The sequence below is a fragment of the Rhinolophus sinicus genome, chromosome 15, assembly GCF_057876585.1.
Source record: "Rhinolophus sinicus isolate RSI-liver-muscle chromosome 15, RSI-T2T, whole genome shotgun sequence".
Taxonomy (NCBI): domain Eukaryota; kingdom Metazoa; phylum Chordata; class Mammalia; order Chiroptera; family Rhinolophidae; genus Rhinolophus; species Rhinolophus sinicus.
The window spans coordinates 117,855,823-117,927,911 of NC_142515.1; the positions used below are offsets into that span (position 1 = coordinate 117,855,823).

At 39.4% G+C, this 72,089-nt stretch overlaps 1 protein-coding gene and 1 pseudogene across 2 annotated transcripts; one reads left to right on the forward strand and one right to left on the reverse strand.

The window, feature by feature from the left end:
- Window positions 1-6,816: 6,816 nt before the first annotated feature.
- On the forward strand, window positions 6,817-32,702 carry LOC109446895 (serine/threonine-protein kinase Nek4 pseudogene; annotated as a pseudogene).
- Window positions 32,703-36,952: 4,250 nt separating this feature from the next.
- NOAZFP (nucleolar atypical zinc finger) lies at window positions 36,953-52,272 on the reverse strand. 2 transcript variants are annotated; one of them, XM_019730797.3, is made up of 10 exons: window positions 52,093-52,272; window positions 49,238-49,369; window positions 47,421-47,440; window positions 47,244-47,314; window positions 45,153-45,232; window positions 42,002-42,128; window positions 41,469-41,573; window positions 40,235-40,281; window positions 39,073-39,190; window positions 36,953-37,923 (listed from the first exon to the last, which is right to left on the reverse strand). In XM_019730797.3, exons 2-10 carry the CDS (start codon window positions 49,355-49,357, stop codon window positions 37,652-37,654), a joined length of 960 nt encoding a protein of 319 aa, XP_019586356.2. In that variant the 5' UTR covers window positions 49,358-49,369; window positions 52,093-52,272; the 3' UTR covers window positions 36,953-37,651. The 2 variants fall into 2 exon arrangements, with proteins under 2 accessions (XP_019586356.2, XP_088648725.1); XM_088792599.1 differs by having other exon boundaries at window positions 51,671-52,207.
- Window positions 52,273-72,089: the final 19,817 nt, after the last annotated feature.

A 72,089-nucleotide genomic window follows, 5' to 3' on the forward strand; every position in this document is an offset into this window, starting at 1 on the left:
AGGCCTCAAGGTCCCCTCAGACCTCGGAAGGCACCCTTTCTGTCACAGGTCTAGACCAACCCTGTCTCCATTTTGCTGCTTTGTCAATCAAACTCGGTAACAATTCAGTCAAAGCACAAAATGACGTGCCCTTTCCTGTAACTTTTATAGTAGAGAGACAGGAAAAGGTATCTGTCACCAATAGAAATCCACTTGATAGAATTCAGAATCAAAGAATGCAACTGAGCCACCAATTATTTCAATACCAACTGGAGCAAAATGAATGTAAACTCCCAGTGCCACCATATTGACTGCCATCTGGTCCCTAAGGCAATCCCCTCATCTATCAATGGCTTAAAAATAGCGAAGTTCTGTCAACAATCAGAACTTTGTGAACCTTAAATAAAAATTGGTTTATACAAAATTGGTTTAAACATTTCAAGGAACATTGCAAGTAAACTGAAAGTCATTCCTTAGGTTACATATCAGTCATGATCCCAACAGAAAATAGATAGCATGCTCCAATTGGGCCATTTAAGGAGAATTTAATTAAAGACTTACAAAGATGTGGGCAGGGGAGAGGGAAACCACAAGAGATGAGGCAGAACCCAGGGGTTAATAACTGCAGCGACTACATTTCCAGTCTGAGGAGCAAGGAGTGGGAGTGCTTCTCAGACTCCAGAGAAGGAGAATTGCGTGGAGAGGGCTCCCTGGCAGTCCCAAGACACAGCCAGTTCATAGCAACCCCAAAAGGAAGGAACCAAAGGTTAAATAGCCTGACTTCACTCTCCTCCCTGCTCTTTGATCTCCGGGCAGGATTTCCTTATAGGCTAATCTCAACTAGAGGCTAGAAGACTAGAAATCTTACTGATTTCATGTTTCTTAAGATGAGCACCCAAGGATATATACCGTGTTTCCCTGAAAATAAGGCCTCATCAGAAAATAAGCCCTAGCATGATTTTTCAGGATGACATCCCCTGCACATAAGCCCCAATGCATCTTTTGGAGCAAAAATTAATATAAGACCCGGTCTTATTTTCAGGGAAACATGGTAGCAGAGTGGAGAACGTGGAGAGTGAATCAAAAAAGAGGAATCTAACGTGACCTAGGATATGGCAGGGTCTTTTCGAGCATACATTTTTCCATGTTGGGGTCCCAGTGGGCAACCCAGTGCTGACAGTAAGTTCTTACTGAATGGAACTGAGTCTGTAAGATAATATGTTTACCATAGATGAGCTCCACAGGTCCTTCCAACTCTGACATTCTCTGCTTTCTCATTTGTTCATTGTCCTAACATCTTGTTCAATAATTGTAGTCTGACCATAACGAAGAGGTCACCATTGCCACAGATGAGTTTTACATCCCAAGCTTTACCTCCATATTTTGTTACCTCTTCTATATAAAAATACATAAATGAATTGCTCAAGGCTTACTCAGTGAGATGTCTAAAGAAAAGAAAGACCAAAATATTTATGTGGAGACACGAATGCATGATAGTAAAAGTGGAGAATCACTTTGATTGCAAAATCAGGCACACTGAGGCTGTCTTAAGCTCATAAAAGAATAGCTGTGATGAACCATACTAATAAGAGATAGGGCATATTTCTGAAAATATTGCTATAATTTTCAGTGCTTTGTTTCAGTAAATATTTTGAGTACTGTTCTTGGTACTCAAATTAGTACTCACAGTAGGTGTTCATAAGTACTTATTAAATTGAAAATCACTAACACTATTTAATCAGAAATATGTGGCTTTGCATTTAGGTATATAACTTGGAAAAGTTTCCTACTTATTTTATTTTTCACCAGCGTTTAACTTAGAAATTTGCATTATCTCCTTAAATAGGGATTATATTTTTCCAGCAATAATTTCATTTCTCAGTAATTGTTACACACATAGGGACACAGTGAATTGCTTAGGGTTGTTAGTAAAAATTAAGCCAAAGAGACTTGTATTTCCTTCCAGATACTTATTTCAAAACAACTTTCTATCCCTCAAGTTCCTTAATTGGTAGAAAAAGCACCTCGAAAATATTTTTTGAGTCATCCAATTCATTTTGCATTCAGCTCTACACCCTGTAAATCTCAAGTGGGTACTTGCTAATTTGTCCCTGAGGACTTACCCTGGGGGCGTTTGCACGGAATGAACCCTCTGTGATCTCACTCTCTTTTCCTCAGTGAGTCCAATCCACCTGCTCTCTTAAGTTGATTTATACTTGTTGAGTGTTTGTATTTGGGGGAAAAGAAAATCCTCCCTTAAAACCCCTCCAATTACAACTCCAACTATGTTTCTGCTTTCATGTTCCCCTTTCCAACTCTTCATTCCATTCATTTCTTTCTTCTTTGTATAAACTTTCTCTCTGCAGATCTTTAGTGCAATACTTGATAGCACAAAAGGTCAGACAATAATGGGTAAAACTGTCAAAATTTAACAAAGTTCTTCCACTGAGAGCTGTTCGTTCCCTCCGTGTTTAAACTCTCTATCCCAGTGGGAAAATAATGCTCCAAGAAACCTAAAGTGAGGTTATCTTGCTCTCGCTGCTATTTCAGTTTCACAGCTGGGATGAGATCCCTGGAGCTCTGATTTGCAATGAGGCAATTTCATCTCAATTCTATCCCTTGTAATAAACAGCAAACAAGATCCATATTTCACTTAAATTTTATAATTTGAAAAGACTAACATACCTGATGTTCTTTGCTTGAAACACTTGGTTTATAAAGACATGGAAAGGACGCTCTAATCTGAGTGAACGTGTTAGCAGCTCGGAGACGAGAGCTGACAAATTGTCCCCCGAAATCGTTAAAAGTGCTGTTAAAAAGTATGTTTGACATCTTAATAGGAAAATGACAAAATAAAATGTCAGTATTCCTGCTTCCCTACCTAAGGCTCCGTTAGACACACTCTAAATGATGGCGAGTAGCATCTGCTGTCAGGCATTGCCTTCTCATCCTATAAAAATAACTCCTCCAAATAATCTAAAGAAAGTTAGAAGTGTGTGTCGGCCATCTGTCTGCTTTAATTGGCTTTTCATTAGAATCCGACCATTTCTGAAAACATATTCCAGTTTTGTCTCGATTTCCTTAAAATGGCCTGGGAGGGTGGGGAGGGCCGGCCACCTGAACGCGTACAGGGCACTGGAAATATGTGCAGCAAGTCCCCTTCCAGCCCCACGTCAATGCCCCTCTCATGTGCACAGGCGGAGCCGCACATGCAGCCCCACACACACACTCTGTCTGTGTTTCCCCGAGTGCTGCGCAGAACTGGCGAGGGTGCGAGTCAACTAGCACTTGCTGGGCTCTAACCCAGAGTCAGGCCCTCTGCTTGGTGTTTCCCTGGCTGCCATCACCCCCACCAGAAACGGAAAGGCGAGGTTGAACAGCAGCGTTCGGGGCCATTGTGGCCAGGGGAACTGTCGTGGCACCTCATAAGAAGTGTCACATAGCTGTGCAAATGCGGGGTGTATTTTCCATGTCCACTCCTGGCTGTCAAACTTCTCCTACCCTTAGAATGCAAAAGATCAAAAGATAATCTAGTTCAAAAGATCCATGGGAAGTGAAAACAGAGGCAAGAGAAAGGATGAAGGGAACGACCTGAAACTTAAAACTATCCAGGTTCACTTATAAGGTCCCTAAAGTAAACCCCTATCATGTGGGATGAGAACACACGTAGTGTGAAACACTGCAAGGATTCACACCAGCAAAAAGTAGGTCCTTAGCCATACTGTTGAAGGAGGTGTTATCATCAGACTTGGTGAGGAGGAATCAGAAACTGAAATCTTAACCCACTGTGTTTCCTTTGCAGTGTGTCATCTGTAACCACACAAAAATATTCATGGTTCTCTTGAAAGAGTGTGCTTCTAATGTTCTCGATAAATCCTACAGTGGTCCTTGTAAGGTCCATTATGAAATACCCCTCTCGTACTGTTCTATACAGAGGTTTGGTATTGGTGGGTCTTACCTGAATGTTTTATTAGAGTAAAAGACAGAACATCAAGTGCTCAGGGCGGACTGAGGCAGGTGAGCAGCTTGCAAACTGTCCAGGTGTGGTCTGCGTTATGCTGCTGTGCCCCAGGAAACCAAGGGCAGAGCCAGGCCACTCTGTCTAGAAGTGTTGCTTCTCTAGTTCGTTGGCCGCTCTCTAGCCATCGCATGGCCACCTCAGTATACTGGGTCCTGCCTTCTCTTGGCCAAAACACTGTGGTAACATGGGACAATGAAGGAGAGAGAGAAGGAAAGAGAAGAAAACCAGCAGAGGCCTGAAGGTGACAGTCTTGTCTGGGAGCAACAGTGGGAGAGAGTGAGACCTCTTCATTTGTCAAAAAGGACATGAGAGGCGTGAGAGGCTTTCAAGTGTTTGAACTGAAAGCAAAGCTGTGTAAGTGACCCTGGGAGTGGGGTCCCCCCAAACCTGAGTCTTTGATGCTCTGAGAGAAATTTCAAGCTGGCTAGGAAGATAGAATTCACCCTCCTAAAGGAATATGCACTATATTTTAAAATATCTTATCAAAGCCTACAAACTAATGTAGTACAAAGTAATTATGTAATTCGTATGAGCAGAAAAATAGCCAGATATAAACAAGATGGATTTTGATTTGAGGGTTAATAACAGTAAGGGTCTGTGCCAGCACATCAAATACACTTTTCCTCCTGCTTTATGCAAAGAATGGCTGACATTCATCTACTGAAATGCAATGGAAACGTAAAGAGCCAGAGAGGACTGGTTTCAAAAATGGACTCCACCACTTTCAGCTGCAAGACACTGGACACATTACTTATCCCCCATAAATAAAGACAGGTACCTTCTGGGGAGGACGAAAGCAGATAATACACATGATGGCCCATAGCACCGTGCCTGAACATGGTAGTTCAATAGACATTAGTCCCTTTCCTTCTAATCTCAGAAACTCTTGAGAAAACATTAACCAAGGGAAGGGCAGTGGTTTATGTTTCTATAAACATCAATTCACCAGGTACTACTGAGCTCTCAGGAGGGGCCGTGCTATAGGGCTCTGGGGACTGAAGAGGAGTGAGTTAAGAATGACAGGTATAAGCTGTCATTCTCTTCATAAGCTCGGGTTACAAACAGGGCTGGCTTGACCCCACGTAACTACATTAGCAGGAAGCCCAGTCACTCTCTGGAGAATTAGCCTCAACCCTGTCCAAAACTGCACAAAGAGCCTAGGGGCCCACTGATTTCAGAAGGGGTTCTTAGTCCCTCTTCCAAAAGCCCAGCAGAAAGCGACACTGGGATACCCGATCAGACAGACCCGTCCCTTCTGATCATGGCCCTGCACAGCCCAGCGGGTGGGCACCTGACGCTGTCGTCATGCCAGGTCTGCCAAACCCTGCACAGCCCCTCAGGCCGCCCCACAGCTACCCCAGGTTCTGGTTCCCTCTCCTATGTGAGCATGGGCCGATGCTTCTCACAGCACGACGCTGCTTCCTGCGTGCTGGAACGAGTCACTCCCTCAACCCGTGGACTCCTGGACGGTCTTCTGTCTTGGGAATCAGGGATTAGAGCCATGATTCAAAACCCGCAGGTGCTGTTGTTTGCTTCCGTGTGACCCACAAGCTAAAAGTGAGTTTTACATTTTTAAATGGTTCATATATACATCAAAAGAAGGATATTTCCTGACATGGGGAAATTATATGAATTTCAACTTTCAGTGTCCGTAAATAAAGCCTTATTGGCGTACAGCCAAACCTATTCCCTGATGTATCATTTATAGCTGCTTTGGTGTTACAACAGCAAAGTTGTTGCTTGAGTTATTGTGACATTTGGCCAGCAAGTCGTAAATATTTACTACCTGACCCTTTACAAAACATGTTTGCTGACCTCTAGGTTAGAAATGCAGGCTTTCCGTTCCCAAAGGCCTCTGAGCTCCTTGCCCTAACCAGGCCATCACACCCTTCCGAGAGTTCTGCAAACCTAGAAGAGGCAGAGATTTTGCGAGGCATAAACATGGCCAAAGCAGTTTTCCACTCTTCATCCAAGGCAGCAGTATCAACCCACCTTACCCCACCTTCTACTTGCACGCCACAGAACGCAAGTACACGGCATGGCACTGCTTCAAGGGGACTTCCTGTCTCTGCTGACTTAGAGAAGCAGAGCAGAGTTTCTCCCAAATGAAGAAGTTTCTTTTCATATTTGTTCCCTGCAACGTCTCACATCAAAACGTGAATAACACAGACATGAATAATACTGTTCTAGAAAGGGCCCTGAGCCCATCCAAAGAACAAAGTTGGGCTAGCCAGCAGGGAAACCCTTGAAGATCCTTTAGTTTACTATAATTCTAAGTAGGAAAAAAAAAAAAAAAGGTTAACAGAAAAATATATCAGTTATGAAGTTTGTCATTAAGTCCCGCTATTGAGGCCTTGCTCACTAAATCTCAGTTGATGTCAATAGGACTCATTCACTCATTTCATTCATTGGTTCGTTCATTTCCTCAGCAAACACATCTGAGGAACTCCTATGTGTTCAATACTTTTCGGGATTGGATCATCGTTAGCAGTCATCCAAACAGATTAAGAAGAAAGACAGCACTGTCCTCAGAGCTTACATTCAAGTTAAGAAGCACAGACACTTTATTTCTTTTTAAAGAGAAAATAAGTAAAAGATAAAGTATGTCAAACGATGATCAGTGCTCAGAGGAACAAAAAGCAAGGAAGTGGGAGACGAATGACAGGAGAGGATACAGCTTGAGATGAGGCCAGCGCCTCACTGAGAAGGCAGCGTGTGAGGAAGGGCAGGAAGGAGGCGACAGAAATGAGCCAAGTGACATCCCCCAGGAAAGCCTTCCGGACACGGGAAAGAGCCAAGTGCAATGGCCAGGGCGAATGCCTGCCTGGCGGGCATCGGCTCGGGGAAGTGCGTGCTCGCGCATCCTGGAGAACCAGGAGGCAATGGAAGAGCAGAGAAGAGCCAAGGAGGATGGTCTGTGGGTTGATGACTTTACAGAGGTGGAATGGGCAGGTGGGGAGGGTGGGAGGAGGGGTCGTGTAGAGTCTTTTAGGTCATCGTGAGGGCTCTGGCGTTTACTCTGAGTGAAGGGTGAAACCACTGGAGGATTTTCAGGGGGGAAAAAGTGACATCCTCTGAGTTGTATTTCACAAGGTTTCTCTGGCTGCAATCAACTCTAAGAGGACAAAGCGTGAAAAGGAAAAACAAAGGGGCAGGGGGAAGAAAAAAGTCTCAATTAGGAGACTACTGAAATGATGTAGACAAAACGGGAACCTGCTTAGACCAAAGTAGCAGCCATGGAGATGACAGTCATTGAACTGTGGACATGTTTTGAAGGTAGAACAGATAGAATTTGATAATGTAGTGAATGTAGCATGAGTGAGACAGAAGGCAACGATGATGCGAAGATTTTTTGCTGTGCAACGGGAAGAATGGGATTCCAGGTAATGAGATGGAGAAGATTTCAGGAAGAACAGACTTAGAGCAAAATCAAGAGTTTGATTTTGGACATACTAAGTTTGAAAGGCCTGTTAGACACCGAAGAGGAAATGTCAAATATGTATCTGTATATACAAATCAAGAGTTTGGGAAAGAAGCCCGCACTGAGGGTATAAATATGAGAGTCATCCACATAAAAATGACGTGAAATTCATGTGACCAGGGAATTATCAAGGGCAGGGGCATAGGCAGGAAAGAGGAGAGGCCACTTGTTCGTGACGCTAGCCCTGGCGGAATATAATGCAACTTGACCACAGCCACACTTTAATGGTATAGCTACACACGCTTACCCAGCAGCCTCGAGGAGTTGGGAAACTCTTGAAATAAGAAAAGGAGTAGAGCAACTAAAAGATGTCTCAAAATAGATTCACCATGTCTCACAGAAAGTCCCCTGGGTAATAACTCGGGACTTACTTTTATTTTAAACTCAATGATCAAATTTGGCGATCTCATTTCCAGCACATGGCTGACCAGCACTTAGCAGGAGCCTATTAGACGCATGCACAATGACAACAGCCAGAAGAGACCGAGAAAAATGAGTCAGATACAGGTTAAATGGTGCTGGAGACTAAGTCTAGCCGTCCTGGTGCTTGGCCCATTTCTCTTCCTGATAAACGACTCTCCCACCTTATCACTCAGTAGTAAGTATATATAGTCCCATCTTGGCTAGCCTGAGTCATGGGCCTGCTACCGTTTCTTCACACTATTTTGTCCAATGTGTATTTAGGAGAAGGACTGAGTACTAAGTGGAGGAAGGTACGAGGGGCAGTGCTCAGCCTCTCCTGGAGGACCCAGCAGTTCCGCTCCAGCCCTCCGCTTGCACCCACTGCTCAGGCCCCCCCAAAGCTCCACAGTACACCCTCTCCCCCAAGAGGTAGGTCAGTGACCACGGAATGTTACGAGGGCACGATTCTTCAATAGGATGACCATATGATTTAGTTTCCAACCTGGGATACGTCTGCGAGTACAATAGGATGCTATTAAAACAGGCAGCAACTGAGACTGTCTCAGGCAGAGAAGAATGTGAGGGCTCACCCACGTCATCCACGCTTCTCCACTCCACTCCCATTCCAGCACCTTATGAAAGAATTTCTCTCAACCACATAAAATACTCCTTGAGATGGCTTCTAGTAACCACAATTTTCCCTGTTTCAGAACATTGCCAGAAATAGTTTAGTACGTTAGAGATTTGAGGTCCCATGAAAAGTACTTTCTGGGCCATTCTGTAATCTCTGGTTATCATTCAGTGAGCATCAGCTACACCCCAGGAGCCAGGGACCCTGATTTACAGAAGGTACTCAGTGTTGGTTGAATGCATGCTTAAATGTGGTAACTCATTCAGTCCTCACAAACCAGCAGGGAGCTGACCTCTCTTGACTGATGAATTCACTGATGCCCAGAAAGGTTATGGAATGTGGCTAAATTCACACAGCTAGGTGGGAGCACCAGGATTGTATTTTACAACTGCCTGGCTTCTAGCCTAGTCTTCTTGCCCTGTACTACACTGAAGAGAAAGATGGTGAAAGATTCATGAAAGACATGAAGGGACTTCATGCCCCATGAAAATGGCTGAGCCCATGAGAGACCAGGATGTTTCCTCTGTCCTAGTTCCCCAATTAATCATTTATTTCAACATACAACTACATGAAGAAAACGTCTATGAAAATTCTCCATGTGACCCCCCCACCCCACCCCACTGAAAATACAAGAAACCTTCTCAAAGGTTCCTAAAATGACTGAAAATACCCACTGAGGAATCTTTCAGATGGCGCCACAGGCAGGTAGCTCAGCAAAAACACAGCCCGAAGTCCTCAATACTTCTTTTGTAACAGCCAGTAGTTTGTTCCCTAATTGAGGACTTATCTCTCTCTCCCTGCTGCAGGTTTTACACGTCGTCTAACGTCTCGGTACCAGCTGGCATTTGCTAGTGCTGCCCAAACATGACTGGGCCTCACAACCACCTGGGGGAGCCCCTGTTAAAATATGGCTGCCCAGGCCTCACCCAGAAAGGCTGACTCTGGATGTCTGGGGTTGGGCCAGGCAATCAATATTTGCAATGGCTCCCAGAGTGATTCTGATGTAGTCAGTCCAAACCCTCAGCTTTTGGGAATCAATAAACACCATGAGGGAGAAGGTTTGCATGAGGAAAAAAAAAAATCACAAGTGAGGCTCTTGCCTTTTCTGCCAAGGTACCATTTTTCTCCAAGATTCTTCTTCTTGGTATTGAAGCAAGACAGCAAAATCCACCCAAAACTTTCTGCAGTGCTCCTGGAGCCCAGTGGAATTCACATCATTAATAAGCTGAATATACTGGTAAATTAGAGTATGTCCCATTATAAACTTCACTGAAAACTCTTCCCAGTACAGTCTACAGTAGTACCTCAGTTTTGGAACGTAATCCACGAGTTCTGAAACGTTAGAAAACAGCCGACAGCTAGGCCTCAGGATCTTGCACTCAGCGGGAGCCGTGTGACATGTTTGACTTCTGAGTCATGTTCTAAAATTGAAGCATTTACTTCTGGGTTTACGGTGTTCGTAAACCAAAATGTTCGTCAACGGAGACATTCAAAAAGCAAGGTACCACTGTATTTATAAAATCCTCAGGTATTTTTCAAATTTAACAACATGGATTATAGGTAGCCTTCTTAATATTCTGCTGAACTCAATTTAGATTCTACTATAATAAGCCCTTATCCCTATACATAAATATTTTTAAAAGAGTATCTTTTGTAGAGTTAGGTAACAGAAGACATAAATATTTGAAAAGTTTAACATTTACTTTGAAATCTGCAATTTGTCCATCAGCTCTTAAAGAAGCTCAAGAATTATAAAAGCCCTGGGATTAACACATAAACAAAAGTGTTTCCAGTAGAGAGAACAATCTCTTCATGATGATCAAAATGCACCTTTATTTTTGCCTATTTTGTACGCACATTGAAATCACATGGGGAACCTTAAGATTCTGATGCCTTGGCCTCACCCCCAAGTATTGTGACTGATATGGTCTGGGGCATCGCCTGGGCCTTGGGAGTTTCGCAAGTTTCCTCAGTGGCACTAAAGTGCAGCTAAGACTGAGAATCACACTTTATACACAATGCACTGGGAACGCTGCGTCTGAATGAAAGTTCAGGCAAGTCCCTGATTCCTTGGCAACTCTGAGACATAGGGCCTTTGGCTCACTTTTATGTAAAACACAGTCTCAGCTCAGTAGTTCGACTCTCCAATCTCATAAATATCAAGTGTCTGAATTTCTCTATTTAACTGAGCTTTGATCTTCTCCCTTCCCCAGCTCACATAAATGGGGGCAGTGGAGGGGTGGCAGTGGTCCAGCCCCCTGTCCTCTGCTCTTTCTGCTCACCTGCCCCACACTTGTTTCTGCCTTCATGAAGGTGAAGGTGGGGAATAAAGGAGGTATGGGGTGGGGAGAGATGAGCCAGCACAGGTCCCATGTAGCTGGGACACTCCTTTGGGCTTCTGGCCCATGGTTGCAAGTGAGGTCCCTGCTAGGTCGGCAGATACTGAGCAGTCTCTTCCCTAAACGAAGCTCTACTTTGGTCTCTCAGAGATTTCCACAGTGGGACACCTCTCCCCCGAAGTTTTCCTGGTTTTGAACTCCTTCCACGGTTACTTTGTGTCCTGCAGTCACACCAGCCTCTTGCAGTGGAGGTTTCCTCACCTCCATGTAGGTCTCAAGATGAACTCTCTCCCTGGCCCCAGTCTACAGCTGGACCAGAAATGCCCTGCAGTGTGTAGGCGGGGAGACAGACGTCCTCAATTAGAGAACAAAAAACCAGCTGTTAAAAAGAAGTATTAATGACGTGGGCTGTGATTTTGCAGAGCTAGCTGCCATCTGATTCATATTACTGGCCTTAAAAAGTTACATTCTCCCTTTTGGTGGGCAGTTTGACCATACCTATTAAAATTCTAAATGCACGTAAAATATGACCCTGCAATTTTACATCTAGCATTCATCCTACAGGTACACCTAAGTCTGTGCACAAAGTTATATATGCAAGGAAATTCACTTGAATTATTTGTAATAATGAAAATTGAAAACAACCTAAATGTCTCTCATTAGTACAATAGTTAATTAATTCATGATCATTCATATTACAGGTCATTATGCCGAATAAGGTAGACCAATCTGAACTCTTAGGGAAACAGTGATAAATCCTATATAAGTGAAAAAAATAACTAGTTTCCGGATAGTATGCATGGTAAGCACGCACTTTTGTAGAAGAAAAGATACATGTGCATATGTACTTATGAATCTAAATGCCCACAAAACTATTAAACTATTATCAGTGGTGGTCTTTGAGGAAGGGAGTATAGTGGAACAAAAAGGCAAAAGGGGTAATTTAAGGATTGCTCAGCTCTCTATGTTAAGATTTAACCTTTGCAATTATAGTGCACTTCTGTATTTCCTATGTGGCTTTTTAAAGGGGGAAACAAAGAAGAATGCAAACACATGATTGGCCTGAAAATCTTGGGTAGCACTTCCCACTTTTAACAAAACTGTCCTTACATTCCCAGTCTGGTTGCGATTCCAGCCTCTCTAAATTCCTGGCATTCTTTTCTCATCAGATGCTAATTAGCCTCCTGTTTCCCTAGAGTCTTGCAGGTACAGAGGTGGGCTGGCGTCTCCTGGGCACCAAGTCCTTGGTGTCAGAAATGTAAATGACCCCAGTGGTCTCCAACCAGGCAGCTGGAACTCTGTAAGCTCAGTGAATAATAGCAAATCAAATGCTTAACAGATGTCATCAGGTATGGATGGAGCTTCGGTTGCCACCACCACCGTGGGCATCGGACCCCAAAGTAAAAAGCTGTCTGGCAGTGATTGCTCTCCCTAAATGGGTCAGACGGGTTTATCCTGACTTGGTACAAACAAACAGTGCCCTCTTCTGCCCAGCAGCAGAACTTCTCCCCAGAGCAACAGCCTGGTGGAATATCTAGAACTGTCGTTTGGTCAGATTGTGGCTTGCAAAACGGGCCAGAGAGACTGAAAAATAACAGATTATGAGCCAGAGAGCCATTTGCAGGAAAGCTGTCATTCTGACTCTGCCCTAAATTCATGTCCCAATTTTACAAGTATCCTATTTTAACCACAGTAAAAATGATAAAAAGACTTAAATAATAGGGTAAGTCCTATCTATTAAGCTGGCAAAAAAAAAACTTTAAGTGCTTAAATTTTATATTGCTATGATGAAGAAGAAATATTATCCATGGCATGGCATGGAATAGCAGCTCAAGATTTCTGAGAAACACTCTGGCAGTAAGTTACTTTTTTTTTTTTTTAAATCTCTTATTATATGTTAGTCCAGTAACATATAATAATACATTTAGGGACCTTTCCTAACAAAATAGCCCCAAAGAAAATGAAGTAATTTATATGAAGATATTTAGAGCAGTGTCATATTTCATCATGTAAAACTGGAAAAAAACTTACATACATTTGGCAAGCAGTAAAGAAATGGTTATATGACATACAGCATAGTCTCACAAGGGCTTTACCATAAAGCCATTAAGAACTGTAATTTCAGGGACAAACATAATACATGCACTGCGTGTCTGACACAGTAGGAAACGTCAGAATACAAAATGATGGTCATAGTCTGAGAACAATGCAAGTGCATAGAACGGCATAGATTTTAGAGAAACAGATTTAGTATTCACTCATCTATAACAATGATGAAGTATGACACAATAAAGAAGGCAGTAAAGGGAGAGAAAGCAAGACAGAAAACAAACTGTTAACTATTATTTCATGCTTCAATCCTTACTGCCTCGTCTCAAACCATCACTTCCTGTTTTGGAAGCCAAGAAAATCTATTTTATTACATTAATAGTTTGTTAATAGAGAGTATTCACTAATTAATATGTAAGAAAGCAAAATCGTCTTAGAAAGTTATGCCAGATCTCCTTTCTCATCGCTTATTACACATATAGCTTCACACATTTTTGGCTCATATAGACACAAGACTAAGGAAACTCTAGGTCTGTTTGTCAGTATTTATAATCTCTACTTTAAGGCTAAAAATCAAGTTTACCCAGAGGGTTCTGTAAAATGAAAATCAATTTAAAATGACAGAAAGTTCCATGACGCCCCCGATAAGGCTGAAATGGGACAGGTTGCTAAGGCATCCCATATTAAGAGCTCAGGCAAACAGCGAGCTTTTACAAGCCTCATTATTAAACTCACAATATGTCCCCAGTTCTGGCCTGCAAGCATTTCAAGTGTGGGCTTGAAATGTCTAACAAGACACACACTTTGCAAGGGCTCACCCTCTCTCGTAAGGACAGGCAGTGGTTCAAAATTTATCTGGCGTGAGAATGACACGAGAAGTTGTTAAAGGAGGCTCGCATTCCTGGGCCTCCTTTGCTAGAGATTCCATGGAGGTCTGGACAAGACCGGGGAATCTTTGTTTAAACAAAAGCTCCAGCGGGTTCTGGTACCGCTGGCCCACATTGCACTTGGATAAATACTAGTGTAGCAGACAGCAGGGCTCCTTGCATTCACCTCCTTGACAATCTGTAAGTCTCCTTGGAGCTGAGATTCCAGACACTAAGTTAGAGAACACAAAATCCACCCAATTCTTAACATCCCCGAGTACTAACACTCTACTCGAAGCTTCCAGTGTTTCTCACCTGGACTCTTGCACTGGCCTTCTCACAGGTCGCTCTATTCCTACACACAGCAGTCAGAGGGGCCCTTTTGAAGCCCAAGTCAGATTGTGTGTCCCCTCTGCTCAGCCTCCTCCTAATTCTCACCTCGACCTACAAAGGTTCCTCATGACCTTGTCTCTAACTACCTCCCTATCCCATCACCTCTTCCCTCCTCCCTCTCCACTCCAGCAGCAGCAGCCTCCTAAAATACAGGCCCTTTGCCCTTTCTGACCCCTTTGACTGGAATGCTCTTCCACCAAATACTCTCCTGCTTATGCTTTCACTTCACCGTCACCTAAAGAGAGGCTCTCCTTGATTCCCTTAGTCTCTGTCATCCTTTGTCCTCTGTTCTTCCCCGTCACACTGACCACATGACACATGGTGCACGTATGTCTTTGTAAGAGCAGTGACTTTGTCTGTTGCCTGCATTACACAGTCCCAGCAGTTAGAGCAGCGTGTGGCATATAAAAGGCGCTCAATAAATACCAGATGAACGAATAAATGTAGGGATCTCACATTTGGGGTCCACGGGAAATAAGACGTAGGGAGAAGCCACTGGAGTCTATTTGGAGAGTCCAGCTTTATATGTGATGGGGAAGGTCTACTCTGCCTGGCCCACTACAGTCCTGCATGGCCAACGGGATCTTCGTTTTCAAGAAGGAGGAGGGATTTAGTCTTGGCTGCAGAAATCACCATTCACATGACCCTACTGCTACTGCTGCTCTGATTCACGTCACCGTGCTGGAGACCCACGTGGTGGACACTGAAATGAAGGAAAATTGTCCAACCTCTTCATTCTACACCCTCGCTCTCCAGGTTTAAAATAGGTGAATAGAGAAAATATTGCAAATCTGATGTTTTCTGGCTGTTGAACACATTCCTTGGACAGTTTTCCTAGTGGCTCTTTAAGCTAGGTGTGTGCAGAGGCAGAGGCACTGGGAAGCCAGTAAAGATGCTACCCCCAGAACTGCTCACTTGCACCTGGGACTCCTGGCAGCTGCAGAATGTTCCAGGTGGGGAAGGGACGTCCAGCTGCACGCAGGAAGCTTTCCTGTGTAAGCAACTCTGGTAAATTGCCTAGAAAGGTCTCAGAAGGAAGGCCCCTAAGTCCAAGGTTCCAGTAATTTATCAGAATTTTCTGTTCCAGTTGTAAATATTCACTTTTGTTTCCAATTTTGTGTTTATAGGTTTTTTTGTTTGTTTTTTCCTCCTCTGAAAGGGGGCCTGGGTTGTATACCATCTTTGTGTGTTCATCTTGACTTCTCATGAAAGTTGGAACTCCTTTGGAATGGAGATTGTATCGTATACTTGCTGTTTCCCATGCACCGGGGATAGAACTGAGCTCACGGGGGAACCTGGCTAGTGGCCTGTCCCTTGACTCCCTGCCAGGATCAAAATGGGCTTAGGGGGTTGTAAAGGCTTTGGGACAATTGCTTATCCCTTCACGGTACTTTGCTTGAGATGCTAGGGGGCCATTCCCAATTTACTACTTTAAAACCAAAAGAAGCTTCACAGTCCCCCATTAACATTATCATATTTATTTTAAAAAGTAATACATTTTTATTTCAATTAAAGTTTAAAAGTTATGGCTCTCTGATTCCATATGCCTTCATTTTGAGTGAGTACTATCTACAAAGTAATTAGAGAAAAACATGGAGAAGACAATTTTTTTTGTAAGAAGTGAGAAAAAGTCAGAAATGTTTTATGAAGATCCAATTCAGATTGAGCTATTTATAATGAGGACTCGTGGACTTGTAGCTCTTATTTCATGTAATTTTACTTATCAGTAATGGGACTCAGTGAAGCCAAGTTCCGCATGTGCATAGGAATTTTTATTTGTTTGCTTGTGTTAAGAATTAATTGCCTTTAGTTAATCAAAGAAAAAGGACCGCTCTCCAGTTTTTATATTAAGTAGAAAGAAAACATTAATCACTACTTAAATGGAAAACTTTGGCCAGGCCCAATATTAGTGAGGAAATATAAGCTCCTATATTTCTTTTCACAAATATATTCTCTAGAAAAATGAGTAAAACTTGAATATAAAACACCCCAAACTGATTTTTTCAAGTTAGGGAACTTTAAATAAAATTATTTATAGCTATTAAGGTAGTAAACTATGAATAAAATCAATAACAACACCAAGTCAGTAATTTAAACTAGTATCTAATAGTAAAATGAGTAGGCTAATTTCACCCTAATTTTTATATGTGTTTAATAGACTATTACTAAACCAGAATTGATTATCTTTTATCACTTAGGATAGAATTAGAGAGTAAATTACCATGATCATTTAAAATTATAATAATTCAATCCTTGAGGACAAAATTTAAAATTTCAATCAAATAACAATCCTGGTCAGTAAATTTTCTCCTAGCAGAAAGCAAAATGACGTATGGAGTTCATAGGTTGACCAGCAATACAAGCAATATACGTGTAGAGCTAACAGATGAAAACAAAGTATGTTCTTAAGTACATATACCAAAAATTATGATTCAAACTCTGAAAGAGTCATTTCAAATGCTTTTTTTCCCAGACACTATAGTGCAATGGAAAGACTGGTTGAATCTTAAGTCCTTCAAGGTTTGGGTTAAATTGAACCACACCATATACACAGAAGACAATAAAGTACTTATATTTTTAGTCTGATATAGTGAGGAACATGCATCCAACTGATCCCAAAGCACATCATTTAGAATCTACTTTAGAAGAAAAGGGTCTTAAATCTATCTCTGATCCTTCACAAGAGGTTCAGGCCTGATCCTAACTAGCTAGCGCTATGAAGATAAGCTTCTAGAGAAGCATTAGAAGCTCGGGTTCAATCAGAAGTTCATGAAGCTTGGACCATAATGTCTACTGTCCACAAAGTTGAAGGCTCTGTAAATATCCATAAATGCTGCAAACAATCTACTGCTAGTTTTTTCCACAAAGTCTTAAGACGCAGAGCAATGATCAATAGTGAAATTGTGACTAAAATTCTACATACTTCTCATGTAAACTACCAAGCTAAAAACCACATACTTGAAATTTCTCAAAGAGGAAACTGGCATAGATTGTAGGTTGAAAACATAGAAATTAATGAATCAATAATCTGGAACAGTGCTTTACAATTTTGACATAAATTGCACAGATTCCATCCAGATGGAACGACACATACCAAGGAGTTGATGAGAGTAAACACATTTGTAAGGATTAGAAAACTCCCATCAGAGATATAGTGACATAAAATCTCACTGGTTGTGTTAGTGAGTTTCAGTGTTTTAATCAGCTGTTCCATATGAGAGCACATTACCAGGAGATAATTTGAGAAAATCTGGATCAAAAAAGTTTGGGGTAGTTGCTGTTGTCTTGTCAGTTTGAAATAAGACCCTCTCTAGTGAACATCAAAACCTGGGTTCATATCATTATTATGTTCAAGTAATGGTGACTTTGACCCATAGTTTGCCCTTACTGTATCACCAGGACCTCCAATAAGGTTTTATTTTATGGTGGGTTTGAAGAAGCAATAACAAACTTACAATAACATTTGTATTTCATAAGCTACCTGAGATCCTCTATATTCCGTCTGGCATCTATCTACCTCTGTAACCCAGCCAAGGTATTTTCACCTAGTTGTCTTTTCAAACAAAGAATTATAAAAGTAATGCCTGTATTTGTTGAAAATACAAATTTAAAAAAGTAGCTTTCAGTTTTCAACAGTCCACTGATCCGAGATGAGAAGTGTGTGCCTGTGTGTGTGTTTTCCTTGCACATACACACACTTCTCAGGAACAAAGTAATGGAATTTGACTACCCCCATTCCGTCTCACTCTTTCCAACATTAGCCAAATTATAAAGACAAGATAACTCTAGGCCTGTTATGGCAAAGATTAAACTGAAAAGAAAGGTTCTTTTCTACCCAGCTCAAAATATTCACCCTGAAATTGCTAGTGGATAGGAGAGGCTAACTGACATATTATACTATCTTAGCAATTGGCTCTGAATCAAAACTATAATCTGAAGCCCCGTAACAAAATGAGAAAAGTAGTATTTTTGAGATGATGAGTTTCCTTAAATTATGCTCTGCAGTGATATGAGACTGGCTCTTTCTGGCAATCACGGGTGCCATTCTGTCACTCACTGCCATATATAATTGGTTATTTCCCTCTACCTTTTCACATCGTTCTCCTTCTCTCATCTCTCTTCTTTCCCTAACTCAGTTCCCTCTCTTTGTTTCCTTTCCCCTCTGCCTTAACACTGACACTGTCACCCAGGCCTCACACTGGCTTTCAGTATTCCAGCTGAACTAGCTGGATCAGTCATTTTCAATCCTTTTCTGTCCCAGCACTTGTGAGAGGTGCATGTAGCAGGCATGCAAATCGGTATTCAAGCCTCTCTCTTCAGCACTGATTTGAGGAGGTGGAGAAGGGCATATGAGTTCTTCTAGGAACAGGGAAACTGTAGGTTGAAAATTTCTTCTAAATATTTCCAAGGAAGGTCCAATGAGCATGTTTCCCAACGTCCCTTCCCCACCACATGGGGCATCTCTGCCCTAGAGCTTGCGACCCAAAGTGGTGATCCACAGGCCAGCAGCACTGGCATGACCTAGGAGCTTGTTGGAAATGCAGGCTCTCAGGACCCCACTCACTGAATCAAAATCTGTATTTTAACTAGGTTGTCATATTCAAGTCTGAGAAGCACTGCTTTATCACAACAGGAATACAGTAAAACACAGCACATCTAATGGTATAGATAGATGTCACTCAAATATCAGTAACAACGTATGTGATAGAATAGCATGATCTTTGGAGTAAAGTAGGCTACCGTTTATTTCTAACACCTAATAACTGAATCTTCAGCAAATTATTTAACCTTCTGGAAGGAACCTCAATTAACTCATGTAAAATGGAAATAATACCTATCTTGCAGAGATAATTCATATATAATTCTTAGCACAGTGCCACGCGTAGAGTAGGTGTGGGATAAATGGATTTTTAAATTTAATTGTTAAAATTATTTGTTATTATTATTGTCATTATTTAATCTAACATAGTTTCATATGTTATTAAAAACTACTCAGATCAAGTTATACAGACATGCTTCTCATCTTCCCAAAGCTCACAACATAAAATAGACAATAACTATATGGGCAATTGCACAAAAAAAGCAATGTACTGACAAGACAACACATTCATTCAAATCTGTTTGTGCTGAAATTTTAGTGAGCCTGAGCTGGGTTTATTAGTCTGACCCACTGATTAAATAGCAGTATCTGACACATAAACTACAAAATCAGGAAACTACTAAGAGATGATGAGATTAAAACTTCAGCAAATAAAAAATACATCAAGGAAGAGTCAAAAATTTGGGAACACAGAGGTTTTATCCTGTTAGATAAACTTTTTTTTCCATCATCGTGTCAATGATAATCTCTAGTGGAATTTTTAATGATCTAATGCAATCTGAACTGACTAGAAATTTCTTATAAACTCAAGCCAAACACTTAATTAAATGTACTAAACATAAATGGCATACTTTTTAATCCAGTCCCCGAAGCAAAAATATCAGAAAAGGCCTTTTACTCTTTGTTAATTCAAAGATAAACAGAGCCACCTCTTTTTAACAATCCACCCACCATGTCATTGTGCTGTTTATACCTTTTCTAGGTAAGAGCCCTTAACAATCTCGAGCCTGAAAATTAGGAGTAGAAATAAATAAAACACTTTTTGAGTTGTTTCAAGCGCTTCTCTTTAGTACTTCACATTAAACTCCCAGTTCTCAACATACCTTCATTATGTTAAAAAATGTAATTTTAATAAAAGATTGCTTACATTGCATTCACGTAATGAAATGTCCTTTTGTACTTGCTTTACCAGAAGTTAAGCGATAACTATGAGATTTTCCCTAAATCTATCCCCTTCGTACTATGTTTGTATTAGTTGACCTCAGATGGCTAAATAAGCAAAACCCATTTCCACTTGACTTTTATCAAGACCATTTCTCTGTTTTCTCAAGTTATATTAAAATGACTAACATCATTTACCTCTTTATTAATGTTTGACCATTAATAAATTGTATTAATTTAGCTAATCCAAATAACATTCTGATTTATAAAAATTAACTTGAAATGTGTATTAATAAAACAATCAATTATTTGGGGCTTAGAACAGATTTTGGTAGGAATTCAATTGGAAATTCCTGGTATATGTAACAGGAAAAGGTTACAATCTTGAGTTTTCAACACAGACATCTTTTTACCCATTTAGGACAGGACTTTCAGACCAGAAGCAGTCTCTAGATAACTTAAAAAAACAAGGATTAGCTGAAAACTCAATCATGGGTAGAACTCCAAGATTGAATTAATTTATAAAGTGGAATATAATCCATTTTGAGGTATCAAACACCTTTTAGTTTCCTCTTTGTCTGTGCTTTTGCTTTGTTTTGGTTTGTTTTTAAGTCAACTTCCCATCTAGAGAGCAAGGGTGTGTTCCCAGTCAGCTAAGTAGATTTCAAGGGACTAGAAATATAACAGACAAGTAAAAGAACTTCCATCCATCCATCCATTCATTCATTTATTCACTAGGGTTACATATGTGCATGTTTGTTTCTAATCTCTATAAATTAGGGGGGAAGTATTACCATTTTGCTGTTAAAATGGTGAAATAAAACATATTTCATCAACAAAGGGCAGGAGATACTAACTGATGATTATGAACAATCATGGCTTCTGGATTTTTATTAACAACGGCTTGTTTGGAAGGTGCGATATGTCAGTTGCTGGTACACGATAAGCAAGACAGCAGGATCCCTGTCCTCGTGAATCTTAAAGTCTAGTGAAGCAGAAAGAGAAGTAAACTAGAGAATAGAATGGGGCACTCAAAGTACACGTTTCTATGGGAAGATAAGGGAGGGGGGCCAATCCAGAACGGAGGGGTCAGGAAGTCCTACCAGGAGAAAGAAGGATGGCCAAGCTGAAATCCGCAGGGTGTTGACACGAATTTATTGCCATTAGTGATCAAAGCAATAAAAGGTAAAATAATGATAATTTACAATGTGTTTATATGTTATTATTTTAAATGATTTCAAAGAAAAATAACATCCTGTTTTGGTGAGAGGGTGAGTGTAGGGGAAACAGCCTGCGACAATACTGGTGAGAATGGAAGAATTGGTATTATCACTCTCGGTACAGTGTGGCAATATACAGTAAAAAATATAAAAATGTGTATACTTTTTGACCTAAAATACCAATTCTAGGCATTTACTCTGAGGAACAATTAAACATATGGAAAACACTATCTACAATACAATCTAAATATATAAGTATATGGTGATGATTAAATAAACAATAGTACATTCATATAATGGAATAGTTATTAGGTTGGTACAGAAGTAATTGTGATTTTTGCAATTATTTTTAACCTTTTAAACTGCAATTATTTTTGCACCAACCTAATATTAAGTCATTAAAACAGAGTAAAACGAAATATTTATTGACATAGATTCAGTCATGATATATTAAATAAAATACATCTAGGCAGAGGAGGAACCCATTTTTGTTTAAAAAACTACACACACACACACACACACACACACGACGAAAGTTCTGAAAAGATACCAAAAAAATGTGTTAAAGTTATCTCTGGGAAGTAGGATCATGAATACATTCTCTTTTCTTTCTTTCTTTTTTCACTTTTATTTTTTTTTACTTTTTGTGTGTCTCTATTTTCTGATGTTTTACATTGAAACTACGCTGCTTTTCTAATAAGAAAAACAAAAATTATGAGACCAGGAAAAACCTTTTAAATTCTAAATATTTATAATCCTACTTTCCTCCCACCTCCTAAGGAGGATAGATACCGAGAATGATGTTTCCTTTTGCTACACAGAGGCAAGGGTTGAGAACGAATGGGTCAGGTGCGAGAGTGTAGGATTTCTCTACATAAACCCTACATAGTGCCACCCAGACAAGAAAAAACTATGATCCTGAAAAGAGACACAGGGAGAAAGTGGGGAAGACAGGCAGAGACGAAGAAAGGGAAAAGAGGAAATGTAGAGATAAGTACCAAGCAGCTGCTACAATTACTAGAACTTTGGAGAAGGAGGAGCTTCCAAGAAGTTTTGCTATGTCATATATGGTGTATCTCCCTCCTGAGGGTTCACACAAAAAATCTTTAGAAAAGCCTCACATACTAGAATAGAACTTGTGTGTATATGAGAGGAGACACAAGTGAAAGCAGCCATTTTCCTATTAAAATGTATAGTCTCCCAGAAGTGAAAATAAATAAATAAATAAATAAACAAACAAATAAATAAGTCTTATAATGATGTGACTGAGAACAACAACAATAAAAAAGGTTGAAAAGGAGATGATGGCAGGAGATTGTTTTTCATTTTCTCAAAGCCGTAGGCACACATGTGGGAATCTCAGAGCTATAATAGCTATTCTTAGAGCTGGTAATGCTTTGGATGGCTAAAAACAATGTGCCACCTGAGAAAAGAAACTAGAGAGGCCCACCCATCACAAGCAAAGCCAGGAGTCACTCAGGTGCAGCGCACATGGCCGAGCAGATCACCTAAGGTTTTGCAGGCCTGGGAATAGGAGAAGCCTTGAATTGAGAAGAGTCGTAATATACTTCAAGTTTTTCACATCAAGGGAAAGTGTCAGTTGTAAAGGAACAAAATCATGAAAGAGCTCAAAAGAAAGAGATTTAGAGGGAGCCTATATATGAAGATAAAACTCCACATAAAGATGAGGTTCTCATCAATACAGCCAAAATGATCTTTATAAAGATCAGCTTATGCCACTCTCATAGCATCAGCTTAGGCCACTCCTCCATGCAAATCTCTCTAATGGCTCCTTATTTCACTCACAATGAACCACATTCTTTACAGGGCCCCCCATCTCTTTCAATCCCCATTTCTTGCGCACTCCACGTTGACTTCCTCGTTATTTCACTAATACACCAAGCACAGTCTCACCTTAGACGTTTGTACTAGCTGTTCCCTCTGACTGGAATGCTCTTCCACCAGGTTTCTTCCTGGCTTACTTCTTCCCTGTCTTAGACCTTTGCTCAAATGTCACCTTCTACAAGTCCCACGGTAACCACCATATTTAAAGACGCAACCAGCTTTCACACGAAGCTCTACCCCTACTTTCAATTTCCCTTCTTCTGCTCTATTTTTTCCCTTAGCACAACCACCTTCTAACTTCCAACTTACATATTATGTTTATTGTTTTACTGTCTGTCTCCCCTACAAAGGCAGAGCTTTATGTGTATATAAGCACTGGGGTGTCCCAAGCATCTAGAATAGTGCCTAGGACTCTATTTGTTCTCAAAAGATAATTTTCAATAAATAAATTAGGAAATAAAGCAGCATGCTTGTTTCAATCCTCAACGTTAATTCAGGGATCTGGTTACCTTTAAGGTAACCATGCAAACTAAGGATAAAAAAAACTAAAATAATTATAAGAACTTAAAATGATTCTGTTGGAGTATATGGAGTTTTACTATCAAATAAATGTTCAAATTGTTATATGGTGCCTATTTGTGTCATTTCTAAGCATTCTTCCTTCTCTAAGATCTTGATGGTAAAAAAAAAAAATGGCTTTTAATTTTATAACTACCGTGTTTCCCCGAAAATAAGACCTAGCCGGACCATCAGCTCTAATGCGTCTTTTGGAGCAAAAATTAATATAAGACCCGGTATTATGTTTTATATATTATACTATATTATATATTATATTATATTACATTATATTATATCATATCATATTCCCGGTCTTATTTTACTATAATTTTACTATAAAATAAGACCGGGTCTTATACTAATTTTCGCTCCGAAAACCACATTAGAGCTGATGGTCTGGCTAGGTCTTATTTTCGGGGAAACACAGGAGGCTTCAATTTCTTCACCTGTAAGATAAAGGGATTGATGGCACCAGGTCATCGTAATGATCTCTTCCAAAGGGTTGCAATTCCACACATATAACTTTCAAGTGTGTGTTCCAATATCAAAATCAGAAATATTGTCAGTCCTAACCCTTCACGTAATGTATTGACTGGCCTGTTTTTCTGTCAACTCCCTTTAATCCATCGTCTCACCTTCTCTGGGTTCGTCTACAAAATATGAATTCTAAATTCATATTTATAAAAACACAAAAGCAAGAAAATAAGAGTTGAGAGGCTTTTCTTAATGTAAGAAAACCTCTGAATTTTGGAATTATTAAAAATGCTAAAAAAATGGAGCAGAATCTATTGACAACCATTCATAAAACAAGACTGTTAAGAAAAGTTCCATGTGGCAACATTTGCATGCATTAAGTCTGAGAGAGGAGGGATTGCTCCTCCTTTTTTTCTCAACTGCAACCTCTTTTCTGATAATAAGTGCTTCTCTATTGCATAACACAGTAAGGATCACAAAAAGTCCAGTTCCCAGCATTATCTCCTATGTCTTACTATTACACTGAAGATTTCTATTCTCAAGCTTTGATGGCTTCACACAGCTTGGCAAAATGTGAAGAGACACTAAATTCCCAAGTTCAACAGCTTGTAGTACCATTTAGAATCATTTTAAATCCATTAAAATAAAATGAAGCAAAAACTAATCTGTAAATTCAGCATTGTTTCAATTAATGATAAGAAACTATGATTTTTATGAGCAAACCATGCATCCATAACATCATGTCAAAAAAAAAAAATACCTTGTGTCAAAAAAAGGAGTGTTTTACATATATTTCAATGTTCATCTTCTGTCTTTGTCACTCAATCTAAATAGATAACTAACATTTTCTCATGCCTTCAAAATCTGAGGAAATATTACATCTTAAAGTACATGCATTTCAGAGTTACTGCTTCATCACTGAACAATTAAATCTGTTTAATATGTTACAATGATCTTCTCATTAATTTGCCCGGAGTAAAAACAAGAGTTCCACACAAGATTGATCAAATGACTTTTAAGTCCCCAATGCTGCATTGTTTCAGAATACAAATGGGAGCATATTACATCCACATGAGCACGCAATGACTTCCTAATGAGCAGGTGCCATCCTGGCGATTGAAATACACAATGATACCACCTGCAGACTAAAGAAGTGCCCAGGACTCTGCATTTGAGACCTAGCACTGCAACTACATTCTTTGCTGGCTCAATCGAAGCCTCATTTAGACTGTAAATGAATGTGCTCTGGATGAGTGTATTTTATAAGTGTATTAAATATATTTTATAAATTGAATTTTTTTTTTTTTTTTCAGAATCTTTAAATGTCCCTGATTCTCCGTCAGAAATTCTTTCCTTGGCTGGGCTATGCCAGACTAAGATTTCCAAAGACTGGGTAAGAATTGAAGTTAAATGAACCACTGTATCCCTTCCTCCTCTATTAAGTATCTTGAATTCCTCCTTCCAGAGGCCACTTTAGTACAAGATTATAATGGCATAAAATAAGCCCCCAAAAGAAAGAAAATTTTAAGGAAGTCTCCACATCAAAACGAGTACTTCTTCCCTCATCTTATTTATTCAAGAACAAGGATTTCTGGAGAAGAGAGAATGTCAAATCCTCAGTCATTTTTATTAAAGTTAGACAAGCATGCAGTTTCCTAATAGCTTTCAATTTTTTCAGCAGTTACAAAGTCCTTTTCTGCTGTCTGGTTGGTCTTCCATTCACAGTTTCTATAGTGTACTGTGTTCGTCCATAAAATCAAACAAATGAGAAAATGCTTCAAAAAACTGCTTGTTGGAGCCAAAAACAGATGCTTCAAAAAACTCTCTTGTTGGAGCCAAAACAAAATGGATTAGGACGCATTATACCCGGATGCTACACCGAGTGCATTTCACTTGAGAAAGCACAAGAAAAAAGGCAGAAAGGCTCCGAAGCTTGGCACTCCTTAGAAAAATAAAAGGCAACTGGCTAACCAAACAGCAGTCAAAGACACCGAGGGGAGAAATACTGGAGGGACTGCCGGTTAAGTTACAAGCTAATTAAACATAAAAATGGTATCCATGTATATCGGTCAGGATTGGCTGTTTTATACTTGGGTAACATAAAAACACCAAAATATCAAAGGCTTAGCACAAAAAAAGCGTTTCTCACTCACCCAGAGCTGCTGTCTGTGCAGGAGGCACCATCTGGGTTTGCGGCGGCCTTGATCTCCTCGTTGGGAGAGGTTATCGCGAGGACATCGCTGCCCTGTGACCTGTGCGCTGGACCCAGGTAATCCCAGGCACCGTACCTGTTCCCTGTCCGTCAACCTACGCTCTGCCCACCACTCCCATACTGGGAACCGGTGTGAAGAACGTGGCCTTGAGAAAGCATTGTGCTGTTGAGACCATCTAGACCGTTTACGTGACTGAACCCCGTTAAGGCCGCCATATAAACTGGCCGGCCATGGGGAGAGCGACTTGTCTTGCGAATGTCCAGGACAAGCCTCGTAAGTAAGTCCCCTTCCTTGTTAAGCCACCAACTACCAGTCGGGAGTGTCTGCCTCTTTCTCTGTGCTCTTTTTGTCCTCCACGTACAGGGCCCAGTTTGCAAACCAACACTCGGGGCATCCAAGATCACAAAGCAGGAGGGAGTACACAGGGCAATCTCATTTGGGTATTAAGTACTTCGGCACCAAAGCAGCACCTGTACTCACATCTTATTGGCTAAAGAGAGTTACGTCATCACACCACACCTCGAGGGGGCGTGGAAATACAGTCTCTTTCCCAGCCCCTATGCCCCAGCCTCGTGTGCCGGGAAAGAGCAGAACCAGAAACAATGGAGAACAACCCAAATATGTTCTGCACCGTGGAGCTTAAATGAACCCAATTTCCCTTCTAGATGTCAAGCTCCACATTGCCCAGTTTGTTCACTGTCCTAATCTGTGCTTTACCAACACATTTATGTGGAATTATGGGATATAAATTGTCATGGAAATATGAAGGGAACAGATACATAAATGATGGTGGGATGAAGATTTACATAAAAGATAGGATTATTTTATACTTAAGGCAGATAAGAAAAACAAAATTGAGAGATAGGTTGAATGAATTTTGCTAAGCAAAATTATTCTCATTTATTAAAGTGAACTAAGGAATGATTGAGTTGAAAAGTATGAAAATAAAAATGTAAAACGATGTTATGCTTCTATTCCTAAATTCAAAATTGTTATGATTTTGATAAAATATATCTCAATTTTACACATTTGTAACGACAGATGCCTTATTCAACAAGATCATTTGTAGGAAAAACCTAAAATAACAATTTTAGAGCTAGCTGGATGCACGCAGATTTTTTAGAGCACAATTAACAACAAAAACCAAAATCTTTACATATTGCTACATATCATCCAGTACCCTGCAACTGATTGTTTTCTTTATTCAGTGAGTAGACTTAGGAGATTTAAAAATTGCATTATATCATCAGCAGGGTTTAGACATGAAAACATTGGCAATATGTGTGTGAAATAACAATGTGGTGTGAAAACAAAGGGTAACAAATCCAAAACCAAAATTTTTCACTATGTACAATGACAAAAAATACTTCTAAGAATTTGAAAAAGTTTTAATTATAGCTGATGTAAACAACATGATTAAATCTGTAACTTCCATAAAAGTGGGCAGAGCAGAACCTAAAAATAAGGTTGAATGAGAACAATTTGCAATAATTTGTTTAAATCTATCATCGATGAAAATTAGAGAACTAGAAAACGAGATGAAAAACTTAGTCTAAAAGAAATGAGCTATGCCTATAAATTGATTCTTATTGTAATAGATATAGTGATTCTATCCATCACAATGGGTCTTAGCCCTTCTTAGCAGTCACATCGTAAGACAGCATACTCATTCCAGAGGTCACAATTTCTCAGCCCCATTTTGGATTTCCTCTGTTGAAAATGTCAAGTGCAGTGAGGGCAAGGTTATTACTGGGCCTAGAAATCTTGCTTTTTCCTCAGTCCTGATTTCATCATAATAAGATGAGTGTTGATAAGCTGGAGCTCAAGGAGAGGACAGCGAAGGGTTTAGAGATATACTCTTCTTATGAAAAATGGATAATGTTCCTGGGATATTTCACTTAGAAAAGCCACAGAAATAATATGATGGCTCTCTTACAATGTGAAGAGCTATATTGTATAAAGAGGATTTGATTTATTCTTTGTAGTTGGAAAGGACCAATTATGATAGGAATAGGGATAAATACAAGAATTATTCATAACAATTATAACTCACCAAATAGATAGTATTTGATAGTAAACTTCCTTTATAGAGACCATTTTAAAGTTGAACGCTTTTGATGGGAGGGGAGGGCAGGTGTGTAGAGAACATTTATATTGAATGAGAGGTTAGAGGAAATAAATGCCAACATCCTTCCCAATGCTCAGATTATTACAATCTATATATTCAGGGCCTTGGCACATTTCTTAGATACAAATTTGATTGGTGGGGGAAAAGATCATTGATCCAAATCTGGTAACTTAAGTGAACAATTAAGCTTATACCAAAACAAAAATGTGTGTGTGTGTGTGCATGTGTAAATGAAATGAGACCTTAATGAACTAATTTTAATATATTGCTTTAATATTTATATATTGATTCTGAATAGAATGCTCAAAGTATTTTTTTGGTTGTGTTGGTTTTCTTGATTTGTGTGATATTTTCTAAATGTGCAACATGTTTTTCACCATAGTGCTATTATGTTATTTTGAAAATTAGGGAAAAGATTTAAATATTCACATTCCTATAACTCTAGCACAATCACTGTTATTTTGATTCATCTTTTTTCCCAAACTTTTTGTTCTGAATTTACTGTTTACATGTAGTTGATCCTAGTTATTGATGGTAATTGTGTTCTATAAAGTTGTAGCAAACACTGAAACAGCAAATATTAGTATTTGCTAAACCATTAGTATATAACAAACCATTGCACCTAGGGGAAGTACGGGATTAGGTTCCTGTCAGCCTGTGGTCACAAAATTTTTGATCCACCAATCATATAACCTTGTTTTATGTGTTTCTGTTTAAAGTGACCTTATTTAGTATAAGTTGTTGATTCATTAACATCGAATTCACAGCCACGAGTACTGCAACTCATGCCTGAACCAAGTGAATCTATCATATTTATTTCCTCCATGAGGCATATCAGTCTTCTTTTGCTTAGGAACAGTAGACAGCACTTCAGCGACACACTGGGGGCCCCTTGAAACAATGAAATCACTAACAAAAATGCAGAAACCATGTCCCTCAGTAGGCTGTGAAAAGAACACTTGTTTATAGTGTGAGAGCTGCTATAGGGCAAGAGGGCAGAGCATCATCTTGTTCAACCTCGCCTGGGAATGTGGGCATCAGGACACTCTATTCCCCACTCTGCGCATGTCCATGAAGGACCACAAAGGAGCATGAGTAGGCAAATCCATGAACAATGACGATCAACTGGATTTTGCATCCTCTTTCCATGTTGTTACACAGTATTCGTTAATGTAAGTTTTAGTGACTACCTACAAGCAATCAAACAGCTATAACACAACTTATCCATGCTTAACTCGTTGTACCCCACTAGCTCTGCATCAGTTAGGAGCCCGGGGTTGCACGTAATGGGCAACCCTCCACAAACAGGTTTACAAAAATGAGATCTCTTCATTTATATAACCTGAAAAGTCCAGATAGTACTTCTGTTTGGCTTCAGACATGGTGAGCCTAAGCAATGTCACTGGGACTCAGTTTCCATCACTTGGTTCACATGTCCCACGTGTGGCGTCTGTCTTCGTTTCACATGGTAGACAATAGTGGCAGCTCCAGGCCCTATATTTTTCTCAGCATTATATCCAGCATGGAAGAGAGGTGACCCTTCCCAGATATATTAATTTTCAAGAACCTACATTTTTTAAAAAAAGCAAGGACCCTTTCCTATATAGCATAACATGTAAACCTTTGTGGAAGTTTCAAGTATTTAGGTTTTGATATTTTCATCCTTCTATCTCTACGTATTTATGCTAACGTTTCAAGTGCATAAGGAGAAGAGACAAACTAGGTTTCTCATATGTGACATTGAAACCCACATAAGCATAAAGGGTTGCACTTGCTTTGTAGATGAGAAACTGCATCTATCAAAGAGGTAGCATAACTGGCCAAGTTCACACAACCAGGGTGAGCCTGAATCAAAGATTTAAACATGAACTAAGGTCGCTCTCTGATCACAAAGCCCAGGTCATGTCTCCTCTGCCACACACCTCTCATGGTGGCAGGACTCCAGACTTTGTCCTGGGACTTCGTACAAGTGGAGACACTAAAGCATACGGATGAAGGCAGCTTTGGCTCCTATGTGTTTTCAAAGCTTAAATAAAGAGGCATATGCTGAAATGTAGAAGGCTTATCAAAAATCTAAATACTGTCATCAGAAAATTCCCCACATTTTTTAAAAGGCTGCATAAACCACGAGAGCTCTGATTAATCTATCGTTTGCCCTTGATTATATAATTTTCAAGGCTTTGGTTCACGGGAGAGATCATACAAAAAATAAAAATCTCTCTTTTAGCAGTTTTAAAAGAATAGCAGGGTAATGGACTAGCTACATTCTGAGAAACCTCTTTCAACGTTATCTATATAAACATGCGAATATTTTAAAACAAATATCCCAAAGGGGGATTCAAATCAAACCTCACTCCCTCCTACTCTCTAACTTGTCATATGTCTTTTGTTTATCTTTTGCCACAACACAACCCACTCTCTTTGCAACGAGCCACATTGGATGCTCATTTTCCTCCCTGTCCTTCCAGATTTAACCAGGATGATAACAGGCTCACTACAGTGCCTGCTCCATGCTTTGCAATCATTCCCGGGATCTAGGAGGCTGCGTACACAGCCCTGTCGTTTACCTGGGACTCACAGTTCTGCTTAAGAGAGACACAGCACATCTAACACTTAAGAATGTTGATTGACATGGAAACTGTAGCATCTGACACGGTATATCTTTAACTGGATGGTTATCATTACCTTCACTGCCATGATGTTAGTCAGCGTTGAAAAGAATGGCTCGATAACTAGCTTAGTTGATAGGGCTGGAATCTGGCGTTCATTGCTCATTTGGCCCCGGTAACATCAATTGGTGACACGTTGTTTTCTTGTCACAATAAGAGCATAAACTTTTTTTAAATCCATGGATCACTTTTAAGTTGGAGGCCACCAAGGCAAAAACCTCCAAAAATAGTATTTAAAATGGTGACTCTTTTTAAAGCCAAGCCTGTTGCTTCACTGGTTTCTGGAAAGGCTGAATCACATCATGAAGTCATCTCCCGCCCCCAACCACACTCTTCAGAGAACTCTCAGACATATGTGATGGGTGAAGACAAAGGTTTATCCCAGGAGAAACAGTCCTCGGCCCCTTGAAGACACTTGAGAGTCTAAAAGGCCACACCTGCAAACCGGACGTGAGCAGTGTCACGGAATCTCTAACCACAATCAGTACAGTGAATATTGACATCTGACCTACAGAAAGGGACTTGAGTGATGGCTTAGTTCAAGAAAATGAGCCAAGACACTCAGGTGCCTCTAATGAGCTATATTTCTCAAGTAAAGGACAGGCTGCAGGATAACACAAAGTCCAGCACTCGACCTGGAAACCTAATTCCTACATGGTCTTCTGTCGATGTCACTGGAGAAAGGAATGACCCACTGAAGCCTCTGCAGCCCCTAAACACAGACCAAAAGCCAAAGGACCGGGATCAAGTTGTATTATAGAAAAAGAGGACAGAATCCACCCGTTTGCAGCCATACAGCCTGGGTTTGAACCTTGCTTCTGGACAGTGATGGTAGAAGAAAACAGACTGAACACAGGGGGGAGGAGACAAGTCCCAAGACGCTGCCGCTCGCCTTTTGCTTCCTCTTCCCACTGTTGGGAAAATGATGTCACATCAACACAAAGAACACTGAAAACCAAAGTAGAGTGGTTACTGGGTCTGGGAGCCATTCAAGGAGCAGTGAAGTGTCATCACCAAAGGGTAGACTATTGTCAGCAAGAGAGGAGATGGAGCAGACACAGGAGGAGATACTCACCTCAGGCCCGTCAGGGAGGAGAGCTTGTCTGAGTGCCGCGGGGCCAGGGAAACCGCAGACAAGGCCAGCCCACCCCTGCCCCACGGCTGTCTTCTGACCACGCTTTGCTCAGGGAAGGAAACTCACCCATTGTTTCTCTGAGGAGGAGTTAAATTCTTCTACAAGTTCAACTGGTGAATCAGATGGGGATTCCGGGGAAGGGAAAGTCATACGCAGGAAACGCATGACTTGGTACAACGGGTAACTCGGGCTCTAAGGAGAGCTGTGAACACCCCCCAGTGCCAGATCACGTCAGAATTTAAACTTCATCAGCAGTGTCGGGACACGCTGCTATTTCATGGGTCCATTGCAGAAGAGATGGAACTGTTTTAAAGAGCTACGTTTAGTTATCATGCCAGGTTCTGAAAAGGTCAGAATAGTTGAAGTCTCGAGACCTGGTGTGATCCAGGGTCTGGGGATTCAGCTTTTAGAGCAGGTGTATGATCTTTTGGAAGACATTACAGAGAGGTAGGTTTACAGGAGCACGATGCTGAAAAGTATGACTTACAGTGTGAAAGCTCGCCAGTTGAAATGTTTTGAAGAAAATGTGAATTTTTGAGAATTTATTCTAATCTGCTGCCAGAGCTTAAGACCTACATTCAAAGGTTCTTGGCTTACACAGAAACAAACCTATAGGGGTTAGGGATAGCTGGAAGTCATTCACCATCCTTCTATCTCTTTGGGGGGTTTTTTACTGGAAAAAAATGGGACAGAACAGAGTAATATGAAGCAAGTTCACAAAAGCAAGAAAAAAAAACCCTTTGTCTATCTTAGCCTCTTTATGGGGAAAGATCTAAGACTTTGTTTGGTTACTGTTTACTGAGCCTTAAAACACCAACTTTATATCTAGAACTTTATTTTTCTTAAGGTACTAATCAGCTTGAATACAGGACCATGTAATATTGAATTGGAAGTTTTACATTATACCACAATATGATAAAAGCAATCGGAGAAATAAATGACATAATGTGTCCAGTAATACTTTTACCTGCTGTTTTTTTTCAGATTCATTTTTCAATCAGTGAAAACATTACTTAAACACTAATTCCTTTTCCAGTTAAGCAAACTATAAGTAGAGTCCAGCTCCTTTAAGTTATGTTGGACATATTTGTCTCCTAAAGTTTGACTTCTTACATACCAAGATATTGGTTGTCTTACCATGTTTTAAATGTAAGCTCATATACAGAGGGTACCCCAAAAATATACACGCATTTTAAAACAGGAAAAAACTGTATTAAAATTACGCTGATGGTAACCACTCTGAGCACCTCTTGTAATTGCAGAAGTCAAAGGTGACTTGTATTCATCTTTTGTTATCGGTATGTATTGAGTAGTACAATTTTAATTCAGTTTTCCTTTCTTAAAATGTGTACACATTTTGTTGGCACCCTCTGTGTATCACATATGTTATTAGTTGTTTAATAAGGGGTAATGCCCACCTAAGTAGTTCTTATAAAAGTCTTGATTAGTACTAGTACTTGATTAGTACCAATCACTTAACAGACCTTTGTTTATTTTACTGTGTGCCAGGAGCTGGGGCTATAACGGTGAATAAAACAATACTCCTTGCCCTTTAAAAAAAAAATCTACTTAATTAAATCTGCAATAAATACAATTTTTAAAACTTGTATCACCTACATGTCAAGTTGGTAGTAAGAATTATTATCATAGTAATAGAAAACCACTGACGAGATTTTTTCAAGGCACGATTTTAGTATGTGTAACTAAGTTAACAGTCAGAAATAGATACATACAGTACTGCAAGTAGATTTTTGTTATCTATTATTTTCTCTACTGGATTAAAAATACTAACAGAATCTTTATAAATGTGGATGGAAAATAGTATGTCAAAGGAGAGTCAGCTCTAAAGAACTAGTTTCTATGCAGTAAAATAAATCAAGACTGACTGGATTTCAGCCAGAATGAAGTAGCAGGGGCCCGATCTACTTTCCCACCTGAAAAACAAGGGCGGGGGCAGGGAGACAAAATATATGCAATACTAGTTCTCAAGACACAGGACATCGGATATGAAGGGGACAGTGATCCCTAAGAGATGAGAACCAAGATGAGCCTTACAGTTGCCCCCTCTGCCTGCCTTAAAAGATCATGCAAATCCCAGCACAGGGAAGGGGGACCTAGGTGGAGCCCAGCAGGCACCCTGAGTGGAGGAGAAAGACCTCAGTCTGGGGAGACTTGCCGCTGGACTTCTCTCAATGCAGTATGGGAAAACCAGCAAATGGTAGGGAGGATCTTCTTTTGCTTTCCCACCAAGATTCTTTCTCAGAAGCAGTCTGGCCTTTGTACACATTGTGTTTTAACTCCGCTTCCTTATTTAGAATGCTTCGCTATGTCTAGCTTATCATGGCACTATGTGTGATTCCACAAAATATGACTAAGGATTTCCTATATTAAGTTTCATCCTTTGAGTCGGTCCAGTCAGGCAAATAAGTAACCAGGATCATTCTGCAAAGCACAGGTATGCAGGCTCTATGGTCTAGTCACTTTCTGAACTGGACTCATACATTCTGTCTGAGCAGAAGCTTGCAGGTGACATATAAAGGTCACCCTCACCCCCATCATTACAAAATTCCAGCCAAGAGTTTACCAAACCACGACCACAATGAAGACGAGGAAAATATATTCGCCCTGTTATTGTCAGCCACTAGATTCTGCATGTGGAAAACAGCTTAATAGCTATTAGTCATAGGTGAGCCATATTGAACCAGAATAGGTCAACGAGTTCCTGGGTCAGCAGATGCTTAGGCTTGAGAAAGGCTTGCTCCAGCCAGGGCAGACCCTGCAGCTGCATGACTGCTACTACCTGGTCTCTGGCTTACCTGGTCTCTGGCTTACCTGCTGGCATGACCCAAACCCTCATCCCCCAGGGATCTAGTCACCATGCCCCTCACCGGCTGGAGTGATTTTTCCATGCCCATTTATGATCACAAGCAAAGGAGCAGCTGGAAAACCCAGGTGAATCACTTGGACTCCACACATACTCCTTCCTGCCCCATCATGTAAGAGCAGCCCCCCCTCCTCCTGACGAAGAGTCACTTATCTCCCTCTGCCAGGACAGTGATTTCCCTTCTTCATGGCAGCAATCCCTAGACTTAAAAAAACAAAAATGCCAAGTTGGCAGGCACAGATTATAATTCAATGCAGTGCTTATTGGGTACCATGAGGTGCCCCCTTTGAGGATACAGAATTGTGACCATGCAGAGCCCAGACTCACGGAGATGGGAAGAAAAATGTCTGCTGGTGATTTTATTTCGCTCCGAAGGGTGCTGTACTCTATTAGCCTTCTTCATAACTCTCTGCAGGTCAGGCCCCCTTGGCTAACCACTCCCAGCTTGAGTCATTATAGTTGTAACCCCCTGACTTTGGGCAATTAGGCACTGCCACTTGGCCACTGTCTCAGGGTCTTACCACCCACTGCCATCGGCAAGCTAAGCTTTATAATAGTTTGTTTTTATTATCAGCAGTAGCCTAGAGTCACCACTCAAGTTTTTAGTGACCCTTATGCCCTCCCCATACTCATCAACAACTGTCATTATGACCTTGTTAAACGGTTTGCGCCTGGACCTTTCAGTGGAACACAATCATCTGATGGACCTTTCAGCCAAAGATAAACTCTCCATTTCCAGCGTACCTACTTCCTTCACCCTTTTAATCCTTTTCTCCACCATCTGCCGCAATCATGCTGGCATTTCAACTTTGCTCAGAATTGGCCGTAGCTTTTGCCATGTTTCTAGAAGCCATCCTGGTACTGAGTTCACACCATGTCTAGAGATCCTAGCCGGGGTGCTAAGTCTTATTAATTTAAGATACCTCTCATCCTGCAGCCCAAGGACCCAATGTGGGTGCTGCCATCAGACTATGTTCTGGCATCTTGACCAACACCCTCAGATTCTCGTCGCAAGTGTGCTCCTACCAGCACCTGCCAATTCCTGCTGCTCCTTGGGGGCATAGTGGTCTGTTTCTCCTCTCTTCAGGCCCAGCACCTCTCCAGCTGAGTTTTGCTTAACCCTAATTCTAGGCCTCATAGCCTGGAGACAGGGCAAGTCCTGAAGGGGGCACATGTTGCCTGGGAAAGAGACCTCTGCATTGTCATCCAGCTTGGCTGGGGTGGAGGATGCTCGTCCTTAACAGAGGGGTGGGCTATGACTGCAGGCTCAGAAAGTTCAGCAGTCTGGGAAGTAAAACTTTTCAGAGGCATCCATTCCAACGTGCCCATCTCACTTGTCAGGATCCCAGGTTTTCCCAAACAGTGCCTTGCCTTTGGCAACCATCTTTGAAGTTTATCCATTTAGACTATTAAGTCCTGGGCTTGGTCCTCAGTTCTCTCAGCCCTGCTGCTGCAAGAGATGAAAGCTTTTTCCACGTGTATCCAGAGGCCCTCTGGCTCTCACACCTGGTTTCCATTGCCTGTTATTGCCCTCAGCTGTCCATTATGTGTCTGTAGAGTAAGAATGGCTCAGCAGTAACCTTCCAACACTGTTATCCTCACAGCACAAGTTTTCTCCGTACTTCTGAAATTCCAAACAATCCGATAACGCATTCCTTGCCACCACTCCCTCCCAATTCATTCCCAGTCTAAGCTGTTACAATTAGACCTTGTGCCAGCAACTGTCTGTTCTCCACCTCCACCATGAACGATGGGATCCAGCTGCATAACTTGCACTCTACCACGATATAAACCTGCGCTACCTATTTCACATATTAGACAAAAAAATGAAGCAAATACAAACATGTTGGAATGCTTTCCAAAGTAAATTTAAAACATTAAGAACAAAAAAACTGAATAAAATATCAAAAGTATATAATACTAGATTTATTCAAAAAGAAATAAAATTTCCCGGGTAAAGCATCCATGTAACAATACTGCTTCTGATTCTGTGTCTCTAAAAAATGGCTCTGTGGTCTCCTTTGTCTATACATTTAGGCATTAATAACAGACACTGTTTAGGACACACAATGTGAAGAAATAAATGAGTCAATTGCTAAAATATACATACTATGACTATGTGAGATAACACAAAGATTTAATGAAAATTTAGCATATAACATCTGACTTGTATCCTATGGACATACGAGCAAAAATACAATAATTCATTTTACCCATTACATTTTACAAAATCAGAATGAATTTATAAGCAGTGTTTTTTCATAAAAACAGCAATTTAGTTTCAAACAAATATATTACCATCCTATTATTTTATCCTGTCTAAAAGTAAATCCTAAATATTCTAAAATCAGTAAAAATCCAATCCATGATGCTTCCTTCCTTCAGTTGCTTGGATCCATAAACATCTCACATTTGCAATCATTTTTCTTATGCTATAGGCCTGATTAGCCGTTCCTATAAAAATGCTACGCTCCACGCCTTGCGCCAGTACCTGTGACTAGTCTTTCACACGAGGCTAAGTGACAGGACGTCTGAACACCCACACAGTCCATCAGGCACTTGCCTGGTCCTCAGACAAGGTCACGGTGGGCACGCGGCTCTCCCTAGTTCTCTTGTTCCTCATAGTGAGCATAGCCGCTGGCATAGGTCCTTCCTAAATTCAAATTAGTAAACAAATCTGATGACTCAGCATCCGAATCCTTCCCACCTTCCTCTTCTTCCTCTTCATCGTCCTCTGCTTCATACTCGTCCTCCTCATCATGGTAGCTGGTATCACCGTACTTATCAGATGAAAGGCTCTTCCAGTAGGCATCATACCCAGACGCTCCATCTCCCTCCTCACCTCCAGTCTGCCTGCCAAACTTCAGGGAGCGTGCTACAAGACACAGACAGGTATACGGCGCTTGACTAGTTCCCATTCTCTACATCCTCATTTTTCTCCACAATATATAAAATTACATGACTTGATTGGCTGCTGCTTATTCCCAAATGAAAAAGTAGGCCACATTTTCCTAATTTCCTCACTTAATATTTAATTGGAAAAAAAGGAAACCTTAAAAACAACAATCAGTTCAATCCTGCCTGGAATCTACAAATACACCATATGTAACAAAATAATAAAGATGACAGTGTCACTTCACTAAATCTGGAAGAAGTTAGAAAACAAAGTAAGAACAATAGCACTCTCTAAAAATAAGTTAAATAAGGCATACTAAAAATTAAAATGCCCTTTGTCTGATCAATTATTTTCAAATCACAGAGAGTTGACTCCATATGCCATTACATTTTTCTTAAGAGCAATTTTATAATTCAGACGTCCTAGAAGACAAAGCCTTTCATTTCTTCTGCCTTAGCAGCAACAGTTTAGTGCAAAAAATCAGCAACATCATCAGTCTTACCTCAACGTAGAACTGTATCTCTGATTAAACAAAGTACTGTAAGTCATTCAGAAGTATGGTTCCATTCTGATGTTTGCTAAAAAGTCAAATTCTTTTCAACGAAATTGTGAGCTGCGTTACTATTCACGTATTTGTAGTAGTCTTATTCCTTCATAGAAGTTATGTAAAAACCATGAAACCATTTTCTATAGCAGTGATGTGGTACATGATAAGCACAGCTGCTCAAATTCTACACACCTAAGAACGGCTTCAGAATGAATTCCAACTTTCAAGTACTGAAGATTATCAGCACTTGAATATTAAGGATTTATAGCTACTCAATTATTGAACAAGGAAGCCTCAGCAGAAACAGAAAAATCATTTTTTGATCTTAAATTTCAGTAGTCACTATGTCATTAACTGAGGCAAATGCCAAATACCAGAGAGAATGATGGTATATTTCTCAAGTTAAATTGAGAAATTTTACCCATATATTTCCCAAGGTTGTAAAATTCCACCTCCTTAAGAGAACACATTCATCTTTTCAAACAGAAAGGAGACAAAAACGAAAATAGAGGAAAAAAAGAGATAAATCTCGTGTAAGCACGAGAGCAAAATCCCCCCACTGCTGTTAATAAGAGCCTTACTTGACATGCTAAGATCCTTAGTTTCCTGAGTTTCATGTCCACATTTAGGACAGGGGGGCTGTTTTCCTTTCTCTTGTTTAAACACCTTGCTTCTTGTATGATCATCACAGAAACAAGCCTATATCAGAGAAGTAAAAATAAGCAAGTAAACAAATAATTCAAAAAATACACAAAGACATTCAATATTTCAAGGAAATTTGAAGATACATATTGTTAGGGCAGAGATTAAGAGTTTTCTTGGGACTGGTCACATTCCTGATTTCAGGGTCTTAAGGGAAACGGTCTTTGTCAGGACTCTTCTGAACTGACCTAACATAAGGTAGAAGCTATACATAGAGTATGGCACGTAGACAAAGTGATTCCTTCACACATATACTAGTATTCGCAAAGCCCCTGGTGACATAAAGGTGAGCAGCCTATCTTCCCTCGCATAGCATACAGTCTACCTGGGGACACAGACCAGTGGAGAGACAACTGCAAGACACTGTGCATTGAAAGGGAGTACAGAGGAGAGGCACTAAACCAGATATGGGATTCGGGAAAGACCGCCTGGGCGACATGAAGTCTTAGCTGAGATCTGAAGGAGAATGGGGGTACAGTAAGGCAAGCAAAGATGGAAGAGTGATCTAAGACAGAGGATACAGAATAGACAAAATTGGAGAAGAGCTAGGGGAGATGTAAGGTGGAGTCAGAAATATCACCAACAAGCAGAAAAGTGTTTGTGAGAGGAAGTGAGTCACCTGTACCTCTTTAGTGATCTTTAACAAACAGAAATGCTGGAGACAAGGTCTAGGAAATAAAACATCATAGAAATCTTCACTTTACTCCAACTCTCCTAAGCAAGTGAATTTTGACATTAATTAACATATACTCCCATCATTTTGGTCAGAATGTTCTCCATAAACGAAAGGTATAAAAACACTGAGCTAAGATTTAAGAGACATGTGCACTAGTGTCAACTCTAAAAGAAGCCAACTGGATGACCTCTGGAAAGTCACTAAGCTTTCTCAATGCAATTCCACAATTTCTACAATAAAAGAACTGAACTCAGTAATATTTAAGGATCTTTGCACATTAATTATAGCTATCAGTCATCCAAGGGCTGGCGGTGGAGCATGAGGATTAAAAACAAAATCTAAAAATAAAAAATACGCGAATATACCTTACAACGGAGACAGGAATGCTGACCGAGCCGATTGCATGAAACACCTGTGGGGGGAAACACATAATGTCCAGATTCAAACTCTGAATGAAAATAGTATTTTCCACAGATTTGTACTTGAAGTACTTATCTTAGATCAATCATAAGACAGTTTTTTTTCTGTCTTATAACCTGGAGGATATATAAAAATGAGATTGAATACCCTGACAGAAGGAAGGAAACCAACAACTGCTATATTCTTTGAGATGTTCCTTTAATCTGAGAATTTCTATACAAATTTTGCAAGAATTATACATATAACATATAATATATATATTATATTATATCTATGTATATACACATATATATATACATATATATATATATATATACACACATATATGACTTATCAACTTTAAATTTATAACTCAATATAGGGATCAGCACTTCATACCAAAATAAGAACCAATTTCAAAAGAATATCTGGGGAATTTCAGTCTTTCCCATGATGTTATCTACCTTTTAATAAGGGCTTTCTAAGTGCCAGGTGTCATTCTAATTAACGCTTTTCTTTATATAGAATATACAAGTAGAATTCAAGTTATGTTTAACTCCAAGACTTGAACTTTTGAGAAACAAGAGTAGAAATAAAATGTCAGCAACACTGGTTCTCAAACTGGAAGATAAATGAGAATGATGTCTGAGGTTAAAGACACATGCCCAGCACCACATTCTTAAAGACAGACTCCAGGGATTAGGCCTGAGCACCTGTATTTTTTAAAAACCTCACAGATGTTCTTGATGCACACTCCTATCTAAGAATTACTGGAAATAAATTAGGGGTGGTATCACTTACCTGGGGGACGTGTGTGTGTGTGTGTGTGTGTGTGTGTGAGAGAGAGAGAGAGAGAGAGAGACAGACAGACAGACAGACAGACAGACAGACAAGAGAAAGACAGAGAGAGACAAGTGAGGTAGGAGGCTTGTTACAGTAACCTGGAGGTGAAAATGACATTTAGTATTCAGGATAATCCAAGAAAACGAAGAACTGACCCAACCAAAGTGCCACTGATACCCCGTTGAAAAAAACAAATGGACGTGTTACGCATTTTTTCTACACACAGAAAATAGATATTGAGTTAAATTACAGTCCATGAGAGGCTGCACGAAAAACTGGATTCCTCTTACGTGAAGTTTAACAATTAGACTAGTAAGAAACGTGGGTATAAAGAATGTCTGATATGTATAGACTTACATTTAAATGTTTCCGCCTCTAAAACCTGGCAGCTGGCTTGATGTTCGAACTGATCATCTTCACAGAGAAAGTTATGGCAAAAAGAACAACTGAATATTCTGCCTCCTGTTGGATTAAAAACAAAACCCACAAATGTAAATATGGTCAACTTCAATTTAAAAAACTCATTATCTATCAAACTGTTCAAGAAAGGATGGCACGTTATTTCACATTTACACCTAAAAGACACAGATTTTGTTCTTGTCAAGGCTACAATGGACACGGTCACAACGCACCATACAAAAGTGGATCCCCATACATCATACTCCCCCTGCTCACACCCTGCTGTCGCCTAAGGCCCGTCCCCGCCTGTTCTGATAAACAGTACTAGCACTATGACTGCTGGTGTAAGTCCCTTTTCCAATAACTGAAGCAGTGCCAGGAGTTAGGGCTGACGGTATCCTGAAAAACTCGTAGAAAGAGCTCGCAGAGTGTTTCAAAGTCAGCCTTCGCGTGTGGCCGAGCTCACTGCCCGCATGTTGTTCGTCACTTACCGTGCTCCCAGACTCCTCGTTCGCACTCCACACACTCGGCCTCAGTGAGAGGGCAGGCACAGGCGTGTGTACTGAGACATTTCCTACCGTGACAAACCCATGCTTCACAGAAGTCACAGATTGCACCCTGCAACCAACGAACACGGAAAATTAATCTTTGTCACTGGACTGGCTGCAACCACTGTTTACTAGTAACCATCAAAACTGTGTAAGTTTAGTAACATCAGCCCTCAGTGACAGTGGGTGGCTTCACTGAAGAAAAAAATGTTACTGTTTACTCCAAGCCAAAATTAAATAGAGTTCTCTGAAAACTACTCTTCCTACAGGTATTTATAATACACAGACCTTAGCTAGAAATCAAAAGAAAAAGGAGCAAGGGGGAAACTACACTTACCCTGATATTAATCACTGACGTAAGTCAAGAAGCTGGAAGTGTAGCCTTCAAACTGAATTGTAATTCAAGTATAGAGTCCACAGTTTAAGTATTCTTGTCTATGGCAATTCTAGTAACTGAATTGAATTTTTTCAGTATTAATATTTCTGACTTAATAAAATTCCTTCTTAACTGTAATTTATAAAATAATCACTCATGTAACTTTTCTAGAATAATTGAGAGAAAATATTAAACTTCTGTCAGCATATTTTTTCTTTTAAGGCAACTTATGCTTTAAATCAATTAATGTTTCTTTGAGGAAAAAATTAAAAGTAAGACATACAGAACTAAAGGACAGCATAAGACTCTCCAATTCTATATTGAGACAGGATGGTAAGACTACACTTTTCCGTAACACAACATCAACAGTGTTAAGAGCTAGAAAGAATCTTAAGGAAATGGACCGAACGGTCTTTCCTTCACAGATGAGAGACAGGGGCCTGATACTAAGTCCAAATCCCAGAGCTACATTACAGAGGAGCCAAGATTTACGTCCCGGTCCTCTGAATCTCAATTCAGTGTTCTACCGTGGAAGGCTCTGTAATACTAAAACTAGTATCCAGCAAAGAGGAAAAACGGTTTTTGATTTGTACAAGTAGACTGTCAGTGTAGAGAGCAAACCCGCAAACCTGTCTCTTGGATCACTCAGGGTTCCAGCAACAGAGAGAGAGCACACCAAACTGGGTAATCCAGGAGAGTTTGAAGGAGACAATACAAAGGACTGGGAAAGGCTTAGGAAAAACATTAAGGGATGATGCAGTTCCCACCCCTGGGCCTGAGGGGAGGAAGTTACCAGAACCCCGAGAGAGAGCCATATGGAGAGGATTACCTGGCCATATGGGGAGGAACTGTGTCCAAATCAGGATGACCCACTAGAGAGTGAGCTGGGAGAATAAACCACCAGATCACATTCTCCTCCCACCTTCAGGTCTCCTGCCAGAGTCTTCCAAGGCAAAGCAGGATGGAGAAGAGTGAAGGAGAGGGAATCTCGACAGGCAAAAACAGATGTCCAGAGAATCACTTTTCTAGAATTTATAGCTAATGGTTCTACTTAAATGTCTTCTTTTATAAAGACATTTATAAAAGACATTTATTAAAAACATGTCTTCTTTTATCATTCACCCTCATACAACTCGGTAAATTTAAAAAAAAAAAAGGTGTCTGGTAAATTTAGACATAAACAAGCTACCAAGGAAGATTACTGTTGCCACACGGCAGCCTACCTGTCTCCTCATACCTGCCCCTGAAGCAAGGAGAGTCTGTGAGACGGATCCTTTCAGGGACTTTGCTTTACCTTTGTGCTTATACCTTATGTCTCCCTGTTTGGCCCCAGAAAGACAGTTGGTCAGCCAATGACGAGTAAGATTCCCCGGGGGGGAAGGGGGGGCGGGCACGGGGGACAACCCAAGCCATGCAGACCCACGTGGAGACCAACAGGAGAACCCACGGGGTTGACAGAAGTGGGCACAGCCCCCAATCCTCCCCCGGCTAAGGAGAGCCTCTGCCTCTGTGACTGCATCCCTCCCCACAACCTGCAGGGGAAGTGACTCAATGATGTGCTCTCCATCTATTCATATGCATAAAGGTTTTGTCCCTTGGGGAAACACATACATCCTGAGACTTACGTTCAGCTGCCTGCAGGCAAGGGTGATTGGCTTGAATTGGTTTCCTACTATAATGTATGGGATTCACAGATCTTGAGATTGACAAGCTTTATCTCCTTTACTTCCCCACCTAACTAATAAAAGCCGTGTGATTAGGAGCTCAGTCCTTGAGGCTGAAGTCCCTTGGCCCGCTTCACTCTATTCTTGGCTACTGTCTTTCTTAACCCTGCGCCACCCTCCTCGCTCCCCACAACTCTTGCCGCTGGAGACAAGACAGATTACAATGGTTTTGAATTTACAAGACGATTATGAATAATGTTAATTCCTTGATTCTGTAAGATATGCACACGTGAAACGTATAGTAAAAAGGTCTGCCTCATGATGCAAAGTATATTCTTGGAAAGTTACTATAAATAAGACAGCCTGCTTGACGTAAAATAGTATTACTTTCCTTGTGGACTGAAATTTGGACCTGAGCATAAAATCAATCATACAGAATACAGAGTAAAACTGGTTGAAAGAATAACATTTTTTTTAGTGAAAAAGAGAGCAAAATGTATCACACAATGCAATTCTTTTTATTATTTAAAACGATGAATTTCCTTAGAAAATTCTACATGTAATGAAGAAATTATATATAACTTTATGTTAAGTAGGTATGCTTTTTTGAAACATAAAGCTTTAAAAATCTATTAATCCTAGTTTCTTTTGGAACTAGGTTACTTATTTAACCGAAAGCTTAAACCTTGGTTAAGCAGGGCTTTCAGCACAGTACATGATATACTATGTATGAAGTCTAATTATGACACATTAGAAAGGTACTATTGACAAAAGAATTTTTGTTTAAGTCAACATTAAATAAGTTTCTATTCCTTGTATGTTTCCCAATAAGAAAAAGGAAGCAGTCAAAAACAAATGGGCAATAAAGGAAAATCACACAAAGAACATGCCATAGATAATCCAGGTAACTCCAGATTGATTGAACCAAGGGACAAAGCAGTGCTATTATATAGTTATAAAATATAACGGTTATAAAAAAAAAACCATTGATCACAATGACTTTCCCTTGTCCTTGGAAACCTACTAGTCTAAAAGACGATGACAAGAAGCTTACCACCATTGCAAGGCCAGTACTGTATACTCCAGCATGCTTTATGACACAGTCTGAAGACTTCATCATGCATTTGGTTTTCCCTAGTAAAGAAACAAATTTGCACTATTAGTCTTGCAAAGTAGTACATGCACGTATTCATTCATTCCTCTTTTTATCTAACCTAAGTTCTTATGGAAATGATTTCAAATGGATAGAAATCAGCATTGTTTACTGCGCACATAAAAAAAAAAGTAAAACTGTATCACTGGGATCTCATTATCTTTGTCAGATCTTTTGAGATTAGAAATTTATTAATAAGTCTGTAAAAATGTATTGCACAATAAAGTTATTCATATCTGTAGTAAAACCAGAAATTGCAAGTTATACTTCATAACTTAACCATCATTATAGCAGCATAAAATCTTGTGAATTTTCAGATGAATTAAAACAGATTTTCAAAAGCTATGCTTTAAAGTGAATTTAACATTTTACAATTCACAATAAAAACAGACTGGTGTAAAGTTATTGCTTATTTCTTTCCACAGACCATCTCAAGCCAAACCAAACCAAATAATGGTTATGCATCTTATCTGGTTCATTTTTTTAGTTTATCCCTGTGTAAAAATTTACAAACGCAGCCACCAAGTAAACATCTCCAACAGTATTTTCAAATAGTCCCCCCATGAGCACAAAAACAACAATATAGTGACAGAGCTAAAAATCGCCATACAGCCACAAAAGCTTTGATCTCGTAGCAAATTACCAACCCGAAACACTGTCGGGAAGTTTACTTATCACATACTATGTGAAGGTTAACGGTGACATACTATTCAACCATCTCAGTCTCCACAAAGTGGAAGATGAAAGAAACAGAAGATACTCAATTTTCCATTATCTTGATTACCTGAGGAACAAAGCTAGACAACAGGAAATGGGAAGAAAGAGAAACTAGAAATGAGAGGTAGCAGCTACCCAACTGTTCCATGTCTAACAGTACAAGAATCAGTAAGTGGGAAATACATCTACGGATAGCACTACAAAATTTAAGCCCAGAAACACTGACATTATAGCAAAGTCCTAGCAAGAACTTAATCTTCTCCATAGTCTATTTTCTCACTCTATATTCACTCCTTTTATAAAATAAGGATATAAAAATTGGCAGATGAGTGATCTAGCTAAGCCAGTTTTCTCTTTATCATTAATGATAAACCTCAACGTTGTCTTCTTTGAAAGCTAGAACTAAGCTAGAAATGTTCAGGGATATCGCCCTAAACATTCCTAACTTTCTGCAATGTTAACATACATTAATACATTTAAATGAATACATCCCAAACTGTGTTCCACCTGAAAACTACTATCCCATAACCAAAAGGGATATTGGTTCAAATAAAAGTTTGGGGTATAAATCCAGAGTGAACAAAATGAATCAGGTTTCTTTATTTACTGGAGGTCTTCAGAAACTTTGACATACATTATATATGTAATAGAAATCTCCCAGGTGGGAAGGAGGGGATGAAACGTGAGGTATTTCTCATATGTATGCACCACTTGTATCTCAAGTATTCTGAGGAAGACTATTTAAGAAACACCAATCTTGTTGTTTTATAAATTACCATCTAATTTCATCTAGTCTAATCTCTTGGGAATCCATGTGAGGAAATTCACGAGTCACATGCTAATGCCAAACAGAAAAACAAGTGATTGTAAAAGTGAGCACCAGGTAAATGTGGAATAAAATTATTCCCAATGGTCTAACATACTGCAGGTAGTATCAGCATTAATCAAAATTTAGAAAAGTAAACAAATGGATATCGACAAGACTAAGGTAGTATAATTAAAAATTCAGGATCACCAAGAGTTACTAGTTTGAAATCTGATCTTTCAATATGTAAAACAACCTAAGCTGTATCTTAACCATTTTCTAGCATTGTATCAAAGACACAAAAATCAAGACCTGATAGTGTTTTGCTAGGCCAAATAACATTCTGTTATTTTATTACTGTTAAAGTGTAACATTATTATAAACAAAAATGATAAACCCCGTTTCATATTGATTAACCGCCAGACAAATGTTGGATAAAGGGCAGGTGTCCTTAGTTACCAGATACTTACCACACTGTGCACAGATTGGTAACTTCTGTACAGAATTACAGAAATAGCAAAACGCTCTATTCTTCTGCCGCCTTGTCATGAAAAATAAAATTTTAAAATACAGTCAATACCAGATAAAAGATCAGAGGGTCTATATTATATCATTCTACATAGATAGGAAAAAAAATAAAAATTTACCTCTGACACTTGTCACATTCCTGTAAAATATAAAAACACAATTAATTTTCTCCTGGCTGAAAACTGTTAAGTTTACTTACATTATAAAGAGTATGCTGTTCTTCATGTTAAAATCTAAGTGACACTTCCCCAAACCCCCCATCTTCACCCATGTATATAAGCACCTACACATAAGAAAGGTAGGCTCTTGGGTATAGCACACTAGAGAAAGAAGTGGCATTTTCATCATAAAAAAGGCTACACACAGTGGTAGTATGTTTTGTTTTGTTATAATGAATCGGAAATAATACAGACTATAGACACAAGAAAGAGAGAATACAATATGATGAAGCGCACAGAAAATCCAGAATCTGAAACACGGCATCCAAAATTCTCAACAATCTGGTCCCTAACCACTTTTCAAACCTTGCTGGCCTATTCTCTTTAGATTCAAGTCACTATTTGTCAGCCATTTTCAAAATATGTCCTGCACTCTCTTTTCAACGCCTTATTTGTTCTAATACGTTTCCCTGAAAAGTCCCTCCTCATAATCTTTACCTGTTGGAAGTTGGGATGATCCTACCTCCTGTGAACTTCCCCCATCCAAACACTCTATCACCTCAGTCCTATGGGACATCTACAGCAACACTTCCAAAGTCCGGCCCTCATTATGCGTACTTATGTATGTCGTTTCTTGTTTTGTCTGCCCCATACCCCTCCTCTCTAGAAATGACCCTGACACACAGAAAGGAGACCCTATTGTCCCATCTGTGCTCCCCCAACCCCCACCCCAGCTATCAACAGTCCTGGGCTGGGTACTCGCCAAGTCTAAAGTATCAGACTTCTTTCTCTAAGGGCAACGAGATGTGAGACATGCCAGCTAGCAGCACCTAGGAGCCCCAAAAAAGGAGTAAGATAACTTGAAAAAATGGTACCAATAAGCAAAAAGAAGCAAAACCCACAGATGGAACTATAAGGTGTTCCAGGTTCCAGCCGTCCCTGTATCCCAGCTACATCTTGGCCCTTCCCAACTATACAAGTTAGTCCACTATTCATTCAATAAACTCTATTTCTCCCCAGTTATTTGTTGGATTTGTCATTTATAAATAAAGTGTTTACCTGTGTCATCCATCTATATACCCCCTGCAGTGCCTAAACTGTACCTGGAACACAGGAGATGCCCAATAGTTTGTGGAATTAACTCATAACGCATCTCATGTGTTTGATAAAACAAAAGACAAAAAAAGAGGAATAGAAAAGGTAGAGAGGAGAGGAAACAGACAAATGTGGGACACTCAGAGAAACACAGTCAAACAAAGAGGTAATGATGACCTAAATAATCTCTTGCTTTTCACAACTTTAACCAAAGCAGTCCAGAAATGATCAGGACGAACCCACTCAGCATAGGGAAATAAGGTAGTAAAATAGGAAACCAAAAGAGACGTCAAGAAAAGCGGCAAGTTTAAAAAAGAGAAATGAAATGAGTTAAGAATTGCTAAATGATGAAAAGCTCCAATAGGACAAACTGAATTAAGGCACAGAAGGTTAGGGAAGCTGGAAAATTCGTCGCACTGATCCTAGTATGTATTCTTGGTCAATATCTATTTATCACCAACAGTAGCCAATGTAATATGGTAGGTAGGTTTTATAAATAACAAAATCAAACAAAAATCATTGCTACTTAGTGTTAACAAAAACAATGGATATGCCACTAACAGATTACAAATTCAGTAAATATATGCAGCAACACTGTTTTCACTAAAATTTTATTCAGGTGTTTTTCAGATAACTATTATATAGTTTTTCAACTATCAACTGATACCAAAAAAAGCTGTTACCATTGAAGCGTTGCATGGGTGTTTAGCCAAATCTATGGTGCTTCTTGATGCTCTTAGCTGTTTTTCACGTTCTCTGCGGTTCTCTGCCTTCTTTCTAGCACCCGTCTTTTTTTTAGGCATTTTCCCCCCTTTCTACACAAGAGAACAGAGAAGATATAATTGCCTGATTGCATTTGCTATTTTAAATAAACTTAGAAATTTATTCTCATTAAATTTTAAACTCAACACTGTGATTTTGATGGTTAAGCAATTTTAAGCCTTTATGAAACATTAAGCACACATTATCCCAAATGAAATAGATGACTTTTAAAATAAGGCACTATTTGCACTACAAACAATTCTAGCAAATGTAAACACCAAAAAAAAAAAAAAAAAAAATTCTAAAAGCAAATCGTTTTCTTTCCCACTGGGAAAAAATAGTTTTTTCTGACATTAAGCATCCTTTAACAATTACTCTGTAACAAGTTTTCTAAAAATTACTAGGCAGATATCGTTAACAATGAAATCATTAAGAAGTATATTATGGAAGGTAGTGTGGAAGTTCTTCAAAAAATTTAGAATAGAATTACCATATGATACAGCAATCCCTCTCCTGGGTATTTACCCCAAAAATCTGAAAACATGTGTCCATAAAGACATATGTGCTCCAATGTTCATTGCAGATTTATTTACAGTGGCCATGACATGAAAACAACCAATGTGTTCTTCAACAGATTGGACAAAGAAGATGTGGTATATATACACAATGGAATACTACCGTGCCATAAAAAAGGATGAAATAGTACCATCTGCGACAACATGGATGGATCTTGGAATTGTTATGCTGACCAAAATAAGTCAGACAGAAAAAGTAGAGAACCATATGATTTCACTGACATGTGGTATATAAAACTGAAAACAAATGAACAAGACAAACAAATGAAGAAACAAAAATTCATAGACACAGACAATAGTTTAGTGGTTACCAGAGGTTAAGGGGGTAGGGGGGGTAGTAGATGAGGGTAAAGGGGATCAAATATATGGTGATGGAAAGAGAACTGACTGTGGGTGGTGAACACACAATGCAATATATGGTGATGTATTACAGAATTGTACATCTGAAATCTATGTAACTTTACTAACAACTGTCACTCCAATAAACTTTAATTTAAAGAAAATAAAGGACATTGAAAAATGAAAAAAGTATGTTATTAATATTGACCCACTATCACTTTTTGAGCTATATATTCAGATGACCTGATGCTGCCAAGACTTGAAGTATAACAAATCATATTTTTCCTACTATCTAAATAAAACATCTAATAGTCAAGTCAAATGACAACACTAACTACAAAGCCTAACTATTCTCTGTTGAAAGATGTTAACGGTATAATAGTTGATTTGACTCTGAAAGCTGCCCTTCTCTCTACTTGCAGTGAGCATATAGTACATTAAGTTTTAACGAGAAGGGTAGGTTCTGCGACTAAGTGAAACGAAAGGACCCATAACAAAACCAGGTTTACTACTGGCTAATTGATATAAAGAAGAGTTAAGTTCCTAGCCATCTCATCAACATGATAACGAAATGATTTGAAAGAAACATTATAGCAGGACCTGCTGTAATTTTTAACAAGTTCAAATATGTTTAAGAGTATATATTTACAGCATATATTAATGACTTTAAAACCGACTTTTATCACTTTGTTGAAAGAACTACCACATTTAGTAAAACAAGATTTTTTACTAAATAACTCATTTTAATTTGGCTTTTCATCAGTCTGAAAACTACAAGTTCCTAAAGGATTCCAGCTCTATCTTTCTTGACAAAGTTTGCCTCCTAGCCCTGCCTGGAATATATTAGGCGCCCAATAAATGAAGAGATACACTAATGAAATGAGCCCATGTGCTTGCTTTGAAAGCTGAACCGGATATTCTTAACATTCTTCAAAAATATGTATTTTTAAAGTCTTTTCTAAGAGTGATGTTCAAAATCAACTGTTGAAATTCCTAAAAAGACACCAGACTTCTAGGCCCTACTCAAAATATACACATTCTAAACCTCCAAGGATAGGCTCAAGTTTCACTGGTGACTGTGACCCACAATCTCCCTGAAGACAGAAACCTTCTTATTCAAAGCCAAAGCGTGCCCATGACATGTGGGGAGTGTTCCAAGAAAGCACACCTTGAACAGATTTGTATTTCTTATTCAAAAGGGCAATTGCAATACAGCAAAATCATACAGCAGCTTGTACTTGAAACAATACGAAGGTCACTCCAAGTTTTCCTACTTTGGGTTTCAACTCTTACGTTAGACCATCCAATCAAAAACCCAGTGGTTGGAAGTCAAAAATACGGGCAAATTAAGCCATGAAGTTTAGTAGGTGGTTGGTCACTTATAAGTAACGTCCAAGGCCACCAGATCCCCCTTCCGGTATTTAAATGGACATAACCTACAGGGTGAAAAACGTCTGTGTACTGCTGTGGCCAAAGGGGCTCGGAAAAGAATCACGGGGTGATCATACGGATGAATTTTCTGCGTCCCCAGGGGTGAATCTGCTGAGAAAGTTGAGCCTCAATTTTTCTCCATTTTGTCTTGGGAATTTAGAGGGTAAATTCTTTTTTTCAGCCTTATATGGGTTTAAGCCCTTCGCCAGTAACGCTCCGACTTCCTCAGGACGCGGCTCGTGTCACCAAATGAGGAAACACGCACAGGGTCACTGCGGCTTTGGAGGGAAAACTTGCAGTCGGGGGACCCCGAGGGGTGGAGGGGGCGTCCGGAGACTCGGCGGAGGTGCCACGCGGCTCGGGGAACCGACGGCCGACACCCGCCCGCAGAACGCCCGCCCTCGCGCGCGCTCCGGGCCGACGTCGCTCACCCTCGCGGGGAGGTCGGGCTCTCTCCGGGGGCAGAGGGACAGGGAATGGCGTGATGCCGGCCCGCGGCGACAGCAAATCCAGCTCGGGAACCGCGACTCGGGGAAGGAAGCTACTAACACCCAAGGAAGGCGGACGGAGTCAGTTTCCGACGCTAGGAGCCGGACCGGATGTCCTCTTACGACAGCAGCGTCCTTACGGCAGCACGTCGACAGGAAAGGATCCGCCCACTTCTGTTCGCTCCGCCCCTACGAGGGGCGGGCGCTCTCAATCCCTTAGGACAGGATCTCCTAGGAAGAAGGATGCTAGAGAAAAGAGGAAGAACAATGGAAAAGCAGGAGGAAAGGAAATGCGAAGGCCCCCTCAATCTTATTTCTTCGGAAAAGGAGAAATCTAAAGGAAGAGAAAATTATGAAAGGGAGAGGTCAATAAACTCACAAACTTGGTACTGTATCAGTTGGTACTCAGAGAAGTCTTGCATAAATTCTTTTGGAAACTTTCTGCTACCTACATCCTGACATCCCACTTTTCGTGTTTTCTGCACAAGCAGTGATTTTAGTTGCCTGTTGAAGTTATGTCCTAGCCTCCTTTGCCTTCTGTTTCCACTGTGCTCTTTGGAATGCCATTCTTTTGTGAACAAATTCTCCCACTTTCTGGGCTTCTGGTGTGTGCTTCCCTGTCCTTAACCGAAACCTAACATCCTCTCCCTTGCAAAGACTGCTTTAAAAGTCCGAAGCGAAAGTCTGAAGAGAAGTGCTCGTTTCCCCACATTTCTTTTATCTCTTGGTTAGGAGGTAGAGTCAGTCCCCTTGCTCCCCAGTGCCTCGCTCAGATCATTCTCTCTCCTTTTTATGTAGCTGTGCCACTTTTTATCCTTCATTGTTGCCATTTTTTTTATCCGCTCCTATTGATGGAAAACTTTGGAACCTAACTTTCAACTTCTGCCATCACTCAGAGTTGCATTAACATCCAAATGGAAGACCCATTCTCTTGGGTTCTTGATTTCTTCATCGCCCATTGCCATCACCTCCAATGGGTGATCCACTTCATGATGACACTCCAGGTTTTATCATCAGGTGGATCTAGTCCACCACTGAAATCCAACTCTTTCACTCAATTTTCTCTCCTAATGAAGACTTCAAATCTTTTGACCCTTCTATTTTGTCCTTATCAATCATCTCTCTGCTTTCTTCCCTTTTTCCCCCCACTCCAGTTTATAAAACACAGTTTATCACATTAATCACAAGATGCCTTATTTTCTTTCTGACCAAACTTACTGGAACATTCCCACTTCAACAGCTTGCTTTTTCTTTCCTGCACTTCTGAGTATTGTTAAGGGAAAAAAAAATTACACAATTATGGTTTTACTCTAAACCCAAAGTTGTCAACTTCCACAAGGCTCTCAAAATTGTCCTTTAATCCTCCTATATTTTCCTAACCGATCTATCATTTCCATTCTCCATATGGCTTTATCAAATCTCCTCTTTCTTCAACCTTTCCATGACTTCCTCCATTAATTTCTGCAGATTTTGCTTCCTATTACACAGAGAAAATAGAATAATATCAACAATAGCTATATATCTATCATTTTGTGTTCCTGGTCTTCTAATTACTTTACAGAAAGATTATACAACTTGTCCCAAGATTACACAGATGGTTTGGCTTACAGCAGTTCTTAAACTTTTTTGCCTCAGGACCCCGTAAAATTGAAGACGGTAACAAGCTTTTGTTTATATGGCTCACATCTATTGATATTTACCATATAAAAATATTAAAACAGGTAAAATTTAAATATTAATTCAGTAAAAATAATATTCATAAATCTATTACATGTTAGTATAAATAAAATATTTATATGAAAGATAGCTATATTTTCCCAAACAAAAAAAAAACAACAACATAGAAACTGGTACTGTTTTACAGGTTTGCAAATCTCTTTAACATAAAGCGTAATAGAAGACAGATGAATTCCTATATCTGCCATTTTATTGAGAAATATTCTGTTCTCATTTTCCCAACATATACCGGTAGTTAGCCAGGAAAATTGCAAAGAACCCTCTGGGGAAGGACTAGATGAATTGTTATGCTGTACACCTTTTATGATATTTCAGAGCCTTCTTCCTGAGAATCTAGCCTTTTCTCTGTTTATGGTATCCAAATCCAGAAACTGGCTCAGACATAAAAGCTGGGCAAATACTCATTATTGGAGTATGGCTCTCAGACCCCTGGTCATGCCCTCCTTAATTTTTTTTGATGATACAAACCGAGCACTATCCTTGTTTGCTGCCCATCCATTTTGCTCCCTGGGACACCATATTCTGCTCTCCATCTTCCTATCTTCTGAGGATCAGGCCCTCTCATTCACTGCCACTCATCCCTTGCTGCTAATTAGAATAATTGCACTAGGTTACATGTAAAGAAAGCCAAGTTATGGACCCAGTGCAGGAGGAAAGCTGAGGGCAGATCCTGAAAGGAGGACAGAAGCACAAGGAGGAGGCCTCTGCATCATTTTCAAGATGAGTCTGGACCATGTTCAGATTCAGAGGGTTCTGGAGAATCTGGGGATTCAAGATTTGTCAGGTGTAACAACCCAGTCTGTTGCATCAGGGTTTCTTTCCAACCTAGCATTTCTGACGTTGGCGTAGCTGACCTACCTAGGCTGCATGGTTGTTCATCTCTGTTGGTAGTTTGCCACACTTAGGATTAAGTGCTGGACCTGTTTTGTGGCTCAGCTTTTTCTGCCCTCCCACTGCAAGAGATAAAGGCCTCTTTATTTGCTACAAAAGAGGCCTTCTGAATTTTACTCAAGATTTTTAATAGCCATTAACAATTTTCAGCCTTTTGCAAACAATCAATTTTGCTTAGCAACAGCCAATTCCCGCCCTCAACATTACTATTTTCCTCATATTTTTAAATGGCTAATACATCTCACCCACTAGTGTACAGGTATACCCTCACTTTTTCAAAGTTCACATCATGCCACTTCACTTTTACAAAAGACCTGCATTAGTACCCATTTTTGCTAAACAAAAAAAATACAAAGAAGAATTTTACTTTTATGGAGAAAATCAAAATAACCTTCCGCGTTTGTTTTGAAGGGCGCTCTTACAGAGGCCACGTGCACCCCAAGCAGTGAGAGTGGCCCTGCCAAATTCCTTCCCCAGAAACCACACTCAGCATCTTAGCATCAAACTGCCATAGCTTTGAACTGTGTCTGTGAGTATCTGTGCTTTATCTCGATCTATTTTGTGCATCAAGCCTAGATATCTACTTCTGGCAAGATGTCTGGAGAAACTCCTTAAGAATGTAGCACACAAAATTTTGGATAAAACAAAACAAAAGAAAAGAAGTAAAAATCTTTTTCCAGTGTGTGACTAAACTGACTGAAAAGTAATAGAAGCTCAAGGAGACTGGGAAGAATGGGGAAGTAGGAGTCCATATAGTAAATGAGCTCCAGAGCTGGCATTTGGCTGAATCCATCTGAAAACCCCAGTGACCTAGAACTTGGATTCTAGTGAATAACGTGCATTGGATACAGGGGTCCTGTGGCCAAAAAGGGTAAGATGTTAGGATGGAGACTCTTACATAGAGCTGGGACCCACAAAGGACAACACCTTCAGTGTAGAAACAAAATTTAAAAAATACCTTGCGACCCAGAGGAATATGGTAGAAATAATTGCTTATGTTACCTTTGTCTCTTAGTGGACTGGAAAAAAGTAAAAGTAAAAAACACCACAAGACAATTCCTAACTGTAAATCCACCTTCAAGCATTTGTTTGTTTGATTTGAAGGCTCTCCCTCACTTTATTCTACAGTGAAATAAAGACAGCAATTAGGAAAAACCTAAAGAGGCTCCAGAACATTCCTAAAGTTTGACATCCCTGATGCACAGTTACTAAGCTGCTTCCTCCCCCAGCTCACTGGGAAGAATGAGTATGTGCTGCGTGGAAAACTCAGCACACTCGAAACAGTAAGTCTGGAGTCCCTTCCTCTCTGGCTCAGTGCATCTGGAGGACCTGGGGCCCTGCTGGTTGTTTAGCCCCCGCTTCTGGAGACCACAGGTCTCCAATAGCCTGCAGTGGGTGCTCCAGAATATTTAGCGAGGTGTTGTCTTCATAGCACCTGGGACTCTGGGAGCACTGACATGACACATTTAAATCCGACTGGGTAGTTAGAGGTTATACTGTGAAGACTCAACTCATAATCATCAAAGCATCCACTTTTTTCATGTTTCTTCTGTTATTTTCTTCCCTTCCCTTTAGGAATGATCATTATTATCATTCTGCCTGAGTGTGGAGCTTCAGATGGAATGAGTTTTTAAAAATTGATTAAAATATTGACAATAAAGTTTATACAGCAAAGTCAAACTGCCCTATCTTCCAAACCTGAAAAGTCATTTACTGTAAATTTTGAACATAGAATGTGTTTTTTATCCAATACAGCCATCTGGATGACAGTAGTTACCAGATGTCCAAAAAAGTTCAAGTAAGTAAAAAGAGTTAAAGGGGTAATCAATTCTATTACTTTCATACTTGGGAACGAGCAGAAGAACAATATAACCTTCAAGGCCTTTAAATCAGACTCAATATGATAAAAGTTGAAGTACATTAATGGTTGTACTTGGAGGAAATAAGGCATTGTTAAAAACGGAATTAGATAATTTTCTAACTAGGAGCATAAAATGTGTTGTTAATCATGACAAATATCTATTATCAGATAAATAATTATTGATTTAAACTATAGTTTAATTTTCCTTAGAACAGGATCAAATTAAATCTTCAATAAGGATTTCATGAAATAACAAGAATAGATACGTACATCTAATCTCCAGCTGCTTCCATAAGTAACCACGATAAAACAAAAACACTTTAAATTACAAATATGTAAAATAAATGTGATTTGTTCCTTTTTTTTCCTAAAGCCTGTTACTTAAAGATGTTAAGGCAACAATTAAAAATTACATCAAAATCAGACATGAACTATATCAGTTGGGAAACGCATTCCACTGCATGTAACTGAAAACCCAACTTTATAGTGGATGCAACAAGATAGTTTATTTTTCTCTTGTATGACAGGAAGTCCAGGACAGCTACAGTGACTCAAGAAATTTACTGCCAAAGTTTTGGGGATTCTTTTGGCAACGTTCTCAAGGATAATCACCGCGAAGCAACCTTTTAGGCAGGAAAACAGAGGAAGGAAAAAAGGCGAAAGGACCCGCAAGAGCTGAGTCAACCTCTGTCAACAAGCTTTCCTGCAAACCCAACCAAATGACTCTGGATTCTGATAATTTATCAGGGTTAAGTTACTTGAGCATGTCTTGCTGCCAGAAAGACTGGTAAATGGAGTTTTTCAGCTGGACACATTGCAATGCTGAATAAATTTGAAGCGCTGCTATTAAGGGGGAAATGGATAATGGATATTAAGTAGGAAACTCGCAGTTTCAGACACATCTTGATTTTTGATATTTCAGAAGACAGGAAATTTGAAAGCTGTAAGGATGGATTTTTTTTTTTTTTAAGTGGGTCAAAGTGAAAGAGAATGTTCTTTTTAAAATCCCTTCCAGGACAAAACAACTAGATCCTCCATACAACACCATTTTTAATGCATTGCTGAGCTCACAGGAAATAAGGAAAATCTCTGACACCACCACCCCCCTCTCCCTGAAAAAAGTAAAATACAAAAGCTGGACCTGCAGCCAAGCTGTTAAAAAGTAACTAACATGTCAAGGGTACTTGTCTGAGGGCCAAAACCAGAATCAACACCGCACGTGAGACTAAGCCTCTTGCCAGTAACCAGTTCAAGGAGCTCCTTCAGAGGCTCATCAGGTTCTAACGTGGGTCCTTGAAGGCAGCGAACGTGGCCTGGGTCAGCGGTGTCACTGGCTTCAACAAAAAGCAAATGGAGATACTTGTTGAAGGAGAGAATTTCCAATTTAGGCCTCCAGGTTATCTACAGATTAAAATCAAGCAAGCATGAAATCGCAATAGAAGATGAACAAATACACACAGCTAGAAGTGGCCTAATACTAAAAAAAAAAAAAAGAAAAGAAAAGAAAATCTACAAATATTAATAGCTTAAAGATGAAAAAGTACACTTCATCTCATTAGTTGCCGAAAACCATTTCATTCATCACTCATTTATGATTCTAACCATACCTATACAACTTACAAATTCTCTTACTATTTCTAATAATTTTCCTGTGAATAATGTCGGCTTTTCTAAGTAGATAATTATACCATCTGTGATTAATGACCTTTTTCTTTCTACCTTTCCAGCTTATATCTCTTATTTAGTTTCTTGCCTTAATGAGCGGGGCAGAATGTCCAGTACACTGCTGAATGGAAGCCATAATAGAGGGCATCCTTGTCTGACTTCTGATTTTACAGAGAATGCTTTTATTGTGTTGCTATTAAAATGATGTTTGAAATTATAGGTTTTAATAGATACCTTTGCAGGAGCAGCAGGGGGAAGATTAAGTATGTTCCTTTCGGGGCAGCTGGTTGGCTCAGTTGGTTAGAGTGCAGTGCTCATAACACCAGGGTCGCTGGTTGGATCCCCTCATGGGCCAGTGAGCTGTGCCCTCCACCACAAGAGTGAAAATAACGGCTTGACTTGGAGCTGAGCTGTGCCCTCCACAACTAAATTGAAGACAATGACTTGGAGCTGATGGACCCTGGAGAAACACACTGTTCCCCAATATTCCCCAATAATTTTTTTTAAAAATGTTCCTTTTTATTACTGAGAGATTCTGTTTTAACCATGAATCAGTGATGAAATCATGAACTCTTAAAAATAAATCTAAAAGACAAGCAACCTGTTGAAAAAGTGGATAAGAGATGTGAACAGGCAATTCAGAGACAAGAAAACACAAATTGTGAATAAATATATCCAGTTATTTTTAGCCTCATTAATAATCAGGTAATTTCATACCTAGTCAAAATACTCTAGAGAAACTTCTGCACGTATGTACCAAGAAATGTATGCATAAATAGTGGCATAATAACAGAATACTGCAAACCAGCTCAATTGTTCAACAGGAGAATGGATTAATAAATTATCACATAGTCACCCAATGCAATGATATACGGTAGTGAAAATGAACAAACTGTAACAATATGCAGAATTGTGGATAAATTTCAGAGTAGAATGTTTACATTATATATATATATATATATATACACACACATACATATACACACACACACACACACACATATATATATCTTATTTTGCATGTTACAGATATTATATATTTTAAATTATATGTGGGACTGGTCACCTGTGTATCCTCTCAGTACTCCCCACGTTGATGGATGTCGGGAGAGGCCATTTGCCATGGACCTCAGCTGTGAGTGTGCCACAGATGCAAGGCCCTTTCACAGGCCCTTGCTCATAGTTATATTTGCAGTGAGCAACCTTGAGGATTGAGGTAACATGTCTCGCTGGACAAAAATCAGGCTGCTTCCACTTGCTAACAAAAATTCCTCAAACTCGGTGTTCTTTGGCTATGATGCAAACCTAATGTGTCCATTGCATCCACCTGGCCACTCCGCAGTACGTCTGAGGCTGAGAATTAAGGAAACCAATATGATCATGCTGACGCTCTAGCCACTGCTGTGTTGTGAGTACCAAAGTCCTTTGTACTTGATCCAAAAGTCTTGTGTCCTCTGCCAGCATCCATAAACAGTAACAGGCTAACTTAGCCTGCAAGCTGGGTAAAATCCCAGACACTTCATAGCCATTGACGGTAAGTTGGGAAACTAGAAAGACTTCAAAAGACCTTGACCCTTTTTAAATCATTAACTAGCGATCTTGACTTGGACTGTTCAGCAACCACTACACATTTTTTTGTTCCTTTTATGTAAAAGGAGATAATTGAAGTAGATAGCCTGTAATATTTCATGATTCTATGTTGTATGAGTACGGAAACAATATCCTGAGATCTAGAGTGAAGGCACTCGTCCAGGGAAGTTGGAGCTTGCAAGAAAGAATTGTAGCTCTTTTATAATTTTACCTTGTAAGTGTCTGAATCCTATATCATTAGGTGCTTTGGTGGATGGAGTTCCTTTCCTCTCCCTGCCTTCCGTTTTCTTTATTTTCCTGCACGCAGGTATTGATGCCACGGAAACAATGAGATACAGAAATGTGCCCCCACCCAGGGCCATTTTCCTCCTGTGCCTGTCTCAGTATTGCAGGGGCTGATGCCTAGGTTCTGGGTTAGATTTCACCTGTGAAAGACAGGCACATGAGATCTGAAAAGCAGGAGAGAGGCAGAAGCCATTATCCCTCCCACAGAACAAAGTAGGCGTTCGCTCTCCCTGGCAGCAGAAAGGAAGCCTTGCCAGCCACTTCCAGTCATTCTTCTGTGAATAACTCATTTTGGTGCCACAGATAACTGAGAACATTGGTGGTTTCCTGTGATTCCTTCAGTTTCTGTATTTTGTGAGATGTGGTTTTTCCTCACTTTTGCTTCCTTGACCCTTGTTTCAATGTTTTGTTGTTGTTTGTTTTTAAAGTACTTAAAACCTTGTGTTAAATCCTTCCTGCTTGGAATACCTGTGGTGGTTTTCTCTTGACCTAGCTGCACCCTGCCTAATAAAAGAAGGTAAATGTTGAGGAAAAGCTACTCTACATTGGTTTTAGTTTCAAATTTTTATATTGTCAAAACTTTAACAGCAAAAACAGAACTAAAGCTTGTACTAGAATCTACATCCATATGTCTTAGTTTTCTATTGCCGCCATTACAAATTACCACAAATTTATTGACTTAAAACACTAATCTCACGGCTTCCGTAGGTCAGAAGTCTGAGTGGGCTTACCTGGGTACTCTGCTTAGGGTTTCACAGGCCAAAAGGAGGGTGTCGGCGGGGCTGCACTCCTTGGTGCAGGCTGTGGAAGAAACCCTTTCCCAAGCTCATTCAGCTTGTTATTCACTTCAATTTCTTACCACTGTAGGACTGAGGTCTTCATGTCTGTGCCAGCCATCACCCAGGGGCTGGCATTTGCTCTTAAGAGGCAGCCCATGTTCATTCTCATGCTTTTCACGTGGCCGTCTCCAGCAATAGACTCACGAGGCTGAATCTCTCACATTTCTCATCCCTGTGACTTCTGCTACATCTCTGTGACTCCAGCCAGAGAAAGTTCTCTGCTGTGCCCACTTAGATAACCCAGGACTATACTCCTTAGTTCAATTGATTTTTAATTATACTGGCAAAGTCCCTTTTGTCAGGTCACACAACATATTCACAAGTTTCCAGGATCAGGGCATGGTCACCTCTGGGTGGGCCATTCTGCCTACCACACCATCTAAAAATGTTAATGTTATTAGTCATATATTCTTTATATACCATCGTCATGTGAAACCGTATGACCTGCCTAGGCTATAGCAATCTTCTCTAACTTGGTATTTTGTTTTTGTACACGCCTCTAAGTAGGAGGAAGAGACGGAAAGCTAGAAAAGGAACTGCCAATGCAAGGAGAGCAACAATAACAAAGCAGACCCCAAGGTGATTTCAAGAGCAAGTACTCCAGAAGTTATCGTGAATGGATATGGAAACGGTGCATCGTCTTGTAAAGGTATCACCGTAATGATTTCATTCTTAAAAATTAAGATGTAAGACCACTTCTTCCCTTCAGCAATTCCACATTAATTCTTTTTAATTGAATAGCCTCTCTTCCAACACACACAGACACACACACACACACACACACATACACACACACACATACACTCTCTCACACACTCACACACCTGAAACTGACCAAAATTAGAAAACAGTAATTTTTTAAAATCAATTTTCACCACAAGCTTCATGTGAAGTGGGTGGGGAATTTGGGATTGCTGCCTGAGACCTGGAAATTAAGAGGTTGCTCTGCAGGGTGTCATGACATCACCAGTTCTATTGTCAAATAAATAAAACATGTGTCTAGCTTAATAGTCAGATGAGATATAGTCCCTGCTCTTTGGCTCCTATGAAGAAATATTTCTCATCACCCGCCCCCCCCACACACACACACATACACACACCCTGAAACATATTTATGCCTTGATGTGGAACAAAAATATTCGTTAGAAGAATGACTGAAACTTTTGTCCTGCCTCTATTAATCTGTCATCTATCTCAATAATAGAAATTGTTTTTCCTTTTTAATTTTGTCCTCCCAGATCCAAATCCAATCCTTATTATTTCCTTTATTACCTATGAAGCATAGTCTATTTAAAAAACAAAAAGAAAGAAATCTGCAGAGATAAATAGTAGTTTGAAAGAATCTTTTTTTTAATCATCTCAGGTCCTTTTGTTTCTGAGCATTATAGAAAAAAGTGGGGTATGAAAAACATTTACAAGCATTGCATGTGAATAGCCTATATACCTTTACCAGCTACTTAGGGTATGACGGGGCTACAGAAACTCAAAATGATTTTTTAATATTTGAGATTTATATTATAAAATAAATGTAGTGAATTTCATTCCAGTTATTGATAAAAATACATCAAATCTAGCCTCCTGTTAATATTTTAGTCTTCTCAAATGACCTTAAAAAGCATGTCAATATTTATTTGATATAAGATCATTTTATTTTAAGGAGGTTTATCCCAAATGGGTTAACTATGTTCAGAAAAAGGCCCTGAGGCATACATTTACAGTAATATATCAGATGGCCTTGCCAAAATTTTGCACTTTAAATACCCCTGGGTTTTGCTTATATGAAACAAGTCCTTTAAAATAATAAATACTCTTAGCTTGCAGTCATGCTGAGATTAGAACATTAATATCTCTAACCCTAAAAACGTTTATTAATATTCTACCAGAGACTGAGGACCAACTCAGCAAGTGTAAAATGTGCAAAAGAGCATAATCATAATTTTAATATTTGTATCACAGTTTGTATTTATTGAGAATTGTACCCTCATCGTATTATTTGGACAAGATGTGTGCCGAGGCTGTCTCTGTGACCCCAAGAGCTATTTCCAGCTCTGCCACTGATAACAATCTCAGTATATCACCTTTAAAATCTCTCTCCACACTTAAGGGGAAAGAATACTCAGAGATCAATTTAAATGGCACAAATTCATAGAGGGGGGGAGAAGGGATGGGATGGAGAATATTTGTACTTACTAAGTGTGTACTCTATATTAAGTACACAGATTCAAAGGTGAATAGGTAAGAAATTTTGTCTAAAAACAATGGCAAGCCAATGAAGGCATTTTGAACAAGGTGACTGGTTTATCCTAATTACTTTTTGCAGAAATCTTTATAGGTGCATCAGGAAGAATGCCTCCATTTCTCTCAGTCCTCACATCCCATAGATCATAAGTCTTAGTAATCGCTCCTTCGTCTCCTCCCTGTTCCATTCTCATTGCTCCTGCATGAGCTTGAGTCTTGCGCCTCTTCTCACTTGAAAGATTACTGGGGAGCTGTCACCCGTGCTTTAATCACACCCACCTGCATCCATCCTCTAGCTGCAACAAGACTGATGCTTCCAAACTCAGCCTGCTCATATTGCTTCTCTATTTCAAATGGACCTCATGATTTATAGAGTGAAGTCCAAATTCCTTCCCGAACCAGGATGTTTCATGCATGCCCTGAGGCTACTGGTCTTTGTCCACATGAACTGCTTCCAGTTCCTGGACGTTTGCAATTGAACACAGTGTCACCTGGACTTAGAGTGCTTTTCTTCTCCTGAGCCCTACTCAAACTTCCAAAATTCTTAACAGGACTGTTACCCACCCCCCAGTCTAGAGAAGAACTATTTTTTCTTCAGGGTATTGGGGAGAGCATGTTTCCATTACTCTTATAATTATTGTGTTGGTGCAAAAGTAATTGCGGTTTAAATGGTTAAAAATAATTGCAAAAAACCACAATTATTTTTGCACCACCCTAATAAAAACCAAGTGGGGGAGGCGGTGGTTGATCTGCCCAAAGTCACCCATTTCTTCTTCATTGGCGCAAAACCAAGCAGCGCTATCAGCCAAAGCAAAGGAAATAAAAAAGTCTCTCTTGAAGGTGTTTCCAAGATAATTTGCAAAGACACAAAAAGGACCCTGTAAGTTTTAAGAGGGTTGAGAACAACCTTTCCAGATCTGGTGCTTTTGAGTCTCAAGTAAATTCCATTGGTGCTTTTGTCTATCTCAAGGCTAGAGGAGGAGGGAATATTGACTAGAACATAATTAGTTCTCAATCACACAGACTAATCAGGGTCCACACTTATAATAACGTGTTTTGCTGTGCCATGATCCTTTCTATATTAAAAACAAATAAAATGAAAAAACCTGCCAAAGATAGATCCAACTGAGTGATCATATAGTCAAAATGTGATTACAAAACAAAATTGGAAATAAATCTTTTGGTATTTCCAAAAAGAACATGAATTCTATTTTTAAATGCATGCCAAATAGCATACTCTTGTTTTAAGAATTTATTGCCACTGTATTTTCTACAGCCAGGCTTCCATTTTATGGAATAGTTTGCAGTTGCATAGTAAAATATTATTGTTTATTAATTTGGTAGTGCTCCGACCCCCCTCCAAGGCTTTTGAAATTATTTTTCTGTCACTATGTATACTTAATAACTTTCAGAGTTTTCTCTTGTTAATACAAATGCTGATGCTCAAACATTCAACTGCAGACAATAAAATTTAACATATTGTTATTAACTAATGAGAATAATGTTCTAGTGTAATTCAGACTAATTTTGAAAGTATTCCACACAAAATTCCAATAATTTTTAAATATTTGCAGAATGTTTTAAAGAAGAATATAGCCTCCCCAAGAAAACTCCTTTGGAAACAATCATTCTGTATTAACTTGTGTGATATTTTAAAACAAAAGTCTTACTTTGAATTCATATCTATTAAAACTTGGATAAAAGTCTATTTAGGAATATGTTTATTAACAAAATACTAACATTCTGACTAAACTCTGGTTGTGTTTAAGACAAGAATGATTCAGATATTTTGGTGGGGTCTCAGCTATGATTTTTATCTGCCCAGGAAGTTTTCCCATCTCTTCTTAAATAACAGCCCTGGATCCCCTGATTCCTTTTGATCCAGGACTTGTGTTTCCTAACAATGAGACGGTACATGACCCAAACAGGGACAATCAAGATTTCTTCTAGTTTTCTGAGGGGAAACAAACAAACCACAAAATATTCCTTCTACTGAGGTTTCTAAGATCATGCTGTGGGTCTGCATCTTCCAAGCTCTTTATAAGGAAAGAACCTATCTGCAAAATGAAGCCAAGTGGTCGGGAAGAGGGGGAGAACTCTTAGTAAGTCTGTGTCTCTGGTTTAAGAAGTCTTCAAGACTTTGGTTCTAAATAGAAAGTAGCAGCAGGACTACACCCATTCTCTCACTTTCATGTGGGCACTGAGCCAGTAGCAAGTCCAGGAGAGAAAAGAGAAACGTCCTTGAAAACACTTGAATGACTGACCTTCTAGTAAATACATCAATAATATTTACTAGGAGGAGGAGTCTCACCTTTGTAATGTCTTTAGAAGGATGTTCCTGGTCTATGTAGGGTCACTTGTAATAAACAAATCTGGAATCTATAGATTTATGGGGCATAGCTCCTCGGAAAATCTCATGTAAACTATGTAACTTTGGGTGCAAAACAGAGATGTGTGATAACCAAACAACATTCTTTCCTGTGAGTAACACAGCTTCCTGTGTGAGTAACACACGTATAGAATTCGTGTGTTAATCTGGTTCAGAGTGCATACATCTATCTAAGTAATCTATACTCTTGTTTAGCCACTATTAATATTGAGGGCATTATAATTCTGAGTAAGCGAATGAAAGGTAGAAATCCCACCTTTCTAATTTTTTCAAATTTATATACTGTAAAACTCATTCTTTGTGATGTACAGTTCTACAGTTTTAACAAAAACATATTTACCACCACAATCGTGATACAGAACAGCTCCATCAGCCTAAAAATTTCCCTCATGCTGCCCTTCTGTAGTCAACCCTCTAACCATCTCCACGCCCTGGCAACCATTGATCTATCTCTGTCCCTGTAGTTTTGCCATTTTGAGAATGTCATAGAAATGAGATCATACATTACGTATCCTTTTAGGACTGACTTCTTTTACTTAGAAAAATGCATTTGAGATTTGCTCATATTATTGAGTACATGGTAGTGTGTTTGTTTCTCTTGTGGAGTAGTGTTCCATTATATGGATGTATTACCATTGGTTTATCCATTCATGAATTGAAGGACATTTGGATAGTCTCCAGCTTTTGACAATTATGAATCAATTTCATAACCATTCATGTAAAGGCTTTTGTGTACATATCAGTTTTTGTTCTCTTGGGTGAAAGTAGATTGCTGGGTTATATGGTAGGTGTACCCAGCAATCCCTCTCCTGGGTATCTACCAAAAAAAATCTGAAAACATTTATCCATAAAGATATATGTACTCCAATGTTCATTGAAGCATTATTTATGGTAGCCAAGACATGAAAACAACAAAGTGTTCTTTGATAGATGACTGGATAAAGGAGATGTGTTATATATACATTACATATACTCTGCCGTGAGAAAAGATGAAATACTGCCATTTGCGACAACATGGATGGATCTTGAGATTATCATGCTAAGGGAACTAAGCCAGACAGAAAAAGTCGAGAACCATGACTTCATTCCTATGTGGGATATAAAACTGAAAGCAACAAAAAAAACAGGACAAACAAACAAAGAAACAAAACTCATAGACAACAGATTAGTGGTTACCAGAGAGTAAGGGGGGGAAGGGGATACTAGAAGAGGGAAAGGGGATCAAATATATGGTGATGGAAGGAGATATCTGACTCTGCGTGGTGAGCACACAATGTGATATATAGATGGTGTATTATAGAAATGTACTGTTGAAACCTACGTAATTTTACTAACATTGTCACCCCAATAAATTTAATAATAAAAAAAGAAACAGGCAAACTGTTTTGCAAAATGGTTGTACAATTTTGCAATCCCATCAGCAATGTATGAAAGTTCTAATTGTCCTGTATCCTCACTAGAACTTGATATTGTGGAGATTTTTTATTTTAGCCATCCTAATACATATGTAGTGTGTTTTCTCATTGTGTTTCTCATTGTGTTTCAATTTGCATTTTTCTAAATGATTAATGATATTGAGCACCTTTCTATGTATTTATTTGCTATCCATATTTTTTCTTTGGTTAAATATCTGTTCAAATTTTTTGCCCATTTTTTTATTGGGTTTTTTCCTTACTTTGTTTTGAGAGTTCTTGTATCTTCTGGGTATAAGATTCTTTAAGATATATGATTTGCAAATATTTTCTCCCAGCTATAACTTGTTTTTCATTCCCTTTTGCAGAACAAAAGTTTTTCCCTTTGATGAAGTCTAATTTATCTATTTTTTTCTTCTATGAGTTACGCTTTGGGGGTTGTGCAATCCTGCTTTTTGCTAAGCTATCTAAGTGCTCTGCTTTAGCCTTATCTGATAAAATTTATTTTGAAGGCAGAGAGAAGTATATTTGAGACGGTCTTGCTCCAAACAGAACAAGAAAACTTTCATGGACTTTTTCACACATACATATTTGAAATCTCTGAGCTCATCTTCTGTGAGTCCTTTCCTAATCCCAGAAGGCTTTCAGATGTACTTCTGTTTGTTCATGGCCATATGTGCATACCATTAACCACACTTACCACTTTTGCTCTCTTCATCTGCTTACTCTTTAACTCCCTCAAACTTCTTGGAGGCAGGGATGGTGTGTTGACTTCCCTGTCAGCCCAATGCCGAACACATCACAGATGCCCACCAATACTTTATATAATGAATGACTCTTACCTTGTATGAACACTTCAGACAAATTAAGAGATTTTTGTGTGAACACAATGGAAACAGAGAAATGAAAAGTCTATGAGTTAATCCCTCATGATGTGTGAGAAGGAAAAATGAAGAAGAGTAGTGTGACGCCTTGTAAGATAGTTTGTAGTGAAGAAATGCAAGTCAAATGTGCTTCTTTACTTATTCAATAAATATTTAATTAAGCACTTAGAAATGTTTGGCTTAGATCATTTCTTGCTTAGATCATTTCTTGCTTAGATTATTTCTTAATAGTCAATCACTTGACTTTAGAAAACACAAATTCAAAGATGTGATAAAAGTAAATTTAGAGAAAAAAATTTTAGCTTCATTTTCTTTGTTATTCTGTAAATAGTTTTTCTTACAATATAATAAGTTGCAAATATGAAATGTTGAGAATTTTTTAATTGATGCACTATCTCTTAGTCTTTATCTTCTCTTATATTGTATATTAAAATATTAAGATGATTAAATTGCAGAAAAGGAGGAAAAGGAAGTGCTCAAAATCAAGAAAATGTGTATCTAACATATGTATAAAATTAATTTATTAATGAATGATTCAAAACAAGCCTTGTATGTTTTGGACAAAAAAAAGAGAAGACATTAAAAACTGGATTGCAACTGTGAACTCACTAATATTTTGAGATGAATAATTTTTGATAAAATTAAATTTTTAGTGTGGTACTTGTACAACTCAGATAAAAAGAAAATGACATGAAGAAATAAAAGAAAACTTAATAAAAGACTTCGTCTTTGGGACAAAATGTAATCCAACTCTTAGTATCAGCCACTGATCAAAACAAGATCAGTTCATGGTAATGCTTTCAAAACAATATTGATGAAACAGAGCTTATCTTGGGACACACTGAGATCAATGGATCATCCTATCATTGATTGGGAGCTTTTTGATCAGTTGTCACCTCTCTGCTCCTCCTCCCTGTGAAGCAGATTCTGGGAGAGGGGGAGTTTTAGAACTCAAGTCACTTGGGCTGCGAGAGGGGAAAGGATAGGTCGCCTCTTACTACGTAGAAGGGTCAGTGTGTGAAGCCAAAGGAGATGCCAGAACGCATATCTGGGCATGGAGCCAAGGCCAATTACAACTCCAATCATCCCCAGTTCCTCAATCTAAAGCGATGAACAGTAGGATGTGATAACAGTTACGAGAACTGTTAGTTTTAGGAGTCATAACAAAAAAATGTCAATTCGTTCTACCTTTGCATTTCTACCAAAAGCATTTCTACCTGAAGAAAAACGTAGTAGAAATATTTGAAGCAGTTCTCAGAATCATAGGCAAACCCGAAGAACCAGATTTTCAAGGGGCAGAAGCCAGGGCAGCTCTGAGGTTCCAGATAGCAGAAACGGATTACTGGGAAAACCAGATCAGTAAGATAACAACAGTTCTTTGGTAGATCGCTCCTCTCAAGAATCAAAGTCCTTAAAGGGGAGTCTAGCTGGTCTTCTTTGGGTCTTCTGACTTCTGCCTTTTGCTATAGGAAGACTTGATCAATAGTTCCATCAAACGGATAAGATGTACATTCCCTAAGGAGGTCAGGGCTTTGCTAGCAGGAGAAAGGGAAAGGCCTGCTGCAAAGTTAAAACAGCTGTCAGACCTCTGTATTATATATATGTATATATGTAAATATATATATATATATATATATATATATATATATATATGTGTATATATATGTGTGAGTGTGTATATATATACATATATACATATATATGTATATATGTATACATATATATGTGTGTATATATGTACACACACATATATATATAACAAATTAATTTCTATTTTGAGCCCCATCCTACCAGACAGGTGGGAAAGAGTACCTGTCATTTCTTGGGGTTTCTCCACACACTGGCATTTTGCTGCTGTTCCCGAGCTTTCTGCATTGCCAAAGCATGGGGTAGGGGCTTTTTGGTCTGGATTTTGGTCTACTGTCCACATAGATTACTAGGACAATCCTATAATCCTGGGCCACATGCCTTCTTACTGCTGGCTCTTTATCACTCCCAAACTGAAATCTTGAATGAGGTGTCTGTGATTCCAGCTTCCCAGTATACTGTGCTGCCAGGCCTCTCTGGAGTCATGTCACGTGCATGGGACTGGGTCAGGGAACAATGTGCAGGTCTTTATTATGGGTAAAACCCTCAGATTGCAAACCCTGTCACAATCCAATGGTACCTTTTTAAAAAATTGCGGGAAATCTTTCTTCCCTTGTGTTTTTTCTAAATCATTCTCCCCCACAAAGTCACTTAACCTTTCTACCAACAATCCAAACCTTCTCAGTATCCTATCAGCTTAGAATCTGAACAAAGAACATCAGGACATTTTGCAGGTTACTAGGGCTTTCCATCCTAACTGCATCACCCCAGCCCTGCCCCAGAAAGCTGATAGTCCAGGGTCAGCTTTAATGGGGACAGGAGGGGGAGAAATAGAAGTTGTTATAACATTGAAGAAGAAAAGATGCAGGAAGAAAACCACATAAATTAATATCTGAAAAGATTATCTAGTTACGCCAAGATCAAGTATTAACACGATGGAAAGTGACCTGCAATTATTCCAGGGTCAGAGTTTGCACGTCTTCCGGTGGCCTTTTACGTAATCCCAGCTCAGGTTTATGAGGGCAGGCTGGGTTCATTTAAAGGGACTACAGACACTATATCAGGACCCTTAGAAAAGAATGAAGTATTTTTCCTGGTAGCCTGTAAAGCAATTTCTTCTCTTTCCATTTTGATGAAGGGTTTATGCTTGTGCACAGGCGTGTGTGTGAGTGTGTGTGTGTGTGTGTGTGTGTGTGTGTGTTTGTATACGCATGTGTCTGGAAAAGGGACATGAAAGGGGGAAGGAGCAGAAAAACGGGTATTCGTCCTATATTTTATATTTTCTTTTTGAGTATGCGTGCTTATCTTACGTTAGGCTAGCTAGTATTATTGTGTCCTTGCCATGTGCCGGGTACCATTCTAACTGCTTTACATGTTTTAAGTAAGTCATTTAATCTTCACCACCACCCTGTGAGGTAGGTATTACCACTATCCTCATTTGATAGAGCAGGAAACTAAGGTATAGGGTCGAGTAAGCAGCAGAGGGGCATTAGAACCCAAGCAGTCTGGCTGCAGAGGCCCTGCCTGCCACTGCCTTGCACTGTGCTTCTCTAGGCCAACCAGCTGACATGCCAGCTCTTTGATTCATTCTACTCGTACTGTGTATCTGCTGTGTGTGAGGCTCTGCTCGGTGCTCTGCTGTTGCACGAGGATAAGCAAGCACACGTGTAAATAAGATCCCACGCCTACCCTGTAATGCTGTGCTAGGCAGCAGAGTAGCAGTCATTTGTGTCAAATAAAGGTAAAAAAGATTAGTGATTCTCCACTTATAATTATACTAAAACTTGACATGACTATGGAAAACACCTGGCATTCATGTGATAAGAATTCTATGTGGTCCAACCCAAAATATGAAAATGATATTAGCTATTAAGATTCAGTTATGTGCGAAAATACTGTACATTCATTAAAATCCAATGTCTAAATAACTAAATACCAAATATATATTTATATATAGTTTCTAATCCTTTTTAATCACCTATAATATGCTAACAAAAATTAATTCTCCCCAGGATACCTTCAAGTATGTTTATTTTGAATGTATGTAATATCCTTCAATTTTATTTACAGTAATTATTGCAATACATCAGAACCCCCTAAAGAAAGGCATTATGCATGTCAGAATGTCCAGTTAACTTTCCGTGGGTGTCTGCCACCTGGACATGTGTAGTTTAGAGTGTATAATATGTGTGTTTCTAATGGCATGTCCAAAAGTGAGCAATGAAGTTTTGTAAAACCATGTGCTTGTGGGACTCGGAATGACAACACTTCATTGCTTTTTACGGCCGATGCAGATGTAGCCATTCTTCCTCAGTGGCCATTCTAATTTATCTAAAAACAAATTTAGTATAAAGTCACCCCCCTTTTCATGTAATGAGAAAGTCAAACTGTAGTGGGAAATTGGACGGCCAGCCTGTATTTATCTACAACAAGGGAACTGCCCTCGCTGCCCCCTCCCAGCTGACTAATCCTGTCCGCGGTACTGCCGAGGCATCTCTGCATCCCTCTGGAAGATTTGCAGCAGACAGGCTCATTTCTCATTTCTTGCTCCTACATCCTGCT

Excerpts from the sequence above, each read along its gene's own strand:
- NOAZFP (XM_019730797.3), bottom strand. The coding sequence starts at position 49,357 with ATGCCTAAAAAAAAGACGGGTGCTAGAAAGAAGGCAGAGAACCGCAGA. Across the intron at positions 47,441-49,237 it reads ACCCATGCAACGCTTCAATG|GAATGTGACAAGTGTCAGAG; the intron begins GTAACAGCTTTT and ends TATATTTTACAG. Across the intron at positions 45,233-47,243 it reads ACCAATCTGTGCACAGTGTG|GGAAAACCAAATGCATGATG; the intron begins GTAAGTATCTGG and ends TTTCTTTACTAG.